This window comes from Chlorocebus sabaeus, chromosome 19 (assembly GCF_047675955.1).
Source record: "Chlorocebus sabaeus isolate Y175 chromosome 19, mChlSab1.0.hap1, whole genome shotgun sequence".
In the NCBI taxonomy this organism is placed as follows: Eukaryota; Metazoa; Chordata; class Mammalia; order Primates; family Cercopithecidae; genus Chlorocebus; species Chlorocebus sabaeus.
Window position 1 is genome coordinate 11,325,939 of NC_132922.1, and position 51,928 is coordinate 11,377,866.

Below are 51,928 nucleotides of genomic sequence, written 5' to 3' on the forward strand. Positions count from 1 at the left end.
CTCCTGCTTCCTATTTCCTTTGCCTGGCTCCCTTCCTCCTTGGCTGTTTCTCTGTCTTACCCTTTCTTTGGCTCTCTCCATGCCCCTCTGTCTCTCTGTCTCCCTAACTCTTCCTGTCTGTCTCTCTTGCTCTCCCGTCTCCCTGCTCTGTGAGTGTGTGTGTGTGTATCTCTCGCACACATGTGCCCTCACGCTCTTCCTTTCCGCCATTCCCGCTGCTTGGAGAGAGAATAACAGAGCAGGCAACTATCCCTTTTATCCTCAGCTGGACAAAGTCCCAGCACCCCAGCAGTCAAGCTTCCAGGCAAACACCCTCAATGTCGCCATCAAGGAGAGACGATGAGGCCTGTGCCATGGGAGTGGGTCTCAGACTGGAGGTTCTGCAGTTGGCCAGGTCATTACTGTAAGTCTGGGCCCTGCCCTGTGGTCTTTCAAGCCCCGATGGCTTAGGATGGGCATTTGAGGGAGCAGGCAAGCTTTGCCCAGAGGCAGAAGAGGCAGCCTCAGCCTCCCAGGGCACCTGAATTCCACCGTCAGGGCTACAGTGCTTTCTTGCAAGGTTTTGATCATTGTTAAAACCAGAACCTCCTGGAAAGGATTATTCATCCAGTTCACCAGCTGAGGCCAGTTCTGTGCCTTTGCCAGATGTGGGTTTTGGAGAATATTTGCCAGCCCTGCCCTCGGTTCGGCTGTGGTCTTATGGGGGTAGAAAAGGCTATCATCAGATGTTGCCACGTAGAGAATGCCTTTGTCTCCCTCAGGCCCGACTCCTCTGTGGCAACCCTGGGCAGAATCAGTGGTCCTTCCCTCCAAACTCCTGCCCTGTCTTCATGGCCCACCTCTGTGCCACCCCAGCCAGACTGGGAGCCCTACAAAGCAGGACCCATTTGTAGAGACCAGAGCTGGGCATAGAGGGAGTGCCAGCAGGTTTGCTGAAGGAATAAATGGGCAGTGATCCTCACACACAGGAGGCTGTGACGGGGCAGCTTTGCCTCTGCAGCAGCTACCCCCCAAGTTCCCACTGTGTGCCAGGCACAGTTTGGGCCCTGGAGGTACAGCAGTGAGCAAAACAAAGTCTGGTTCTCTTGGAGCTTATATTTTAGTGGGGAAGTCAGAGATAAATAAGTAAAATATACAGTACATCAGATGCTGATCCACCTGTAGAGCAAATTAAAGCAGAGGTGGTGGGTGGGGAGTGAGGATCGGGTCAGGGAGGCTTGTCATTTTAAATAAGGTGGTCAGGGACATGGTCTGACTCAAATCCCAAAAAGTGGCAGGGCACAGTGGCTCACGCCTACAGTCCCAGAATTTCGGGAGGCCAAAACAGGAGGATCACTTGTGCTCAGGTGTTCAAGATCAGCCTGGGCAAAATGGTAAGACCCCATCTCTACAAAAGCATTTTTAAAATTAGGCTGGCATGGCCGTGCAAGGTGGCTCATGCCTGTAATCCCAACACTTTGGGAGGCTGAAGCAGGCAGATCACGAGGTCAGGAAATCAAAACCATCCTGGCCAACATGGTGAAACCCTATCTCTACTAAAACTACAAAAATTAGCTGGGCATGGTGGTGTGTGCCTGTAATCCCAGCTACTCAGGAGGCTGAGACAGGAGAATCTCTTGTACCAGGAAGTTGGAGGTTGCAGTGAGCCAAGATCATGCCACTGCACCCCAGCCTGGTGACAGAGTGAGTTTCTGTTTTAAAAAAAATAAAAATAAAAAATAAAATTAGCCAGGTGGCCAGAAGCTCATGCCTGTAATCCCAGCACTTTGGGAGGCTAACGCAGGCGGATAACCTGAGGTCAGGAGTTCAAGACCAGCCTGGCCAACATGGCAAAACCCCATCTCTACTAAAAAGTACAAAAATTAGACGGGTGTGGTGGCAGGTGCCTGTAGTCCTAGCTACTTAGGAGGCTGAGGTAGGAGAATTGCTTGAACCTGGGAGGCAGAGGTTGCAGTGAGCCGAGATCACGCTGCTGTACTCCAGCCTGGACAACAAGACCGAGACTCCTTCTCAAAATTAGTTGGGCATGGTGGCATGTGCCTGTACTAAGTGCCACGTGTCGGATATATACTCAGGAGGCTGAAACAAGAGGATAGCTTGAGCGCAGGAGTTCGAGGCTGCAGTGAGCTATGATCACGACACTGCACTCCATCCTGGGCAACAGTGAGACCCCATCCCAAAAAAAAGAAAAAAAGTCCTAAAAAGCTTGCCCTGGGTGCTATATAGAATAGACCGGGGGAAAGGTGTCACTCTGGAGCAAAAGGACCGTGCAGGCTCCTTGGTTCCTAAAACAAAGGGCCCTGACACTTGCACCCACCGACCCAGCTGAGGACCCAGATATTTCTCCAGGCTGACTGAGCAGAGCCTGGGGCTCCAGCTGTCCTGCCAGCCACCAGGCGCCTCTCTCAGCTCCTCCCGTCCATCTCTCATCTCTCATTTTCTTACACCGGCCCCAGCACACACTCTCACACACACTCTCTCCCTTTCATAAAACCTTTCCAGGAATCCCTTCATGGAGGGCAGACACAGGCCACAGTGGGGGGTGTTAGGGAGGGATGGAGGAGGCAGATGCACACTCTCCGAGGGGGAGCTCCCTGCTGGGAGCACCTTTGAAGATGTGCCCTGAATGTGGGCGTGGCCATCCACGGATTCAGAAGGGGGGAGCCTTCCAGTGGGGTGCCTAGCCTCCGATTCCATTTGAAAGTCGGCATAAATTATAGATAGACATTTGGGAAGCAGATAAGCCAACCCTTATGAGGCACAGACTTGACCAAGAGTCCTCAGGATATCCAGTGACTAGCAGGTCCTCACTACCCTCCCATGCCTGGGAATTCCCTGACTACCCTCACCAGCCCCAGCCTGCAGAGGGCAGCAGGTTCATCACACACCTCTGGCACATGCAGAGCAGGAACCAGAGAAACCAAGAAACTGGCCCAAGGTCACACAGCAGAAAGTTAAATGGCAGGGCCTGAAAGCCAAGCCCACGCCCACCCCACTCCCCTTGCTCAGCTAGGTCCAAATAAGCCCAGAGCCCATGACCACCTCAATCTCAGCCTGCAGATGTCTGGGGGTCCCCTTGCACCCTGACCCCCCAGAGCAAACTTGGGGAGTGGTCTCTGATGTTTAACTCAGAGCATTCGCCTCCCAGGCATGCAGCTGCCCTCCCCCCAAGGGAGAATAAACCCATGGAGACACTGACACACAATCTCACACTCCCACGTGTGCACACACAGATACACACACTGACACATTCACACAGACCTACAAACACCTTCATGTGTACACCCAGATACCACTTTTATTAAATACACTCTCACACCAAGATACGAAATCACACAAATACATTCACACTCTCTCTCAAGTACACACAGACACATCGTTATTATTAAGTTCACACTCACACAAACACAAGCACAAATAGATCCTTTCCCAAATGCACTCAAGAAGGGGGAAAGACGTTATCGGTACTAGAGACAGAGGGAAGAGAGAGAGAGGAGGAGGAAGACATGAAAAAAATCAAAGGAGAGAGAAGAGGAGGGAACTGACTGATGGGGAGGGGATAAGTTTAGAGCATCAAATAGGTGAAAAATTTGGGGAGAAAGACGGGAGAGGAGAGGGGAGAGATGAGGAGAAAGAGATAAGGAGATAAGGAGGCAATAACGGGACCGAGAAGGATGAAGAGGAGTGAGAGGAGAAGGGAGCCTGTGATTGGAGCCTAACTTTAGCTGCAGCAGCAGTGATGACTCACACTTTGGGGGGAGCATTGAGCCAGCTCCAGGTTTCTGTTTATATTCCTCGATGAGCTAAATATACAGGCAAGGGGTTCTTCTGTTCTGGTCCAGCAGCTCCTGTGTTCTTCCTCCCACCCTCGCCTCCCCTCTCCTCCACACACACTCAGAGCCCCTGCCTCCTCTCCCTCTCCATGCCCACAGGGTGCTGCCTGTGTCCTCCTGCAGCCATTGGCACACATCCTAACCTGTCCCACAGTTCTCCCCACCAGGGAGTCAGTGCCAGGAGCTGACCATGGGGTTGGGCTCTGAGCTTAGAAACAACATGGTCCAAAGAGCCCCTTTCTGAAGCCAGGAAATCAAGTGGAAGGGGGCGACGCTTGCCCAAGGTCACACAGCAGGCAAGTATAAGATGAACCACACCAGTCTCCTGTGTCTGCCAGGCCAGACACTCCCCTAGGAGAAGGAAATGAAAGCTTGGGGTAGTGGGACTGAGGACCCATGACAAGGGGCTGGAGAGGGGAGAGTGGGGTGTGAAGGGAGAAAAAACAAGAGCCAAGGCTTGCAGACCATGGAAGAAGTGGAAGTGTGTGTGTGTGTATGCACATGCATGCACTCAAACCTGTTGGGGCAGGTGGAGGGGTGGTCAAGGGTCTTGGAAACAAAGGAGGGAGTGAATACCATTGGCAAATCATCTCTGGATCCCTGAGTCTACGGGTCCCCCTGCATCCTGCCCCTCCAGAGAAAACTGGCAGGGAGGGTGGTCTTCGATGCTTAACCCAGAGCATTCATTTCCCAGGCACAGGCTGCCCTCCCCTAAAGGAGAAGAAATCCACAGAGACACTCGCAGCACCACATGTGCACACACACACAGACACAGAGACTGACACGTTCACACAGACCTACAAATACCCCAAACACCCTCACACGTACACCCAGATACTACTTGTATTAAATACACTCTTACACCAAGGTACAGATTCACGCAAATACATTCACATTCCCTGTAGAGTACACACGGACACGAATGTTATTATTAACTGTGGAGGGGGAGGTGGCAGGGGAAGGTGCAAGTGTGGTCAAGGGTCTTGGAAACAAAAGAGAGAGGGAATTTTATAGGCAAATTATCTCCAGACCCACAAGGAGCTCCTCTGACATCATCAGCACCCCCGATCCAGCTCCCTGCACCCCGACCTCCTGAGTCAGCGTTCAAGGCCCTTTGCTACCCAACCAGCGGGTCACAGACCTACAAAACCTACAGAATAACTTCCTGCGCCAATCGCGCCCCAACCTCGCCCCAACCTCGCATCGCGCTGCTGTCCGTGGTGCTGAATTCCGCTTCGCCTCTCCGCTCCCTGAAAGGTGGCGATTCCTGCCCTAACCTCTCCCAGGAAGGAGTTCAGTAGGATTGAGGGAAGAGGCTGCGACAGGAAGGAAGGGACAGGAGGAGATGAAGGACAGGGACGGTGAGAAAGGCAGCCCCTGCCAGGGATTTTCAGGGAGAGAGAGCAGTGTTTGCTTTGACATCGTTTTCAGATAACCACAGTGACCAAGGAAAACACCACCAGCGAAGATGGCCGACAAGTCGGGGAACCACTGCAGAGGGAGACGCCCGTGTGCCTGGCTGTGTAAGGCTGGGCGAGTATTGACACAGAAACGGATCCAAGCCGGAGGGGAGAGCCTGGGCGGGCTTGGAGTAACGTCCTCAGCCAAGCCGAATCAAAGCACTCCTAGTTTTCTCATGTTTTTGTTACCCATCTAGATGAAAAGGTTGTGAGTTTTCACACTGTCACAGAACAAACAGAGCTGTGACTTCCGTTTCCCAGGGTACGTGGCTGTTTCATGTTCTCCTGACAGCTCCATCACATTTCTGACAGTCTCTAAAATTTTGTTTTCCTCTGGTCAGACCCAGGGGCCTCGTTCGCTGGCACACACCTCCTCAGAGGTCAGTTACACTTTCCCTATCCCTCACTGACTCATGCCTCCAGGCCTCTGCACATGCTGCTCCCCCCAACCTGGAGAGCCCTCCTTTCTCCCTCTTTCTCCTTTGAGGTCCAGCTCCCCAGTCTCCCACACTGGACAGGGAGCTTCTGGAAGGGAGGAAATACCATAACTCATCGCAGTGCCCCCAGCAGCTAGCACAGAGCCTGCCATACCCATTCACTTAGTTACCTGTCCTTCTATACGAGAAAAATACTTGGCTGAATATCCTAGGGTTAGGATGGGGGTACAAATTGGTTCCTCGAGCAAAGACAGGATCGCAGGTATTACAGAAGAAGAAATGTCCAAGTTTGTAGATAGAAACTTACTGCCCATCGCTGAGCATAGTGGCACACACCTGTGGTCCCAGATACTCAGGAGGCTGAGGCGGGAGGATCACTTGAGCCTGGGAGGATGTGCACATGGTGGCTCACGCCTGTAATCTCAACACTTTGCAAGGCCATGGTGGGGAGATCATCTGAGGTCAGGAGTTCAAGACGAGCCTGGCCAACATGGCAAAACCCCATCTCTACTAAAAATATAAAAATTAGTTGGGCAGGCTGGGCGCGGTGGCTCAGGCCTGTAATCCCAGAACTCTGAGAGGCTGAGGAGTGTGGATCACGAAGTTAGGAGTTCGAGACCAGCCTGACCAACGTGGTGAAACCCTGTCTCTACTAAAAATACAAAAGTCAGCTGGGCGTGGTGGTGTGCGCCTGCAGTCCCAGCTACTCAGGAGGCTGAGGCAGGAGAATCACTTGAACCTGGGAGGCAGAGGTTGCAGTGAGTTGAGATCTCGCCACTGCACTCCAGCCTGGGGGAGTGAAACTCCATCTCAAAAAAAAAAAAAACAATTAGTTGGGCATGATGGTGTGCACCTGTAGTCCCAGCTACTTGTGTGGCTGAGGCAGGAGAATCGCTTGAACCTGGGAGGCAGAGGTTGCAGTGAGCCGAGATCACATCATTGCACTCCAGCCCGGGCAATAGAGTAAGACTCTGTCTCAAAAAAAAAAAAAAAGGAAAGAAAGAAAAAGAAATGAAAAATAAAGTTACTGTCTAAATCAACCTTAAAGACAATTTAATGGAATCTCCCCGCCCCCCGACTCTTGGTACCATTATGCGGATGAGAACACTAAGGCTGAGAGAGAAAAGGCCTCTTATAAGATTGTCCAGGAAGACAGTGGCATCTGAGACTGTGGGAAGGGTCTTTCTGAGCAGGAGGAGGAGTGGGGACCGGCTCCCTTTCAGGCTCCTGGGCTGTCCTGGGCCACACACACCTCTCGGGAGGGAATCTTTGAGCCCAGCAGGAAGATGGTCCCACCTCCCCTCCTCCACCACGCCACCTGCCAGAAGATCCCAGCCATCAAATAGTGAATGATTCCTAATTTAATTACATCTTTAATTCATCTGGGTCTCTGAGGAACTAGGGACTGGGGATTCAGCTGGAGTCTGAGGAAACACTCAGTAGTTCCCAAGAAGGAGGGAAGATTTCCTCTCCCGTTTCACAGAAGGGAGAAGGAGAGACTAGAAGCTCTCATTTTCCCATGGAACCGTATACCACTGCTTCCCTGTAAGAAATCCCCCTTCAGACTTGAGCTTTAGGTCGGGGAGGGAGGGGGTAGAGAAAGTATGGGACAGAGAAGAACGCCCCCAGGTGGTACTAGAAAGGACACAGTGCTCACACACGCCACTGGGGAATTGGTTGCAGATGGCCATGTGATCATAATCGTGGTGAGCATTTCTTGAAGTCTTCTCTTGGCAGGCACTTAGTAGCTGACTTAACTTTTGTTTTGAGGTATTGTTTTTTGTTTTGTTTTTTTGTTTTGTTTTGTTTTAGATGGAGTTTCGCCCTATCACCAGGCTGCAGTGCAATGGCGCAATCTCAGCTCACTGCATCCTCCGCCTCCTAGGTTCAAGTGATTCTCGTGCCTCAGCCCCCTGAGTAGCTGGGATTATAGACGCCCGCCACTATGCCTGGCTAATTTTTGTGTTTTTAATAGAGACGGGGTGTCACCATGTTGGCCAGGCTGGTCTTGAACTCCTGACCTCGTGATCTGCCTGCCTCGGCTTCCCAAAGTGCTGGGATTACAGGCATGAGATACTGTGCCTGGCGGGTTTTTTTGTTTGTTTGTTTGTTTGTTTTTTCTAGATAGTGTCTTGCTCTGAAACCCAGGCTGGAGTGCAGTGGCGCAATCTTGGCTCACTGCAACCTCGAACTCCCAGGTTCAAGCAACCCCCAAGGTGGGAGGATTGCTTGAGGTCAGGAGTTCGAGACCAGCCTAGAGAACATAATGAGACCCCCGTCTCTACAAAAAAAAAAAAAAACAAAAAACTTCTAATTAGCCGGGCATGGTGGTGGCATGCACCTGTGGCCCCAGCTACTAGGGATGCTGAGGTGACAGGATCCTTTGAGCCCAGGAAATCGAAGCTGCAGAAGTTGTGTTTGGGCCACTGCACTCCTGCCTGGGCAACAGAATGACATCCTGTCTCAAAAAATAAATAAATAAAAGTAAAACTCACAGTATTATATGCATTTTTTAAATGAGGAAATTGAGGCAAAGGAGAGGAAATGACTTGCCGAAGGCTACAGGGTAGGTGAGAGGCATAACCAGGACGCCAGAGAGCTCTGTCTGGCTTAAAGTCCCTGCCCACAAGCTCCACCTCCTCAGGGGTCTGCCACACCCACTCTGCCACACCCACTTCGGGACACGCCGTCTCAGAAAAAAAAAGGACGGTGTAGAGTCTGCAGGTTGGATCCACAAGGCCTAGGTGACTCCCCACATGTGGGGTGGGGGAGAAGGAGGGAATGGCACCCCTATTTCTGGCTTGGGTGAGACAGAGGATAAGAGGAATCACAAGTGGAAGCCAAGAGGCCGGTGGGACATACAGGACGCTCCAGGAGGCTGTAAAGATGTGGATCTGGGGGCCCAGAGAGAGGCCTGAGCCTACACAGAAGTCACGTGGCCTCAGATGGCTCCAGCAAGGTGCCTGTGGATTCTCCAGGCCTCCTCGTACCCGTTTCTCAGGACAGGAGCTGCTCAGGGCCCTCTGGGGACATTTCCTAACAGTGTCCACCATGCCAGGTCCCCCGCAAGGGGTGGCCACCCCAGGACTCTCTCCTGGGCTGACGCTGACATGGGCCTGAGTCCTCAGAGTAGGCTTTGGTCTCCCCTCTGGGAGATTCCAGGGATTTGACCTCACCAAGCACAGAACCTGCCAGACACTGTGGGCACCAGGGGCTGACGTCATGCCATCTCAAGGTTTAAGGTCATCCCACTGGGGAACAGACTACCCCAAAATGGTGATCTCCCATGACAGCCACACAACCGATGAGCTCTCCCTAGCCCCAACCATCACCGAACCCTCACCTCACTCATAGTGGATCCTCACCTCCTCCGCACTCCAAACAGCCCCTGGCACATAGTAGCACTCAACAGATTTTTTTTTTTTTTTTTTTTTTTTTTTGAGACGGAGTCTTGCTCTGTCACCCGGGCTGGAGTGCAGTGGCCGAATGTCAGCTCACTGCAAGCTCCGCCTCCCGGGTTTACGCCATTCTCTTGCCTCAGCCTCCCGAGTAGCTGGGACTACAGGCGCCCGCCACCTCGCCCGGCTAATTTTTTTTTTGTATTTTTAGTAGAGACGGGGTTTCACCGTGTTAGCCAGGATGGTCTCGATCTCCTGACCTTGTGATCCGCCCATCTCGGCCTCCCAAAGCAGATTTTTTTTAACTTAAACAAATGGTTTGACACTTATTCATTCATTCAGCAATGGTGTCTGGCACACAGTAGGTGTCATGCATCTACCAGGCACCACAGGGGGCTCCAGCCACAGCAGGGGAAAAAGACAGACCGAAGCTCCAGGAGCTGATATTCTGTGGGAGCAGACAGATAAGAAGCAAGATGAAGGAGTAAGCTGTGAGTAGGGTTGGGGGCTGGGGGGTGTCAAAGGCTATGTCAGTGGCTGCCACCTGTGGAGTGGAGGTTTCTCACCACCCCACCCTCCTGGCCACATTTTGAAGTGGGTGTTATTATTCTTTTCATCTCATAGATGAGGAAACGGAAGCAGAGGCAGGGTAAGTCTCTGGCCTCTGGTCACAGACAGAATCTGAACCAGGCCATCTGCCTCCAGAGTCCATGCTAGAAGACACTATGCTAACTGGGGGTGGGGGGTGGGGTGTCTTAGACAATGCCCAAGCTGCTGAGTGCAGTGCCTTACTTGAGTAATCCCAACATTTTGGGAGGCCAAGGCAGGAGGATCGCTTGAAGGCAGGAGTTAGAGACCAGCCTGAGCAACACAGTGAGATCTTGTCTCTACAAAAAATCAAGTGCCTATAATCCCAGCACTTTGGGAGGCCTAGGCGGGGCAGACCACCTGAGGTCAGGAGTTGGAGACCGCCCTGGCCAACATGGTGAAACCCTGTCTCTACTAAAAAAAAAAAAAAAAAAAAAAAATTCAAAAATTAGCCAGGCATGAAGACAGGTGCCTATAATTCCAGCTACTCTGGAGGCTGAGGCAGGAGAATCGCTTGAGCCCAGGGCACAGAGGTTGCAGTGAGTCAAGATCACGCCACTTCACTCCAGCCTGGGCAAAAGAGCAAGACTCTGTCTCAAAAAAAAAAAAAAAAAAAAAAAATCAAAAGATTAGCCAGGCATGGTGGTGTGCATCTGTAGTCCCAGCTACTAGTGTGAGAGAGAGAGAGAGAGAGAGAGAGGAAGGAAGGAAGGAAGGAAGGAAGGAAGGAAGGAAGGAAGGAAGGAAGGAAGGAAGGAAGGAAGGAAGGAAGGAAGAAAATGCCAAAGCCAAAACTCTTCCAAAGCCCTGCATGCCTGTGAGCAGAGTTCCTTCACAGAGAGAGCCACCCACACTGTCACACAAGGCCCCACCCTCAGAAGGGCCTCATGCTTGGCTAATGCCCTGCTGTGGCCACCTCGAAGTGTTTAACAATTTTTGAACAAGGGGTCCTGCCTTTTTTTTTTTTTAGATGGAGTCTCACTCTGTCACCCAGGCTGGAGTGCAATGGCGTGATCTCAGTTCACTGCAAGCTCTGCCTCCCAGGTTCAAGCGATTCTCCTTCCTCAGCCTCCCAAGTAGCTGGAATCATAGGTGCCTGCCACCACAGCCAGCTAATTTTTGTATATTTTAGTAGAGACGGGGTTTCACCATGTTGGCCAGGCTGGTCTCAAACTCCTGACCTCAAGTGATCTGCCCGCCTCAGCCTCCCAGAGTGCTGGAATTACAGGCATGAACCACTGTTCCCGGCCAAGCCCTGCCTTTTTATTTTGCTGTGGGCTCCACATGTTACATAGCCAGTCCTGCCCTCAGGGTAACAATGCTTTGCCTGGTGTTCAGGCCCCCAGGTGGTTTCCTTCCCTGCCTCCCCTCCTCTCCAACTCTGGCACCACTAGCTCTTATCATACCAAGGCAGGGGTCTCTGCAGAGACAGCACCACTCTTCTCTGTGTCTGCAAAGCCCAGCCCTGAGGGACAGAAAGTGGAGACTCAGGGGGCATCTGCTGGGTTGGATCCCATGGGCTGGAATGGACTCAACTGGCCCCCTGTTGGGGGTCTTCGTGGAGTTCGTTGGTCCAGACTTCAACTCTTTTCTGTTTTCTCCTCTGAGCTCCTACAATTCCCTTCTGGCCACATCCTGCCTCCTGGTCCAGGGAACCTCATGCAGATGTAGCCCTCAGGACACACCCACTCAGGAGCTGCGGGGTCCAGGGAAGTCCCCCAGACCTCCTCAGGCCCTGTGCCCTGCACGCTCAGCTCTACCATGCAGGGTGAACAGGTACACACTTTTGCACCTTCTCTTTGCTGGCCAAGGGGGCGCAGAGGGGCTGACTGTCCTAGGCTGGCAGCTAGCACATGTTAGGGAGCCCAAGCCCTAACACTCATTCTTCTCTAAGTTCACCTCCCAGCGACCTCACGATCCCCAGGCGTCCTCCTCTGTGGCTGAGGAAACCCCAGGGGCCTGGAAGAAGGCTCAGCTCCTGGCCAGGGAAGTGGAGGGACTGAGGCACAGTCTTCTTAGTCTTTTGCTTTCTTTTTTTTTTTTGGAGACAGAGTCTCAGTCTGTCACCCAGGCTGGAGCGCAGTGGCGCGATCTCAGCTCACTGCAAGCTTCGCCTCCCAGGTTCACGCCATTCTCCTGCCTCAGCCTCCCGAGTAGTTGGGACTACAGGTGCCCGCCACCACGCCCGGCTAATTTTTTGTATTTTTAGTACAGACAGGGTTTCACCATGTTGCTCAAGCGGGTCTCGAACTCCTGACCTCATGATCCGCCTGCCTCGGCCTCCCAAAGTGCTGGGATTACAGGCGTGAGTTACCGCGCCCGGTCAACAGTTCTTTGCGTTCTCAAAGGCTGAGCCCACAAGGGGAATGCAGTGTGGAAGACTAAGTGAGCATGGGACTTTGAAACCATGGCAAAGCCTGTTGCTCCTCATTCTGCCTCTGCGCCCCTCCTGTGACACAGACCAAGCCAGAGCCCCAGCCTGGCTTCCCAGAAGAATCAAGGGGGACTGTCACGAGGGGAACTGAAAGATGTATTAGTCTTTCAGTAGATGTATTAGTCAGTACATGTTAGGCTATGCTATCAAAATTCTAAAATCTCAGAGTTTTAATACAACAACAGTTGTGGTTTTTTAAAAAAATTTTAGAGGTAGGGGCTCACCCTTGTTCTTGATGGGATGCATTCTCACCAGCTCAGTGTTAAGAGTACAAAATTGGGCTGGGTGTGGTGGCTCACACCTGTAAACCCAGCACTTTGGGAGGCCAAGGCAGTGGATCACTTGAGGCCAGGAGTTCAAGACCAGCCTGGATGACACAGTGAAACCCCACCTCTACAAAAAATACAAAAATGAGCCATGTGTGGGCCAGACGTGGTGGCTCACGTCTGTAATCCCAGCACTTTGGGAGGCTGCGGTGGGCAGATCACGAGGTCAGGAGTTCGACACTAACCTGGCCAATATGGTGAAACTCCCATCTCTACTAAAAATACAAAAATTAGCTAGGCGTGGTGGCGTGCACCTGTAGTCCCAGCTACTCTGGAGGCTGAGGCAGGAGAATCGCTTGAACTCAGGAAGCACAGGTTGCAGTAAGCCAAGATCACGCCACTGTACTCCAGCCTGGGCAACAGAGTGAGACTCTGTCTAAAAAAAAAAAAAAAAAATTAGCCAGGTGTGGTGGTGCATACCTGTAGTCCCAGCTGCTCCAGAGGCTGAGGCAGGAGGATTGCTTGAGCCCAGGAGGCAGAAGGTGCAGTGAGCTGAGATCGCACCACTGCACTCCAGCCTGGGCAACAGAACAAGACCGCGTATATCCTTCCCCTCCTGGCACTTAGTATAAGGCCACAATCATGGAAGCCTAGGGGCTGAAAGGTCTGCACAGAATAGCTGTGCATGCTCTCTCTCCCTCTCTCTCTCTCTCTCTGTCGTAATTGCTAATTTATAATTTATACTCTCAGCTATTTCTAAAGAGGATTTTTTTAAGTGAAATAAAAGATCAGAAACCACTTAGGGAATAGGAATGAGCTAGATGTACTAGAAAGTTGACATGAACGTTTGTTAGAACTGAATAATATAGAGATATAATACAGTCATGTAATAAATTACACTTAGGACAATTGAATAATAATTTCCAATCTGAGCTTCCTACCAGCAGAGGCAAAAAGGCCCCACATATTCACCTCTTCCTGCTTATTTTGCCAGCTGTTTTTCCCTTCTTAAAGTTTCTTCTCTTTATCCTCCCTTGTTTTCAGATCCACTGGGAGAAAAAGACCCCTCTCCCCCATTTTCTAGGTATCCATATCCCCCTTGCAAGGAAAGAACAGCATAAAGTCAAACGGTTACATGATTAGCATGATGGAAGCTTCAGCCTGAAGAAATGAGCCTACACAGGCCTTAAAGGTCCCTCCTACACCATCTTTTTGGCTCCTTGTCCACAGACGGAGCAGAGGGTAGGACTTGAAGGCAGGAGACAGCCTTAACCCGACAGAGGGAGCAGTCCAGGCCTTGGCTTCAGGGAGTTCCCTGGAACCTCACTGGAAGGCAGACTCCCTTCCCTGATGGCTTATACATTAATTCACTGAATCCCCAGGACAGCCCTGCAAAAGAGGCCTTGTTATCTCCAATTCACAGATAGGGAAACTGAGGCCAAGAAGGGGAAATGATTTGTGCACAGTTACCCAGGTCCCTTTCTCTGAAGACACGGCCTCAGGGCAGGAGCACCCCGCAAGCTGTGGATGAGATGCTCAGAGTTCTGAGCTGGGGAGGAAAGGGGCTTCTGGGCAGGCCCCAGCTTGGTCTGGAAGGATCAGAAGATGGAGACTTGCTCCTCTCCCCACCACCCCACAGATGCCAGTTGCCATGACAACAGGGCCTCCCTTACGAGGGTGTTGGTTGGAAATTTGCATTTTAATGGAGACGTAATTAGAATTAAAGGACAGAGATTAGAAGGGATAGAACTCTCCCCAACCCCATTCTATCCCCTTGGGAGCCAGAACCCCCAACACAGAGATCTTAAGGCCCCAGAACCACCCACTCCCCACACTGTCCCCTCCCAAAGCCCTATAGGGATATTTTCTCTGCCACAAAGTGCTGTGTCTGTCCCCACTGCCCACATGGGGACAGCAAAGCCCAGAATAGAGGAGGGACTTATTCTAGATCTTACAATGAGGTCAAGTTCCCAGAGCCAGGTGCCATCCGCTTTGCCTAAGGACCTCCCATCTGACCCCAACCTACCGGTAAGTCTTCAGGTACAAGTTGGCTTGAGGGAGGGGTGCTTGTTTGCTAAGGGGCCCCCAAGTTCTCCCCTGAGTCTTCCAAGCTCACCCCTTCCTCTCCCTGTAACCTCTTAACATCTCATGGCCCTGGGGACCTGGCAGGACTGGGCACTCCGCCCCATCTTTTTCCAGGGACTGGGAGGGATGTGCCCAAGATCACACAGCAAGCTGGGCCCAGTGGCTCACGCCTGTAATCACAGCACTTTGGGAGGCCAAGGCAGGCAGATCACCTAAGGTCAGGAGTTCGAGACCAGCCCAGCCAACATGGTGAAACCCTGTCTCTACTGCAAATCCAAAAATTAGCCAGGCATGCTGGCAGGCACCTGTAATCCCAGCTACTCAGCAGGCTGAGGCAGAAGAATCGCTTAAACCCAGAAGACGGAGGTTGTAGTGAGCCAAGATCACGCCACTGCACTACAGCCTGGGGGACAGAGCGAGACTCGCTCTCAAAAAAAAAAAAAAAAGATCACACAACAGCTTAATGGCAGAGCTGCATCTTTGGCTGGTCAGGGTAGAGACATTAAAAGACCCCACCTTGGACCCCCACCTGGGGGTTGCTGTCTGACCCCAGATCGCCACGGAGAATTTCCAGTAACTCTTTCTGTGTGTTCATTACACCCTTAAAATCAGGCATGCCACTATTTCACCTTTCACATCATTGGAAAGAAGCCACTTTGCCTCTGCCTGAACGCCCTGAGGGGGCTGCTGTCCCTGGGGCTGGTGGGTACCACCCTGAACCCTACAGACCCTGGACGACAGAGACTTACACTTGCTGACAGTGTAACATGAGCATGTGGGCACCACCAGGCCCAGCGGAGCCCTTTATTCACCCCAAATGCCCACCTCCTGCAGGTGGAGTGGCTTCTGGTTCACGCTCAGCAAATGCTGGCTGGCTTTTCTCCTATTGGCTGCTCCATCAGTGGTATCAGCAGATATTTATTGATGGCACAGATGATTAAATGCCAGGCCTGGTGCTGAGCACATTTCATGCCACCTCACTACACCTCCAACAGACCCCAAGCACCCCCTCGAAGCTCAGAGAGGTGAGGTAGGCTCCCAGGTCACACGGCTGCTAAGCGGCAAAGGTGGCGTCTGAACGGGGACCAATGACTCCAAGCTGTCAGGTGTTACTCCCTGTGGCCTCCAACCTACCCGTGTGTGAGCACAAGAGCGTGGAAATCCAGCAGCCACATACAAGTGCAGGTCACATCCACAGACAGGGGCCCAGGTCCCACCGGCACACTGCGGTCCACAGAGCAATCACTGATTTACAAATTAGAGTGCTTATTCTGCGTCCAACGGAATTCCAAACGCTTGACACTCGATCCTCACAGGAGCCCTATGAGGTAGGGATTATTATCATAATCAACTCATAAACGAAGAAACTGAGGCACAGAGAGGTTGTGGGACTTGCCCAAAGTCACACAGCTAGTGAGTGGAAAAGCCAGGATGTACAGCCTGGTTCCAGAGCAGGCGCTCCCTTCAGACCACAGGAGCCCACAGCCCCGGGCGCCTCCCACCTCAGCCCTGTGTGGAGGACTGGACAATACTCTCTAAAGCCCCCAAACCTCCGAGGAGGAAACAGGCTAGGGGAGGAGGGCAGCTTGCCTGTGGGCACACAGCTGTGTGAGCCGAGGCCTTGTGGAAACCGGGGCATCTGTGCCAGCCCCAGACCACCAGAACACCCTCTCCAGCACTGCCCACCTCCCAGAGTCCCTACGGTCCCCTCTCCAGGGGGCCACTGGTCTGGAAGCTGAGGGAACACGCTCACACACATACTCTTGCTTAGGACCCGGAGACTGGGGCTTGAGTCCTGACTCTTGCTCTTAAAGGGCTGCACAGCTCTACAGGAAGCTCACTTGCCTCTCAGCCTCCCAGGCCCAGGGAAGTTAAGCTGTTCCAGGGAGCCTGGGAGGAGACATAAACAGGGCATGGGGGCCGAAGGGCCCCTTACAGTGATTTTCCTCTATGTGGCCAAAGGCCCCAGTGGGAGGATCAGGGACAGGCAGGGACCCAGTGTGGAAACAGGCTCAGAGCAGTGAAGCCGCTCACCCAGGGTCATGCCAGGCGGGGAACTAGCCTGGGAGATCTCATGACCTATCCTCCCACAGGGAGACAGGAAGCAGCTGTCCCCCTGAGCTTGACCCATCAGGGCCAATGTCAAGACTGGCAGGTCGCAGGTGCCCAAATTCGGGCTGTGGCGTGACCTGCTTGGGCCCAACAGTGGCTGCCCCTGCCCATCCCGTCTTGCCCAGAGGGAGCAGGTAGCATGGCAGCGCTGTAGCACCCTCTGCACGCAGTCCCTGGGCGCAGACCCACCCAGACCTGCCCTACACGGCACGGTATTGATCCACCGGTTCTCACACCTCTCCTAGAAAGGGGCTGCTGCCCCGCCGAGCCCCATTCAACCGATAAGGAAATGAAGCACTCTTTGTTAAGGGATTGCTGGGGTCACACAGCCCCCAGCTGTCATTTGCACAGTTTTCAAGAAAGGACCTCGCCTCCCGCCCTGGGCAGCCCAGGCTGGTGGCTCTGCCTTAGCTTCCCCAGCCACTCCTCCAGGCCAGGCTGCGAGTGGGGTGCGGTACAGCAAGAAGCCGGGGCCACACAGTGCTGGCTGCAAGGAGCCAGCCGAGGCAGAAATGACGTCCGGACTCCCACTCTACACCCCCACCCCCACCTAGCCTGGGTAGCCGCAACTGAGGCCTTGTAGTCGCGCCGCGCGAGAAAGCTGTCCTGCGTTGCCACCTAGTGGCAGAAATGCGCCCGGGCCCGCGGATGTGCCGATTCCTCCGCGGGAGGCTGTTTCAGCGCCTAGCCTGCCGTCCTGCCCGTGCCCGGCTGGGCTGCGGACGCCGCAGGGGTCTGCCCAGCACGTTGGCACACAGAGAACTCCACCCGGGGGACCGTGGGCTGATCAGCCCAGATTGGGAGGAGGACAAAGCTTGGTCCTTTGCCCGCCTGAGAGACTGACTCGCTGCACATCCCACGACCTTCTGGGCCTCTCAACCCAGCGGCTCACTGGCGCCCCAAACTCAGCTCTCATCCACTCATTTCGTGCGTTTCTGGAACTCTTACCGTATGCCAAGCACTGTTCCAGGCGCTAGGAATATAACAGTGAACAAAACAAAGATCACTGCCTTGAGGAGCTTACAGCGGGGTATGGGTGGGGAAATAGACAATACTCGATACACATAATAAGACAACAATCCGGCTGTATTAGAAGCAGGAAGGAGGCGTATGTCTGAACAATCACTGGGCTCCAGGCCCCCCACTCCCCTTAGGACAAAATCATGGAGTCTGAGGCCTTTGCGACCCTCCAGCCCAGCATGGCATCCTGAGGGGCCACTCGTGTGTCACAGGGGATAGGTCCTCGCTACAGCGGTCTCCGCCTGGACCAATCCCCGCTGCCCATACATGGTCAGCTCCTCCTCACCCTCCAGGGGCCTACCTGACCCCATGGCTTGACAGGCCCCACCCAGCGCCACAGCACTGCTCGCCCTGGTGGCTGTGGCAGGAGCGCCCCCACAAATCCTGCGGCCAGGCTGCCAGTCTTGAATCCCACCTCTGACTCCACCGTGTGACCCTGGCCTCTCTGTGCTTGTTTCCTCGTCTGTAAAATGCAAAAGACAATTCCAACCTGGAAGGGTAGGGGGGATAAACGAGTTAACAAATGCAAAGCACGCAGAACAGGGCCTTGACCCTTGATTGTGTTGGTTGGTATTATTACTATCTAGCTGATGGGGCTTAGACGGTGTGGTCTATCCCGGAGGACCAACTCCAGGTCCCACACTCTGTGCTGTCAGGTACACAGAAGGCCCTCAGAACCCGGCTGAGTGAACCCAGTGGTCCCTTCTGATTCACCGTTCACTTATTGCGTGTCTTCTGCATGCCAGGTGCTGGACGGCCAGCTGCAGATGGAACAGCGAACAAGCCAGGGCTCCTCCCCCAGGTAAGCAGTGTCACTTCTAGGCCAGAGGGGCTCAAACGTTTTGGTCTAAGAAGCTTCTTACATTTAAAACTTCAGAATCCCCTCACGCCTGTAATCCCAGCACTTTGGGAGGCCGAGGTGGGCGGATCACTTGAGGTCAAGAGTTCAAGACCTGCCTGGCCAACATGGCGAAACCCCATCTCTACTAAAAATTTTTTAAAAAGAAAATTAGCCGGGCGTGGTGGCGGGTGCCTGTAATCTCGGTTACTCGGGAGGCTAAGGCAAAAGAAGCGCTTGAAAAAACAAACAAACAAAAGAAGCGCTTGAACCCGGGAGGCGGAAGTTGCAGTGAGCCGGCACTGCACTCCAGCCTGGGCGACAGAGCGAGATACCGTCTCAAAAAAAATTAATTTAATTAAATAAATAAATTTTAAAAATTCAGGATTCCAAAGAACTTTTGTATGTAGGCAATTGATATTTGCCATACTAGAAACTAAAACAGAAAAAATTTACATATTCATCAATTCACTTAAAATAATAAACCCATTGCTTTGTAACATCAACATATTTTGAGAAATAATTGTATTTTTCAAAACAAAAATATGTCTTTAATGTCTGGCTTACGGGAAGACAGCTGGATTTTCATACTGCACTCAACCTGCGCGATATCTTGCGCTGGTTTAAGTATACGAAAAACACTCCGCCCCGTCCCCAGCCTAGCCCGCCACGGAGCCGCGAGACCGGAGAGGATTGGCCAACCCGGCGGAGCTGGTTGCAGACGGCTTCCGGGGAAGGAGGGGCCTGAGCGCCAGGCCCCAGGTGGATCGGGATTGAATAACAAATATGTCCTTCTGCGCCTTAAACCCGCCTCCAGTTTCCTCCCCTTCTTCCGCTCAAGTATAAACCTCTAACGCATGCGTCCTAAGAAAGATGGGCACTTCCGCCCATCCCCTTCAGAACCCTGTGTTCCGGCTCGGATTTCCGCCGAGACGGCTAGGACTGCCAGGTTGCAAGTAGTGTGAGGCTCGTGGGCGGTGCCAAGCGCAGCCATGTCCGCGGCCCTGCTGCGGCGGGGCTTGGAGCTGCTGGCGGCGTCCGAGGGTGAGGAGGGCTGGCCGGGGGACGTCCGGCGCGGGCAGGAGGATGGCAGTGGCTGCGGGCGGGAGCCGTGGATGGAAAACAATCCAGGCCGGGTTTAGCCCCAGTGGCACGGGAACACTGCGCGCCCTCCGACCTGGGTCCCTTCTTCTCTCTTCCCCTGTAGCCCCCCGGGACCCTCCAGGTCAGACCAAGCCGAAAGGGGCTCCGGTGAAACGGCCCCAGAAGACGAAGGCAATTCAGGCCCAGAAACTGCGGAACTCGGCCAAGGGAAAGGTGCCCAAGTCGGCACTGGGTAAGTTCGGGAAGGGGCTGAAAGCGCTGCCTCCGGTACTGGGACCTGCGCCCCAGAGGAGGTGGCGCTTGAGGCAGGGCTTGAAGCATCCGCCTGGTATGGCTAGACCTACTGTGTGCCGGGCGCGGAGCGGGCTCCTGGACATACGAAGGTGACAGAACACGCCACCGTCCTGGCCCTCATGGACTACGGCCCTAGTGGGGAGAGAAGCATCAAAGAATATCAAACCCAGTGTATCATTGCTAAGTGCATTGAAGCCTATGAATTAAAAGATTACGGTACTCTGATGGGGACTTGGGCCACGTCAGCCTTCTCTGAGGAAGCGACATTTCAGCCGAGAGCTGAAGGAGGTATAAGAGTGAGCAAGGTGAAAAGTAGGAAAATATTCTAGGAAGAATAGCATGTGCAAAGGTCCTGAGTTAGAAAGGAGGTTGTTGCCTTTGAGAATCTGAAAAAATAGAGGCTAGTAAAGGTGACCTAGTGAATAAGGATCAAAGATGGAGCATTTAAACACATTCACTAACACTCTGTGCCAGGTGCTGATTCTAAGTGCTGTGCAAATGTCAGCTCGTTTGATCCTTACAGCAGCCCTTTGAGGTCGATACTACTATCACCCCCGTTTTACAGATTCAGAAAAAGGCACCTGCCCAGGTGGTACGGGTAGAAACCAGGCACTGTGTCCCAGAGTGCTGCTATTACCCACTCCATTCAAATGGGACATGCTGTGGCCTGGGCAGTGTGGCCATAGCAGCAGAGATAAGAGAATTTTGCAGGTGGAAGATACGTTAAAGAGGGGGCAGCAGAGAATTTCAGCCTTTAGAGGGGTTTTAGTGGTGAACTGGCTGTGAAGGTGGAGCCTAGTTTATTGGGAGATGTGGTGTCACTTAACAGACATAAAGACTTTCGGAGGGGCTGGTGTGGGCAAGATGGTGATATTTTGACGTGTCAGGACGTGACAAGCTCCTACTGTGTCTGAATCCCTAGAGTCTGATGCATAAATATGTTAAGGTATTTGTTAAAAGAATTATGAATTCCAAGGAGGAAATACAAGACAGGTTTGAGGCCCAGCAATACTTGCCATGAAGCAGGAGTGTGGAGTGCCAGAGGTCATTCCTATCTGTCCCAGCCCTTGTCTCACCGTCCTGTCCTGGGTGCTCACCCACCTCCCCTGTTAGATGGGAGCTCCTAAAGGCACACACCCCCTTGGGCTTGTCTGCAGCCCTGGTGTCCAGCACAGGTTTTGGCACATAGATGTTGAGTGAGAGGAATGGCAAGCCTCGCAGCCAATGGAAAGAACACCTCTGCAGCCTCCACCTTGCTCCAAGCTTCTTTTGTCTCTTGCCTGGATTATTGCAGAAGCCTAGCCGGTCTCCTGCCTTCCACACGCCCCCTCCCCCAGTAATCTTGTTCTCAACAGCAACCAAAGTGATCCTCTAAAATCAGAAGTCATTCCTTGTTTCTCCTCTGGGTGGCTCCCATTGTAGTCAGTAAAAGGTAGGGGTCTTAGGGTGCCTGACGAGGCCTACATGACCTACCACCCCCCCACCAAACTTGGTCTCTTCCTGCTACCCACTCCCCCCACTCCAGCTGTTTTTTTGTTGTTGTTTTTGGGTTTTTTTGTGACAGAGTCTTGCTTTGTCACCCAGGCTGGAGTGCAGTGGTGTGGTCTCATCTCACTGCAACCTCTTGCCTCCTGAGTTCAAGCGATGCGCCTGCCTCAGCCTCCCGAGTAGCTGGGATTACAGGCACCCACCACCACACCCAGCTAGTTTTTTTTATTTTTAATACAGACGGGGTTTCACCATGTTGGCCAAGCTGGTCTCAAACTCCTGACCTCAGGTGACCTGCCTACCTCACCCTCCCAAAGTGCTGAGATTACAGGTGTGAGCCACCGCACCCAGCCACTCCAGCTGTTTTGTGTTTTACAAACACAATTGACACATTTCTGCTTCAGGGCCTTTGCACTGGGTGTTCCTCTACCTAGACAAATACTCTCCCCCTGGATATCCACAGCTCTCTCCAAGTCATTTCAGTGAGACCTTCTCATTCCCTCCTATTTAAAATTGCACCCTCCACCCTTGGAATTCCCCTTTTCTGTTTCCTATTTTATTTTCCTCCATGAAATATATGCACTTCTAAAATACTGGGTCGTTTGTCCTTCATCTCTCACTGAAGCGTAAGTTCCAGAGCGCTCCCTTGGTGAGTAGTATTCAGGACATAATTGTTGGAAAATGGTGGCGCCCAGAGCCTGGGGCTTTCAGCAGGACCTGTGTGGAGAATGCATTTGATGGAGAAGAGCCCAGCTGCTATAATAATCTGGGAAGGGGACCATGAGGTCTTTGGCAGGGCCATGGGCCAGGGACCGAGAATGCTTCCAAGGGGAGTGAACGTGAAATGGTGCCCCCTGCCTGCCACCCACAGACGAGTACCGGAAGCGAGAGTGTCGAGACCACCTCAGAGTAAACCTGAAGTTTCTGACCAGGACGAGAAGCAGCGTGGCTGAGTCTGTGAGCCAGCAGGTTTGTTGAGGGGACTATGGGAAGGGACCTGGGAGGTGAGAGCCGAGGCTGTTCCCCTAGGACCCATGGCAGTCTCAGCCCTGAGCACAGGGTGGGAGGCTGGGCCAGCCCTGCCCTGCGCCGAACTCCCCCGTGACCTTTGCGGGCCTCCTCTGCTCTTGAAATGAGCAGAAGTCCCGCACCCTCCCCAGATTTTGCGCCAGAACCGCGGTCGCAAGGCTTGTGACCGGCCTGTGGCCAAGACCAAGAAGAAGAAGAAGGCCGAGGGCACCGTGTTCACCGAGGAAGACTTCCAGAAGTTCCAGCAGGAATACTTCGGCAGCTAGGCTCCCTGGAGGGCACGGTGAAGAGGCTTTCAATCCGGCCGCCTCCCTCCGACTCCTCTGCTGGCCCCAGGACCCGGCCGTGCCGCACGGCCAGCAGATGGCGATGCAGGACCAGCCTGGCTCCAGGAAGCCATGGAGCTGGAGCCGTGTGGTGGCTGGAATGGAGCTGGTGGGCCGGAAGTCCTGGGAGGATATACACACAGACTCGAGGTGGCTTTCGCAGGCCTGGGCAGAGCGTCTGCACCTGCCAGAAAGGAATGTATCTGTTTTGTTTGCTTTCGCCCAGGTGGGGCCTCTGGGCTGTTTGCTGTGGTTCCTGAGCCCTCGGGGACGACACCTCCTGGAGTAGGAAGAAGGGTGGGCTTCCAAGTTGTAATAAATGCGAACCCAGGAGCTGTGTGTGCTGCTGACCTGCCCCATGGGGTGTCTCCCATCTCCTGTGGCACCAAAGCGCCACCCTGCCTTCCCCCATCTCCCAGCGTGCTTCTCAGCTCCGGGTCACAAGTTCTCCAGTCCAGCCCTGGCAGGCCGCCATCAGAACACCAACCTCTGCTGCCCTACACCAGGGGAGCCTCCTTCCTCTGGGGGTGGCCGCCACAGCTGAAAAGGTGACTCGAGGCAAAAAACAGCTGCTGAGAGGAGTTCTGGTGCAGGTGGCTAGATCTGGCAGTGGGAGTGGTGCTGCTTCAGCCCACACCCAGGGAGCATGGAGTCCGCCATGAGCAGAGCGTTTCACCAGGTGTGTTCCCTTTCCCGCTCAGGCGCTAGTGTGCAGCCAGGTGGGGTCAAATGCCTGTCGTAGTGGGGAGGGGACAGTAGAAGGGACTCAGGAGGTAACCTGAAGAAACAGTTTCGCACTCAGGCGTGTGCCTGAGCTGAAGAATGGAGGTGAGGGGAGGCAGACGGGACCCTTCCAGCAGGCATGGGTTGGGATCAGGAGGTGAAGGACAGGCAGGTACTGAATGACTGTGTGAGTGAAGACCAGAGGTGGGGCCAGTGGAGGAGAGCTGAGAAGTCAGCGCAGGAGTCCATTCATCAGGGAGCCTCCGGGGAAGGGACCTGGGAGGCTTTCTGGCAGCTCCGTTTGTCTCCTGAACTCTTCCCTCCCCACCCCAGCCTAAGGGCTCCTTTGGTGTGGTGACTCCCATTGCTGCTGGTAGAGAGCATGGCATAGTCCCCTGAGGCTGGGTCTGATTGGGAGTGACGATCTGGCTCCCCGGGTTCCCTGATGACACTGCCTCAGGGCCCATTATTTGTAAGAGCATTTGTTCCCCCACTGCCGTGGGTGGTCTGTTCCTGATCTTTAACTGCTATTCCATCCTAAATAAAGACATGATGTGGCCACACATCTTCCCGGCAGTGGTCCTGTCTCCGGGTGACCTCCATCAGCAGGGGGAGGGGGAGGGAGTGTGCTGTGACCCCAAACCTTAGAGACCAGGGCCTCTTCCTGCCTGCTGGACTGTAATGACCCCACTGGGCAGAGAAACTCGGATATCCATGGAGACTCGTGCCCTTAATCTTTTAAGCAGCTTAACAAGAAGCCAATTCAGCCTCTAGCGCCTGGAAGAACAGGCTGACCATAGGCACGGGGCCCTTTTCTATCAAGGACACGCCCACTGTTACATAATCGCCCAGAAGTGCAGCGTGACAGGCACTGCCCCCCGGTGAGGATGGGAGCCGGGGTCCTGCTGCTTCCCCGCTTGCGAGCTTCCCAATAAATCTTATACTTATGCCAAGTAGCACTATTGGGTGCCTGTCCATGCCCCCTCTGGGTGACAGTCATTTGTGTTTACCGCTGGCACTCTGGTCCAGTGGGTCAAGGACAGGACTGAGGAGTCTGCCTTTTAACTGTCACCCTGAGCAGTTCTGGTGCAGGTGTCTGGAAGGCAGCAGGGAGCTGGGGTGACTGGGGCAGCACTGGAGGAGAGAGGGTTTGTCCCCATGGAGGGCCAAGGAGGTGCTGACCACGATGGCCAGGACCTGGTGACCAACAGGACCCAAATAAGAGGACACTGAGGCCAGATGCGGTGGCTCACACATGTAATCCCAGCACTGTGGAAGGCTGAGGCAGGTGGATCACCTGAGGTCAGGGGTTCAAAACCAGCCTGGCCAACATGGCAAAACCCATCTCTACAAAAAAATACAATAATTAGCCGGGCATGGTGGTGTGCACTCGTGGTCCCAGCTGCTTGCGGGGAAGAGGGCTGGGGTGGGAGGATCACTGGAGCCCGAGAGGTGGAGGCTGCAGTGAGCCAAGATGGCGTTACTACACCTCAGCCTGGGCGACAGCAAGACCCTGTCTCAAAAAAAGAGGAAACTGAGTTGTCACTTCAACCCAGGGCTGACAGGAGAAAGCAGGAGGCCTTCCCCAGTCTAGACAGCATGGATGGGTGTGAAAGCACCGGAAGCATTTGCGTCACAGGTGGTTTGGGGAAACAGAGTTTGAGGAACCTACCCCATGCCCTACAGGAGGGCCCCAGCCATGGCTTCCTGTGTCTTCCACAGTGGGATGGGCTGCTGAAGCCCCCACACTCTCTGACCTTCTTTGCTACTAGAGGAGTTGGCCAAGGGGGCCAGGCAGGAGTGGATCAGGACTGCAACATGGGACTCTGCTGGGGCCCAGCTGCAGGCTCAGAGCTTAGGCAAAGGCCTCCGCCACAGGCAGTGGGACTGTGGCACTTGGTGTGTGCCCCGTTCTTTCCTGCCTGGCTGACTTTCATGGGGTGTTGTTCCCATTCTCTGTCCACAACTCTCCCCACCCTTCAAAGCCCAGCTGGGAGGCCCTGCTCTGTCTCTTGAAGCTGCCACTTTCTACTTGGTCTAAGTGTCCACCTTCAGTCCCCCAACTAGGCTGAGAGCCCCCACCCCCACCCCATGGGCCACCTAGGCAAGGGTGGTTGGCACTTGGGTGTCACTGAGGGGACTTTTTTTTTTTTTTGAGATGCAGCCTCACTTTGTCACCCATGCTAGAGTGCACTGGCACTGCTCACTGAAACCTCCGCCTCCCCGGTTCAAGCGATTCTCCTGCCTCAGCTTCCCAAGTAGCTGGGATTACAGGCATGTGCCGCCACGCCCAGCTAATTTTTATTTTTTATTTTATATTTTTTTGAGACGGAGTCTTGCTCTGCCACCCAGGCTGGAGTGCAGTGGCGCGATCTCGGCTCACTGCATCCTCCGCCTCCCAGGTTCATGCCATTCTCCTGCCTCAGCCTCCCAAGTAGCTAGGACTATAGGTGCCCGCCACCATGCCCGGCTAATTTTTTGTATTTTTAGTAGAGATGGGGTTTCACCATGTTAGCCAGGATGGTCTCGATCTCCTGACCTCCTGATCCACCCGCCTCGGCCTCTCAAAGTGCTGGGATTACAGGCATGAGCCCCTCACCCTGCTAATTTTTTAGTAGAGATGGGGTTTCACCATATTGGCCAGGCTGGTCTTGAACTCCTGACCTCGTGATCCACCCGCCTCGACCTCCCAAAGCCAGGAACTTTTTATTTCTACCTGGCCTCTTTGAAATAAAATCATGCTCTTCCCCTGGTTTTCCCGATCTCAGGAAACGGGCCCTCCATCCTTTCTCTTGCTTGGGGGGATCGCCTCTCTTCACACCCACATCTTGGCTGCCTCTCCTTGCTGATTCCAGCCCAGTCCCCTGCCGGGCTGAGCCCTGTGACTCCCTGAGCACCCATCTTAAGGAGCATGCCCAGCATGTCCATGCCTGACGCAGCTGCTGTGTTACATCTGAATGTGACACGTCACACCTTTTTCTTTTTAGGGTCCATCTGTCTCCTTTACCACAAGCAAACCTCCATGAGGGCAGGGATGTTTACTTGGCTCACTGCTGTAGCCAGCACCCAGTGTAGTGCAGAGCGGGCACCCACTCAGGACTAGTTGTATAAAAGATGAAGGTCGTTCTCTGCTCTCCACAACCTACAGCCTTGTCCTAGACACAAAGCAGGAGAAAATGCTGAGAGTTGTCCGCTCCTGCCTGTGAGGTCCCTTCCTATCCCCCAGCCCCCAGCCCCTGGTCACTGGGTAAAGCCCAGCTCCACCTCTGACCTGGTCACCTAGGCTGGGCTGGCCAAGGCCTGGCAGGGGCCATAAGTTGCCACATGCAGGGTGGTGGCTGGACATCAGCCTCATCTCCACCCATTCCTCCCATACCCCTTATTGCGCTGGCTCTCCGGAACATCTGCCTAGCCAAATCCAGCTGGTTTGTCCAGGTCATTATCACTGCCTATACCAACTGCCCATGGGCCAGTGTCCACCCCCAGGCCAGACTTCCCAAGGAGGTGTCTAAGTCTGGGTCTCAGCTGCATCAGTAAGAGGGGTGCAGTCATAAGACCCTCCTCACAGCCTCAGGAGGACTCTGAGCTCATCACTGGAAGGCGCCTAGAGCATCAGAGCTCTTTGAACGTTTTCGCCGCAGTCATTTTTGCTATTTCCCAGGCACTGCTCTAGTCCTGGAAGTACCGGAATGAGTAAGATAGCAAAATACCTGCTGCCATAGAGTGACCTTATATTGTAGTTAGGGAATGGAGAACAGAAAGTGAATCTGTATACAGATAAACTCAATGGAGAAAAAAGTTACAAAAAAAAACAGCAAGTGTGAGGCTCTGAGGCAGGACCAAGCTTGGCAGACAGATGGAGAAAGGCCGGGAGCACAGTGAGGGGAGAAGGTGAGGTCAAGGAGAAGGGCAAAGCCACTGTGACCTGAGCTGGTGCCTTCTGGGTGTGGGAGACCTTAGCTGCAGGGGCCTGGAAAGGACACAGCCCCAGCATCCTGGGTCCACACCACTAGCCTGCACTGCCCTTCTTGGTGCCTCAGTTTCTCGTTTGCCAAATGAGGGCCAACCCCCACTGGCACTAGATGACTCTGATGCTGTTGGCCGCACCCTAACGCCTATTTAGTACCTGGATGTGGATGGAGGCCCATGGCCTTTGGAGAATTCTAGAATCTCAGCAGGAAAGACCTCGAAGAGCACCAGGTCCAAGACCCATGTGTGATGCCCACTTCCAGTGGTGCCTCGGGCAACTTCTCCACAAGCAGTTGCATGCATTCCATCAACAGTTGGCTCTCAGGTGATCGTCTATACTGGGCACCGGAAAGGTCATGTGGGCTCCACCATGCAGGTCATTACGGGCCATTTGTTTCCTTCCAGCTCAAGAGGCAAAATGAAGAGCCCAGACTGGAGCCCGAGTCCTGAGTTCAAATTCCAGCTCTACCTCTTTGCTCAAAATCCTCCTGGGTGAGCTGGGCATGGTGGGTTACGCCTGTAATCCCAGCACTTTAAGAGGCCGAGACGGGCGGATCACCTGAGGTCAGGAGTTCGAGACCAGCCTGGCCAACATGACAAACCCCATCCCCACTGAAAATACAAAAATTAGTTGGGCATAGTGGCGGTCGTCTGTAATGCCAGCTACTCGGGAGGCTGAGGCAGGAGAATCGCTTGAAACTGGGAGGCAGGGGTTGCAGTAAGCCAAGATTGCACCACTGCACTCCAGCCTGGGTAATAGGCTCCATCTCTAAAAAGAAAAAGAAAAAAAAAAAAAAAAAAGGCCAGGCGCGGTGGCTCATGCTTGTAATCCTAGCACTTTGGGGAGGCCAAGGTAGGTGGATCAGGAAGTCAGGAGTTCGAGACTAGCCTGGCCAACATGGTGAAACCCCGTCTCTATCAAAAATACAAAAATTAGCTGGGCATGGTGGCAAGCACCTGTAATCCCAGCTACTGGGGAGGCTGAGGCATGAGAATCGTTTGAATCCAGGAGGTGGAGGTTGTGGTGAGCCGAGATCGCACCATTGCACTCTAGCCTGGGCAACGGGAAGAGACCCTGTCTCAAAAAAAAAAAAAAAAAAAAAATCCTCCTGGGTGTGGCGTCTGCCTCCTGGGTGTGCTTCAGGGACGGGTGAACACACGTGCTGTGCTCAGTTACAGCAGTGCCTGGGCGCACTCACCCTCACTGTCCTCCCAGCCATTCCCCGGGCACACCCAGTCTACACCACCTTCCACAGAAGGAAAACTGTGATCCTGAAGGACACAAGAGGAAAGACAGACCTACCCAGGATGCGCTGATCCTTGCATTCAAGCACTCATCCGCAACACAAAAGACATCGCCTGCCTGGAAAGGCGAAGTCGCCCCCCGCCAGGAAGTCCGAAGCTGTGGTGAGGAGGCGTGGTTTCTAAGTGCTGATCCATCCTAGCGTGACGCCAGGCCTTCTAGTTTAGGTAGCAACAGGAACTGTCGCCTTTGTGCCCAGCTCTAGCCAGAACCTGTGCAGGATGTCATCCTTCCACCCCGTAAGGAGAAACGGAGGCCCTCAGCCCCTGTCCTGCTTCAGCATCAATTCCGAAAAGGAGCCATTTCTTTCTTCAGGAAGACGCTTCTACAGAACTCCAGCTAACAAGTGAAACCTAATCTTGTGTGCTTATCTCAAGGACTGTGCAAGCTTATCCAGGGTTTAAAACAGGCGACAGCTGTTGGCATGAAGCCCTCTTGAATAAATAGGTGGAGGCCCAGGCTGTCCCTCCCTCCCAACCTCCCAAAGAGCTCCAGCCTCCTCCCTACACAACCAGCGAACTCAGCTTCGGGTAAAGGACCCAACTTGCTACAGTTGGCCAACTATCCAGCTGTATGGCCCCATGAGTCATCAGGCATCGTGGCTTACACCTAGCAGGGCGAGCAGATCCCACTCTGGGCACCCATCTTCAGTCCTGGACTGGCCCTCCTCCCCAGATCTCACAAGGAATGTTATGACCAGTTTGGGATGGGTGGGTGGCGCCTCACTCGGCTACTTTGCCAGAAAAGAAATTCACACAAGTACTTTCCCTACAAAATAATTTATTCCAACACACAGCAACAGCAGAGACTCTATGTACAAGCACACTGACGCTCCTGACTACCCTCAACTAGGGGACCCTTTTCTTCCCCCTTGCCTTGCGGACCTCTTCTATCAAATCTTTCAGGTACTGGATCTCCTTGGCCAGGGAATCCGCCCTCTCTTTCAAAGCCTCATTCTTCTTTTCCAGCTCTTTGCACTCGCCAGTGAGGGCCTCCTGCTCTGCCCTCTTCTTCTGGCGGTACCTAGTGGCTGCTGTCTTGTTTTGCTCCATTTTTTTCAGCTTCTTATCCAGTTTCTCACCCTTTACTTTTGCTTCTACCATCTTCTCTCCAGGAGGGTCGTAAGGTTTGGGGCGGGCAGAGCCACAGAGAACACCTGGAGATGGGAGGCTCCTATTTGGAGAGCCCCTGGTAGACGGGCTATGCTGAGGAGAGCCCAGATAGGACTCCGGGCTCATACAGATGCCACTATCATTATCTGAGGGGGTGTCTTCCTCCTTTATGCACGGAGGGATCATGGCAACATAAGCAGTGGAGTCTGGCTTCCTATCTCCTTCAGTGATATCCACTTCACTGCCCAGCTCTAAACTAAAGGAATGATCTGGAGTGGAGGACAGGACCCCTGGGGAAAGGGGAAGAGGTTGCAAGAAGGTGAAGGGGGCAACCTGGTCGGGTTTTGTTAAACTTTCTGGGAGATGGCCAATTGGGTTCACCGTCTGGGGGGGCTCCTTGTTAGTCTCCTGGACTAGGGGGGCAAAGAGATCACACGTGTCATCCAACGTGGTCAAAAGGTCATCTGGCATGGTTTCCAGGTCATCTATACCCAACAGGGCATCAAAGTCGAACTCCTTCAAATCCATTTTCTCCAACATCCAATCTGTCCCGTAGAAGGCATCCTCTGCAAAAGATTTGAACGACAGGGCCAAGTGAGTCAGATACAAAGGTAGCAGGCCCCTAACCCCAGATCCCACCCAGACGATGTGGTGGCGGCCCACTCACCCTTGCCGTTGTTGGAGGGACTGACCAACCCATCCACAGCCAGCCATTCGGAGGAGCCCGCCTTAGCCTTGTCGCTGGAGAACCCATGAGGTTTGAAGTGCTTGGCCACCTCCAGGTAGTCATCTAAGAGACCTAGGCTTTCTTCAGCCCCCAAACCCGACTGGTCGAAGGGGGACATCAAGTCCCCCACCAACACCTCGCTGCTCAGGAAGCTCATTTCGGTCATGTTGCGGTGCTTTGCTGGAATCGAGGAATGTGCTTAATTCGAAGATGTCTTTGTCGGTTACAGCAACGCTGCTGCTGAATGCCGTGAGAAGCCTGAATGGGAATCAGAAGCCAACTCCCATTAGAGGTTAGCTGGTCTGAGAATTTCATCTTTCCACTTACGAGGCGGGACTTCTCTAGGCCAGCCATCTACAGAGTCGGCAACCGGGCAGTTGCATCCGCCCCTCCCTGCTGCGGCTCAGGTTCCACAAAATGGACGCTCACGGAGACCAGGCGATTCTTCCACCGGCCACCAAAAGGAAGGCGCTCCGTCCCCGCGTCCAAATACGGCCAGGGCGGCCGCGCCCCGCCCACCGCCCGCCCTTGACTCACGCCCGCGCCGCCGCCCTGCCGCCGCCATCTTGGTTCCTGCCACGTTTCGCGGGGGGGAAAGCCGAGACCCCTGGGACCCTTGGGGGCCTCGGGGTCCGAGGGCGGCAGGGCCCCTGTGGAAACAGTCCTGGCACCCGAATGCGCCTTCCCGATCCCGGGCACGCGAGCGTCTCGGGGACACCCAAGCAAAGACCACGCGTCCCGGGCGCTCGTAAAATCGCTTCCTCCTTGGCGGCACCGCCCCGGCCCCAGGCCGCACCCTGCCAACCCAAAACCTGCGCCGCCCCAGGGAGCACAGCTGGACGACCCGCCCTGGTACTCACGCCATGGCTTAAGCCGCTGGGGGGGGGGTGCCGCTGCAGAGCCTGGTGCTGCTGCCGCCGCTGCAAAGGCCAATGCTGCCGCAGGCACTGCTGCCCCTAATACGCCATGGTGGCCGTGGACCCTGCGGGCGGGGAGGAGGTAAGGCGCGCACGTGCGAACAAAACTACATCTGTGGGCGGACGAAATAGAAATGGCCGCAGCAGCCGCCCGCCGGCCCTTTATAGACTTCGTCTCTAAGGGGACGCAGCACAGACGCATCCTTCCGCCACGGCCACGTGACCATCTCCTCCCGCCTGCTCGTTTCCCTAACTTTGACGCCCCAACCGTTTATGCCCAGCGCGTAGCTGTGACGAGAAAAGGTGTTTGTTCTTATGACCTCACGAAACGAGAGAGGTGCACTACTTTACTAGACTTCTATGATCAGAGTCCGTTCTTTCCTTCGCCGCCGGAGCGCGGAGTGATCTCGCAGACACGCCCCGCTTCCGGTGTCGACGCGGTGGGCGGGGAGAGGTCGTTTTCCGGCGGAGAGTTTTTATTGTGAAGGCCGAGGAAGCCAGGTTATCGCGCGAGGTGCTGGCGAAGAGCGCGCGTCAAGCTGATTGGCCCAGGCACGGTGAGTCATATATACCTCGAGCTCTTATTGGCTCAGGGCCCCAGGTGGGCGGCTGCTGGGAGAGGGATCACGGAGTCCGCGTGGGAAGGGTCGGGGTCTCGGGTCTCTGCCAGGCCTTGGCCAGCTACAATCGCGCTGGCTCCTTCCCCCAGGAGACCTTAGCCTAGCGCACCCCATAGTGGCCTCAGGGCCCAGCCCCTGCGGTCGGGTCCCGCCGCCCTCAGTGGAGGTCCGCCACTGGCGGCCCCGCCGCCACTCCCAGCCTGCGCGTCCTTCGGTTGCGGGGGCTGATTTCTGGCCTGCGGAAACCGGGGGGTTACCTGTTCCAAGCCTGAGTTTTCCAGAGACGCCATTCATAGCCGACACGGTGTTGCTGCCCCCGGGAGGTTGAAGGGGTCTCGAGAGGGCGCCCCGGGCCTGCCCACCTACACCCAAAGGCCAGCTGAGTCTGCATGGCTCCGCCTAAACTCTGGAAAGGAGCCGGGAAGACGCGCCGTCCTGTCGCCCAACCTGGGTTTTTACAATTCTCATCCGGCTCAAGTGCGAGGCTGCCACAGAATAGCATCATAGGGGAACTTCTGGTGTCCGAAGATTGCGTTCCCCTAAGAACAGGATTTTCTTCGCTGCCATCTACCTGGGGTAGTTTCGATTCACTCCGGGTTCTGAACTCCCCGGCCTAACCCGCTTTTCAGTGGTCATGCCCATGGCCCTGGGAGGAGAGGCGCTTGGGAACCCACGGCCACTTGCTCGGGGTTGTGCGTTGGGAAGGGGTAGTCTGTTTTAATACAGGAAACCTCCGCATCGTCCTCAGCCCCCTCCAGTCAGGCCCTGTGAAGGTGGAAACTGAGTTTCCGCCTCCATTTCACCGGGCCACACAAGTATTTCTATGATCGCTGTGATATCAAACAACCAGGGAAGCACTGCTCTAAATAACCACAGGCCATCTGCTGCGCTCATTCAACCTCGCCCACAAGTCCTTTCCAATGGTAAACCGAGGCCCAATGGGATGAAGCTTCTTGCTCAAAGTCGCACAGCTCCCAGTGGAGGGAGTATAGGGTAGGAGTTAGAAGACAGATTTTGGGGAGCTCACCCAAAAGAATCCTGGCTGGGACATTTTGGCTAAGTGACTTATCCTCTTTGAGCCTCGGTTTCCTCATTTGTAAAATGAGACTACTGATGAGTATCCTTGCCCCATGAAGTGAGGTCATACATGTAAAGCACTTAGCATAGCGCCTGGTACATGTAAGCACCCAATAATAGTTGCTATTGCTGCTACCCTTCATAGAACTCAGGTCTCCTGACCCTGACCTGTGCCACTCTCCACATCCTCCTGCTGCCTCAGAGGACTCTTAACTATTATTTAATGAGATGAACCAACAACTTTAAAACTGGTATACAGGTATACACAAGGCATACTGGATGCTGGAACAAAAGTATGGTTTTTCTTTCTCTTTGGGGAATCATGAGTGTTGAGATATACAGAATTGGTGCCAGGAGCAGTGGCTCCAGCCTGTAGTCCCACCTACTCAGGCAGAGGTGGGAGGATTGCTTGAGCCCAGGAATTCCACGCTGCAGTGAGCTGTAATCACAACACTGCAACTCAGCCTGGGCAACAGGGCAAGACCCTGTCTTAATAATAATAAATACAGGAGTTGTCTAGCCTTTCCATGCAAAGGCAGTAAGAATCCCTGAGCCATTAGCCATGTCTTCCAAAGGCTGAACTAGGGACCCACAGGACGTGTTCTCCTCTTGCTATAGACAGCACCTCCTGACAGATGATGGTGCAAATGGTTGAGTATTAAAGTAACACTGCCCCAGTTTTGACACTGAAAAGGTCATGAAAGAACGACTCTCATGGCAGCCTGTCCCATCCATTCTTTTATAGAGACCTAGCTCAAACACTTCAAAGGTTACTCTAGCTGAAAATGGAGACCCAGTACCACTCCCACAGGAAGATGTTTCATGCAACACACACAAGTCAACACTGGTGGAAAGGAGACTTTTATTTTCTTCTTCCTATGCTATGGAAGGACATTGTGTTCCCCAGTTTTATTTCCTCCTGCAAGGAGAAAAAGGATAGCAGCTCTCTGGGTCTCAGGGCTAAGCTGCCTCTACTTATACAGACCTAACCAAGACAGTACAGAAAGACTGTGACTGATTCCAAATCTACCAGCTAACACATCCACCACCACTGATGGGCAGGCAAGTGACTAGAAGGCAAGCTGTGGACCTGGCCTCAGGGACCAATAATTAAAGACTACAAGGTGATCCAAATGTAAAGGTAAACACTTAGTGTGCAGCTGACCATGGAACCCACATCTCTGGTATTCTGGCCACTTACAGTAAGTGGCATCTACAAGGGCTGGAGCCTCCCAGCCTGGGGTGCAGGGGTCAGCTCTATCCTAAGTCTCCTTGGCCTTGAGCTTCAGACAAAAGGGCAGAGTTCTAACAAATCCTCTGACAGCACAAGTTGTCAGCCAAGTCAGAGTCCCAAGGAAGTACCATGGCACAGAGCTCTGCACACTCGCAGTAGTCTGTATTTACAGAATTCCCCCCTCGGGGCCTCTCCTGGGTCCTTCCATCCTGAAGCTGATTCCCCTTCAAGACTATCTGAATTCTCACCTTGAGTGGAGTGCAGGGAGCACAGTCAGGGAATGTGGAATATGGACAGGTGTGCCTCCACCGGCCGGGACCCAGGAGACTGTGGGCCTCTGCAATGCTTTCTTTAAACTTGAGCTTCAACATTTATTTAAATAAGACTTTAAAACTCACAACCAAGCATGTAAAGAAAAATACTGTCATCTTGAACTCATTTTTTAGGAAGGGCAACAGAGGAGAACCAAAATAAACTCTGGAATTTATTAGGTTTAAGATAATGAGTGCATTTTTTAAGTGTTAGGCTAAGTATAAGGTTTGCTAACCTTGATGGCACACACACAAAAATCTCTAGATGGAGAAGTAGAAGATGCTATTACTTCAGGCAAAAGTAAGAGTTACTGAACAGGAAGGCAGAGTAGCGGGGAAAATTACTCATCTTTTCCCAAAGATTTAAAAAAGGGGGCAGGTGCAGAATGTCTTCTTCTATCTAAAAATCTCAAAGCGAGTGCCTATGTTCCACATTTTATGAAGAGGAAGATGGCAGCAAAAAGAATGGCTTGCCCAGTCATGGTCAGCAAACCCACCAGGACCAAGGCTGAGAGTTCACACTGCTTCTAGTTCTGAGGACTTCTTAAGAGGTTCTTGCTTGTAAAATGACAAAGTTATGGTTTTGTCAAACAGTTAAAAGAGATGCTCTTTAAGAAGAATGATAGGCCGGGCGCGGTGGCTCAAGCCTGTAATCCCAGCACTTTGGGAGGCCGAGGCGGGCGGATCACGAGGTCAGGAGATCGAGACCATCCTGGCTAACACAGTGAAACCCTGTCTCTACTAAAAAATACAAAAAACTAGCCGGGCGAGGTGGCGGGCCCCTGTAGTCCCAGCTACTCGGGAGGCTGAGGCAGGAGAATGGCGTGAACCCAGGAGGCGGAGCTTGCAGTGAGCTGAGATCCGGCCACAGCACTCCAGCCTGGGCGACAGAGCGAGACTCCGTCTCAAAAAAAAAAAAAAAAAAAAAAAAAAAAAAAGAAGAATGATAAACTCATTTGCCTTCCTCAAGTGACAACTACACTAAAATAACTTGGAACTCTTAAAATCTTATCTTTTTTAAGCTCTCCTTCCAATTTTTATTTTTCAAAATTTTTTGAAACAGGATCTCACTCTGTCACCCAGGCTGGAGTGCAGTGGTGTGATCTCAGCTCACTGCAACCTCCACTCTCCAGGTTTAAGTGATTCTCCTGCCTCAGCCTCCCGAGTACCTGAGATTACAGGCACCTGCTACCACGCCCAGCTTATTTTTATCTTTTTGGTAGAGATGGGGTTACTATGTCAGCCAGGCTGGTCTCAAACTCCTGACCTCAAGTGATCCGCCCGCCTTAGCCTCCCAGTGCTGGGATTACAAGCGTGAGTCACTGTGCCCAGCCTCCTTCCAATGTTTTATGTGAAATTTGGTCAGAGATGCAAGGTTGGGAAAACTTAAAATTTTTTAATACTCATGGCAGGGAAACCAAATCCTTTATCTCAATGAAGAATAATCTATACTTTTGCAACACTCTATCAATCCTCTCCTCTCCCTTCCCTGTAATGGAAACCCAATGGGTACACTGGAACCCTCACTGTTAGGCTCTACCCCACACCTTCTAGATTCATCCAGGATGGTACTCAGGCGTACCGGTTTTTTTTTTTTTTAACTCTCATTTGAGTCTTACCAACAGACAGGTAGATAAGCTCTCTCACGATTCTCAGCTTTATCGTTTTTTGTTCCCTCTTAATACTTTTATGCAAATGAAATTGAAACCACCATAAGAAATCCTTGTTAAGGGGAAAAGAGCCAAAAAGACCTCTAAATATAGTCAACGTTAAGCCTAGTTGTCAACTTCCTAATCTGTGACAAAACGGGCAGGAATCTCTACCCTAAATTGCTGCTGAGGTATCAATGCTAAAGAGTTATTTCCTGTTACTATCATTGGAAAGGAATGAGACAGCTGCAGAGAGCTTCACCAGAACCTCACTGATGGAGAGGTAGTCATCCAAAAAATAAGACAACTTGACGGGAGGAAAACAAAATACTGATAGGCAGATGAGAAACAGAATTATCATCAGAGTCTTGCCACAAACAGGGCAAGCACAAACCAAGACGACACATGGACATGGTGGATTAAACATTCCTCCCCACCTTCAGGATACATTTACATTGCAATAAATACTGCAATCTCAGCAGCAGGAAACAATGAGGAACCTAAGAAATGCCTACCTCCTCCCCTCTGCCTTATCTGTGTGCTCTCTTCCTTGGTAGCACCAATCTCCCCAGGTGCTGGGTGAGAAACAGGACAGGGGAAAGAGGTCTGTGCATGCTCACTTGCCCTCTGGCCGTACCCCGAGCGCTCAGCAAAGAGCCCTCTCACGTTCCTACGGCAGACACTGGAGGATGAAGGGCTGGCTGTTGGGTCTGTTCTTGCCTAAGGCCACATCCTAGAAAAGCACGGCCTGTCTGGGGAGAAAACATGGCCACCAAACCCCAAATAGTGACCGGATTTTCCAACTGACATTCAATCGCCTGTCTACCTCCCTCATCCTTAACTGATGGCTAAGACTGCATTCCTTCAAGGCCTTGTCCTGATTGGCAATAAAATAAGGAAGAGGGGTGAAAACCAGCATTCATGACGAGGTGGTGTCCTGGCAGCCCCCATCCTTGTCTGTCTGACCCCTGCAGCCACAGAGGAGGAGCGGACACTGGGCACACAAACCCTCCACTAGGCCCTTAACCAGCTCTGGTTCCCTACTCTGCACTTCTGCTGATAGCCACCCAGAAATTCAATCTGCAAATAATTTAGAATCCAGCTTGTCCTGTGGGGATCACTAACAGTGTTTCCGTGAGAGACATTCTCAGCATTTAGGAATGGGTCAGGAGATGGCGGGGAGGGCGGACTCTACTCCAGGAACCGGGGTCAAGGCCAGCTCTTCTACCAGCCTCACTCCCAGAAACTTTAAATACTGTCCCAGCACTCACTCTGTAGAGTTCAGCTTTGAAACATGCTGTCACAGCTCTTCAGTGGCATTCAACTAAAAGGCAACATCTTAATTAGGCAGATATGCTCCAGGGACAAGAGCAAAACAGAAGGCATGAACAAGAGAGGAAAAAATAGAAAAGACACTGAATAGGAACAGGCAAACAGGCAAGGCAGACCAGACAGAGGCAGCAAACATGGGCTGAAATGCAAAACAAGTGGTCCATCAGCTCAGGCCAGCATACCACCTTCTCAATTCATTCCAGAAAAATTAGCCTGGAGCCAGGGGGAGCAGGGAGCACAGTGATTGGTAACAAAAATAGGAAGAGTTGGGTAAGAAAATAGGAGACGGAAGAGATGTCATTCTAATCAGCAGGAAGTGACCAGGTTGATGATCAGCAAGACAGCAGGCACCAGGAACCCTGTGAGGCACCAACTAAGTAGCCAAGTGTATCTAACGGAGAATCCAGGGCCTGACCACCAACACCCGCGTTGGCCTTCACCTGCCCTACGTCTGCAGCAGCACCTCTGGCTCGGACAATGAGCAATACAGAGTGTATCCTAATTCGTCTATTTCTTCAGGGGTGAGCTCTGCAAATAAGTTCACCTTGGGGTTTAGAGCACTGGGCAGGATTCCAGCCTCTAAGTAGCTGATAAGTCCCCTCAGGGCCTGTAGGAAACGGTCGGCCAGCATATCTGGAGACCAGTCAGCCTCCTCCTGGGCCAAGAGGAGGATGACATTGGTTAGCTGGCTGGCAGTGAGGTGGCCCAGAGACGGGGTGGACTTGCATATGGCCTTGAGGATCTTGAGGCACAGAGATCGGCAGCCCGAGTCAGCCTGGTCCAGAGCCCGCAGGCGTGCCGTCTCTGCAGGACGCAGGCTCAGCCGCCACAGGTTGTCATACTGGGCTAGCCGATGTGGTTTGGCCACCAAGACTGTGTCACCGAGGGTCACTGATGGCAGGAAGTCAATGAAGAGATGTTTGTCACGCTCATACTGTACCTCCAGTGTGAGGGCCTCTGGGGGTGGTGCCGGGCGGATCACATAGTCCAAGAGGGACCCTATGGCTGGCCAATTGATGGAGCCAGCCACCACCTTCTCAAATGTATCTGCAACTGTCTTTGGGGAGAGGTAGCCCCCTACAACACAGCGGTCCCAGTAACTGCTCCCACGAGGAAAGTACTCTGGATTCTCACGACGCACCAGGAAGAAACCAGGAACATTCATGATGGTGTCTTCACCAGGAATACACGACCACAGGTTCTGCTCCAGCACAAGGGGCACAATCAGCTGGATGTGGTCAGCTGCCACCACCTGTCAGAGCAGAATTTAAAACGTTTGGAGGGTTTACTCTGTTCAAAAGACACGCTTCCTCCAACACGGTTCCCACCATCTTACATTCCCCCAGCAAGAATGGGAACTCTAGGCCAGGCGCGGTGGCTCACGCCTGTAATCCCGGCACTGTGGGAGGCCGAGGCGGCCAGCTCACTTGAGGTCAGGAGTTTAAGACCAGCCTAGCCAACATGGTGAAACCCCGTCTCTACTAAAAATACAAAAAAATTAGCCAGGCATGGTGGCGGGTGCCTGTAGTCCCAGCTACTCGGGAGGCTGAGGCAGGAGAATTGCTTGAAGGCAGGAGGCGGAGGTTGCAGTGAGCTAAGATCGTGCCACTGTACTCCAGCCTGGGCGACAGAACAAGACTCCATCTCAAAAAAAAAAAAAAAAAGAATTCTTTCATGTCACCATATCAATCTACACAGACTGAGAAAACTAGAAAGGAGAGATGGATACAAGAACATAGAAAGGAGGAAGCCTCTTATAGCTTCTTAAAAGTTGTAAGTAGGACTAAAACATGAGAAAGGATTAAAGACACAAGAATTTCTAAAGAATAACATGCCAGGCGTGGTGGCTCACACCTGTAATCCCAGCATTTTGGGAGGCCAAGGTGGGTGGCTCACCTGAGGTCAGGAGTTCGAGACCAGCCTGGCCAACATGGCAAAACCCTGTCTCTACTAAAAATACAAAAAAATTAGCCGGGAGTGATGGCACACACCTGTAATCCCAGTTACTCAGAAGGCTGAGGCAGGAGAATCACTTGAACTCGGGAGGTGGAGCTTGCAGTGAGTCGAGATCACGCCACTGCACCACTCCAGCCTGGGCGACAGAGCGAGACTCCGTCTCAAAAACAAAACAAAACAAAAAAAGAATAACAAGTATGGCTCTCCAAATGCTGCTGCAGTACACAGGATTCAGAAGCTGTAAGACCTCAGTCTTTCTAGCAAGCCTGGACACTGATCTGTGCCAACAACACTACTGTGCTTAGCACCCAAACCCCACCCACCATGAGAACCACCTTGTTACCTGCAGGTCATCATAGAGGCTGCCACTCAAGTACATGTCCCGAAGCGGCATGTCAGGCAACTTGGCCCGCAGGAAGCTCCGGAGCTCGGCACATATGTCCACAGCAGCTTGCTTGGCCCGAGCCTGCTCTCCAGCAGGGATGGCTGCCCGGTTCCGGTAGTAAGAAAGAAGTTTCTCCTGCAGGGACATGCGGAGTCGTGACTTCTTCAAGTCTACCTGGCCCTTCCTGGCCACTGGCTTGGGCCGGGGCGGGCAGAATGTATCTGCCAAGGCAAGAGAGAGAGGCACGTGAGCTCTGCCCATGCCTGCTCAGTCCACAGCTGCCTCAGCCCCAGAAAGAAGGGCCTGGCATGGAGGGCAAGTGCTGGCACAGTGCCTGGCACAGATGTGCTCAGGAAACATCTGTTGAGTGCAGGAGTGGTACTGAAAGTCCAGAGAAGTCCCAGGAGGGGCAGCAGCCCTTCTCACCTGTGTCGAAGGCAGAGGAGTCTGTGGGAAGGGTCTGCAGGGACCGGCTCAGGCCCGTCTTCATGTCCCTGTTCAGCAGTCGGGGGGAGCCCATCCAGTTTGGTTCTTCCCAGCTCCTTTTCCCTGAATGGCTCAGGCGGGTGGGGCTGGTAGGGGCACTGATCGCCCGATCGTACATCTGAAATAGCAGAGGACACAGGACATAAACCTGCCCTCTTTCCCTATTTCCTTCCAATTTACTTCCTCTCCAGAAGCTCTGTCCTAGTAAGTTCAACTACTATCTTTTAGTAATTTTGTTTTTATTCTAGATTATAGAATACTTTGCTCCATGCAGAAAATCTCAGGGAAGACTAAATAAGACATAGATAATCCATATGTCATGACCCAAAGAAATCTGTTTGTAATATCTGGTATGTTTCTTTCTAGATGCATGTAATGAGGACCACTCTATACGTACTTTTGAAACCTGTTTTTTTCACTTAACATCATTGTGATCATTTCCTCCTATTACTAGAACGCTTCGACATTTTCTTTCTGTAAAATATTACATGTTATGACCATACCACTACATCCCACCCCAACCCTGGCTGCATGCACTTACCCGCTTAACTGCCAGCGTGGCGATGCCCAGCATGGCCGCTCCACCCACCCCCAGCACCAGCCGGGCATTGGAGAGCACAAAGTCAATGGCCGTGCCAATGCCATTGTCATCCTTCTTGCCTTTGCGCTCACCAGCGCCTGCCATTGCTCATCTGAGAATGAAGATAGAACATGGCCATAAGTACTGCGACCCCAAGAACCTCCCTCCCCCAACAAGTCAAACCCCAACAAGTACAGGGTACTCTGTGAGTTCCAGCAACCCAAATCCTCTTGCCTCCAGCACTGTATGCTTTAGGGTCTAGAAGGAGCTACAATGTCCCATGATAGATCAGGATGCAAGGAGAAGGGACGGATCCTGGATACTGTAGGAAAACCTTCCCCAAGCTACTGAGATTAAGAAAGCATTAAGCTCAGTGTCAATCCTTTTTTATATTACAATGAAGTACCCCACATGCAAAACAACCCTCTCTCTACTCCTTCACAATGTTATAACGCAGGTCTCTCTACCCCTTCACAATGTTATATCGCAGGTCTCTCTACCCCTTCACAATGTTATATCGCAGGTCTCTCTACCCCTTCACAATGTTATATCGCAGGTCTCTCTACCCCTTCCCAATGTGATATCGCAGGTCTCTCTGCCCCTTCACAATGTTATAACGCAGGTCTCTCTACCCCTTCCCAATGTGATAACGCAGGTCTCTCTGCTCCTTCACAATGTTATAACGCAGGTCTCTCTACCCCTTCACAATGTTATATCGCAGGTCTCTCTACCCCTTCCCAATGTGATAACGCAGGTCTCTCTACCCCTTCCCAATGTGATAACGCAGGTCTCTCTACCCCTTCACAATGTTATATCGCAGGTCTCTCTACCCCTTCCCAATGTGATAACGCAGGTCTCTCTACCCCTTCCCAATGTGATAACGCAGGTCTCTCTACCCCTTCACAGGGGTAATAACGCAGGTCCCCATCTCTTAAAAATAAAAACAAAAAACAAAATGGGCCGGGCACGGTGGCTCACACCTGTAATCCCAGCACTTTGGGAGGCCGAGGTGAGCGGATCACCTGAGGTCAGGAGTTCAAGACAAGCCTAGTCAACATGGAGAAACCCCGTCACTACTAAAAATACAAAATTAGCCGGATGTGATGGCGCACTCCTGTAATCACAGCTTCTCAGGAGGCCGAGGCAGGAGAATCCCTTGAACCTGGAAGGCGGAGTTGCAGTGAGCCAAGATCACACTATTGCACTCTAGCCTGGGCAACAAGAGCAAAACTCCACCTCAAAAACAAAAACAAAATGACACAGTCATCTCCAGAACTCAGGACTCCCTACTCCTTGTATGATGCTTTTTCTACTGTACCATGCTCACCCTTACCCAAATCAAATCGGCCCTTATTCTATCTACTTTCTGCAAACCAAACACAAAACAACATGTACCAAACACCCTGCACATGGAACTGGAACTACACATCCATATGTGAGATTGGAATACCTGCCACTCTCCTCTATAATATACCGTGTCCTTCACACCAGGAATGACATAAGGGAAACCAAAGTCGGATACCATTTAGTGTCCCAGAATGGGAGGACATCAAGAGACAGGATCCGCTGGGCGCGGTGGCTCACACCTGTAATCCCAGCACTTTGGGAGGCCAAGGCGGGTGGATCACAAGGTCAGAAGTTCGAGACCAGCCTGGCCAACATAGTGAAACCCGTCTCTACTAAAAATACAAAAAATTAGCCGGGCATGGTGGCCGAGGCAGGAGAATCGCCACTGCACTCCAGCCTGGGCGACAGAGCAGGACTCTGTCTCGAGGGAAAAAAAAAAGGATCACTAAGGATTATCTTCCATGTAAAATAATATTCCTTCTAATACCATGTTACGACTGGGTATTGCCAGCTTCCGCATATTATGCTCCTGCCTCTACCTCCCTGAAAAACAAAGAACTATTTCTGACTCTATTATTCCAGCAATTGAGTTAACTAAGAGTCACTGTCAAGCCCAAAAATATTTTTTCCCTAAATAGAGTTCACACCTTGGGGGTACTTTCCTTTTCTCTACCATTTACAGTCAACAGAAGCCTCAGGTTTAGGGATATGAGAGACTATCTGGCCAAACCAAGTACATTCTTACCTCAAATGTACAGAGCAAGGCCAGGGAGAAGAGTTAACGTTTGTATTTACAGGTGGAGTCAGGGAAGAGCACCAGACACCCTCCCTCCAGACAGTGAGACACTGAGACAGAGACGAGCCATACCAAACTTAGCAGAGCAGAGTAACCCAATCAGGAAAAAAGCAGAACATTATACATTTCCCCACACATAACAATGTCTCTTGTTTTAACTCTTTACTGAAATATTTACAATAGGGAGAGCCACTGGACACAAGGGCCCTCTAAATGATCCTTCAGTGTGATGCAGCAAGGCCAGAAGGGCACCTCCTCGCTCCGGGCAGAAGCAGCCTCCCTGGACCATTTTAGTCCTTGGCGCCCTTCTGATGACTGCAAGGTGGTGCTACAGATAACAAAACAGAGCGTGGGTTTTAGAGTCAGAAATCCTGAGATACAGAATTTGCCTTAAGCCCTGACTTATTAGCTGGGTGACCTCAAATGAGTTACTTAACACCTCAGCTACGAAAAGGGGATAATGGTCCCTGCATGGGACCAAATCACAGGGTTGTAGTGAGGAAATACCAACCACTGCAATACTGTATGTGAATGGTATAAACTGTATTGCAGTGGATGGTCTACAAACTGTAAAAGTGCTCCACAAATGAGTTATCATCTAGTCTTTTAAGATTTCCATCCACAGGACAAAGGTCAGCTTCCAGAATTCAGTCAGCAACCCAGACTGTCCTCTGAGTGATATTTCACCTTTTGAGACTGCTCTAAAACGGCCTTTAAAATTTGCAGTGATACCGTCTTGAGTATCACTATTTTTTAGATCAAAACTATTTTTCTTTTTTTTTTTTTTTGAGACTGAGTATCGCTCTGTCACCTAGGCTGGAGTGTAGTCGGGCGATCCTGGCTCACTGCAACCTCCGCCTCCTGGGTTCAAGCAGTTCTCCTGCTTCAGCCTCCCTAGTAGCTGGGATTACAGGCATGTGCCACCACGCCCTGCTAATTTTTTGTATTTTTAGTACAGCAGGGGTTTCACTATGTTAGCCAGGCTGGTCTCGAACTCCTGACCTCAGGTGATCCACCCACCTCAGCTTCCCAAAGTGTTGGGATTACAGGCGTGAGCCACCAGCTAAGATCAAAACTATTAAGTTGGGCCAGCTTGTTAAAGCCTTTTCCGCCGGACGCAGTGCCTCACACCTGTAATCCCAACACTTTGGAAGGCCAAGGTGGGCAGATCACGAGGTCAGGAGATCGAGACCATCCTGGCTAACAGGTGAAACCCTGTCTCTACTAAAAATACAAAACATTAGCTGGGTGTGGTGGCGGGCGCTTGTAGTCCCAGCTACTCGGGAGGCTGAGGCAGGAGAATCACTTGAACCTGCGAGGCGGAGGTTGCAGTGAGCCAAGACTGCACTGCACCCACTGTACTACAGCCTGGGCAACAGAGCAAGACTCCGTTTCAAAAAAAAAAAAAAAAGGCTTTTCCTGCTGTAGTGCAATATACACCCCCCACCCACCATCCAAGGACCAACTGACATCACAGACCTGGTGACCTGGAAGAATAGAAGAGAGCGTCCACAAGCTCCACAGACAGACATGGACCTTACTTGAAGAGTTAATTCAACTTGTTCCAGTTTAAACTGCTTCTCCACGACACACTCTCCACTCAGGTTCTGCTACATAACCTTACAGCCTACTAGCAGGTAAGAACTGCACCTCCAATCAGGACTGTCATGAAGGAACTCCATTGTTTAATGGGTATAGAGTTTCAGATGTGCCAGATGAAAAAAGTTCTGGGGCTCTGTTACACAACAATGTGAACATACTTACTGCTCCTGAACTGTATACTTTAAAATGGTTAAGATGGTTAAAATAAAACACAAAAAAGGAACACAGACCTGGTGGGCAGAACTAGGGATAGAGAATTTGAGCTCTGCCAACATTGCAGGCAAGTTATTTAACCTGTCTCCCTAAATACAAAAATGGGAACAGAAATGCTCATTACCCTAATAAAGTAAGGATGATGAATAATGGAGGCCTTGTGGCTTCCTAGGATGACAGCACAGAATTGTTAAAGTTCCAACTTATTTTAATTGAAAAAGGAATAGGCCTTTTTATAAACCTATCTTGCTTGAGTACGTACGAGACTAGGTAACATATATTGAGTGTGCATTATGTGCTGGGAATTTTACACTTATTATTAATTCCCTCAATCCTCACAACAACAATCCCATGAGATCAGTAATATTATTCCAAATTTACAGGATGAAGAAACTGAGTAGTTTCTGTAACCGACCCAAGGTCACTGTGTCAGTAAATTACATGGCCAGGATTTGAACCCTGAGCTCAAGCTGGTGGGGAGAACTAATCTACAGGGGTCCTAGGTACTTGCTCCCCACCTTGTTCCCATCTCTACTCCGTTAACCCCCGACCATATGCTTCTGGGGGACACCTGGGCTCATTCACTGCTGCATCCCCAGGGTGTGCAGTGTTTGATGCATACTAAGTATCTGCTGTGGGAATGAAGTATTAACCCTACAGCGTTTTGTTTCTTGGTTTTTTTGAGGGGGTGGTGATAGCAGCGTGTAGCCCAACTCACAGCCAAAATATATTAGGAACACAAAGATTTCAAGGAACGCCCTAATGCCCTCCCAGATCTGCTAGCCAATCCTCCCTGTGCAGACAGGCTCCCATGGGCATCACCCCACCCCGGCCCTGTACTGCCAAAGGCAGGTGTGCCAATCCTAAGTGGCTGAGAAGAACCAAAAGCCATTACGTAAGGCTCCTCCTCCAGCTTTCCCTCCTCCAGTTAAAAGCAGCACCCTCCACCCAGCTGGCAGGCCTTACACCCAGTTACCCAGTTACTCTTCATCTTTCTCTCTCCTCCTCCTGCCTCAGCCAACGGATCACCAAGTCCCACTGCTGTACACACTGTGTTTATATGCGGCCACCCCCACCCCTCGGTCCCTCAATCTCATCCGGCTACATCCACTACCTCTAGTATCTCTCATCAATTTATTCTTCACACTGCCACTGGTACGCTCCCTCTACGATACAAATGTGGCTATGTCATTCCTCTGCTTACAGAGCTGTGATGGTCCCCGCATAATAAGATATACATTACCATCTCAACTTGGAGTCAATGTCCTTCCAGATCTGGCCCAGCCTCAACTCTGGCTATCTGCCTTACAGAGGTACCATTCTGGCCACACCAGACTTAAGTTTCCAGACTACAAAGTGCAGTTTCTGGACAGGCAGAGCTGTTTGCCCCTTTAATCCCAATGCTTTGGGAGGCAAGGATGGGAGGATCGCTTGAGGCTAAGAGTTTGAGAGCAGCCTGGGCAACATAGCAAGACTATCTCTACAAATAAAAAAAATAATAAAAAATTAGCTGGGCACATTGGTATATGTCTGGCGTTCCAGCTACTCAGGAGGCTGAAAAGGCAAGACTGCTTGAGGCCAGGCATTCAAGGTTCCCGAGAGCTATGATCATGCCATCATACTGCAGCTTGGGCAAGAGTGAGACCTTGTCTCTTTAAAAAAAAAAAATTGCGGTTCCCACTTCCCTGCCCCGCTGCTGATAAGCCTTTATTTCTCATTTGAGAAAGACCTCAAATGTCCTTTTGTTTTTTTTTTTTTCAAGACAGAGTCTTGCTCAGTTGCCCAGGCTGGAGTGCGGTGGCGCGATCTGGGTTCACTGCAAGCTCCGCCTCCCGGGTTCACGCCATTCTCCTGCCTCAGCCTCCCGAGTAGCTGGGACTACAGGTGCCCGCCACTACGCCCGGCTAATTTTTTTTTTTTGTATTTTTAGTAGAGATGGGGTTTCACCATGTTAGCCAGGATGGTCTCGATCTCCTGACCTCGTGATCCGCCCATCTCGGCCTCCCAAAATGCTGGGATTACAGGCGTGAGCCACCACGCCCGGCCTTTTTTTTTTTTTCTCCCAGAGATAGGGTTCCATTCTGTCACCCAGCCTGGAGTGCAGTGATGCAATCATAGCTCACTGCAGCCTCAACCTCCTGGGCTCAAGCCATCCTCCTGCCTCAGCCTCCTGCAGAGCTGGGACTATAGATGCACACCAGTGCACCTGGCTCTCCACTGATTTCTAATGACTAAAAGGACGACTTTGATCCTTTCTCGGTCCCTTGCAACAAAAAATAACGAAACCTACAGGAATAAGGGCCTACATACCTGAGGCTTCTTAATGCATCTGTAAGGTGGGGATGGGAGAGAGCAGGAGTGTCTACAGAAGGCACCTTTGTCCTCTTTCCCTTGGAGGATCCTAAATGATCCTCCCCAATTTGCCGCTGAGAAAGACCAGGCCCTTCTCCAGCTGCCTCTCCCGGGCCTCAGGGTCCTCTAGCTTCTGATGTTTTCGGAATTCACTGCGGATGGAGGCAAAGTAGAAGTCTCGATCAGTGTAGCGAAGCTGTCGGCCCTGGCGCAACAGAGCCCGATAGAGACTCAGCACCGCCGCTCGGCTCCACCGGGCCATGGGGAACTGGCAGGGGCTGGGTGTCACACTATAAACAGAAGGAAAGACATACAAGCCTAGTATCAGAATTAATAACAAAAGGACCTGTAGAGACTATAAGACGTTTTTAATCCAAGTTCCAGAGACCCCCTAGATCACCTTATGACTTAATGGCAAGACTAGGACTAGAGACCCTAGCCTCTGGATGCCCATTCTGGAAACATACAGGTTGTGGTTCACCAGGGCTCAAATCCTGGCCCTGCCACTTACGTGCCATATGACTTTGGGCAAAGGACTGAACCCCCACTGAGCACCAGCGTCCTCACTTACAAAATGGAGATTAGGATATTATGGCAATAGTACCTACCACATAGGGTTATATTTTGAGAACTGTGCATGTAAAGAACGGTAATACAACTTCACCACAGGGGGTGATCTAGGAGGGCTGAAGACAAGCACTCAGCCATACTTAAATCCTGGCACCAGCACTTGCGAGCTGCACTACCGTGGGCAAGTCTCCTAACCTCTCTGTGCCTGTCTCAGTTCCTCATCTATACAGTGAGGATAAAAATCGTATTTTGCCCATATGGTTGGCATAAGCACTAAATGAATTTAATGTATGTGAACATGTTTAGAACAGCACTTGGCACACACTAAGCACTCTATCAACAGCAGCTGTTATTAGTACCACCTAGCCAGGTTTGTAGATGCTCAATAAACAATTACATTTAAGTATAAACTGCCACTGCCTTCCTTCAGTAACAATAAACCCTTACACAAGCGTATCTGTAAAGTGCTTTGTTGCCCATTGTCACATTTACACTAACAATCTAGGAGGTGGTCAGGGTTCTTAGTAACAGTAAATGCTTATTGCACTATACACAATGTGCAATGTTTGAAGCATGTCTCACGTAAAAACTCATTCTGTCAGCTACCCTAGGGTCAACATTACCCCATTTTAAGTGGAGGAAACAATCTCCCAGAGGGAAGTAACTTGCCCGCGGGCCCAAAACTGTCAAGGGGAGGGCTGCACTCCTGACCCCAACTCTGCCTGCCTCTGGAATGAGTTACCCTTTGCTGGAGCCGGACCATGTGTACAGCACTTCTGGGTGCTCCACGAACTTTTCCTAGCACAGCGCTTGGCACATACAAGGGGCTCAAAATTATGTTTAACGAAGGAGAGAATTTCACAACGTCCCTATGTGGAAAAAAATGATCACCTCCGTTTCAGAAATAAAGAAATGACACCGAGTGGGGGAAGTATTTGGCTGGAAAAAAAGATTGAACTTTGGGCCCAAAGTCCGCTAGCCCTTAGCCTCCGGCCTTGCTAACTTCCTGCGCAAGCCTGAGCAAGCCACCATCCCTGTCCATTTTTCCTCAACTGTTTAAGAGCTCCCTCGGCCTTCCGATGTAGAAAATCAACAGAAGTGTTTGATAAGGCAAAAGGCGACTGTCACGGCGAGGGCTGTAACTACAAGGTCGCTGGGAGAGTGGGCGGCTGAGCCCCAGCCAGTCTGCACTTCCCCAACCCTGGGGGCCGGGCCGGGGTGCGGAGGCCCAGAGGCCAGGGCAGGCCTGCTCCGGGACCCGGGAAGTCTCCGAGGTTGGGGCGGGGCGGGGCCGCCGAGGGGCCTCCCAGGGGAAAGCCCAGGGCGGGATGGGGCGAGACCCCCGGCTGCAGGCCGGTATCCTGGGTCCGCGCCGCATGCGAGGCGCCGGCAGCAGCCTGAGAGGAGCGGCCGCAACCTCCCGGCCACCCAGCAGCCGCCGGTCCTCATTCCTCCCCTCACTCACCCGCAGGCCGCGCGCGCTACCACTCCGCAGGACTCGCCTCCGGCCGGGTACCTCTCTCCTGGTCACCCATCAACATGGCCCCTTCACTTCCGGGACACGACCTTGCGCACGGAGCTGCGAAGGGGCTGAAGGGAGCACGAGGGCGGGCGGAGGCGGAGGGACTTCCGGTCTCCTCCAAGCTCTCTCTCGGGCCCCGCCCCCTGCGCATGATTCCGCCCCCCAATCCTGAGCCCCGCCTCTGTGTGTGACCTCACCAAGGGACGGGCCTGCAGAGGCCACTGGCGCCCTGCCCCTAGAGGACTCCGGTGTCCGGGTCCGGCTGTGGGTACCGGGATGGTCCCGATGCTAGCAGAAGGTTAGAGGGCAGGAGGTACCTTCGCTGTCCAACGAGGCTGCCGCACCGGCTAGGCCCCTCACCTGCTGGCAGCCCCTTAGCTTGTCCGGGGTGCCTGGCCAGCCTCCTGTACCGTCTGCTGATCTCTGGCTGGGGTCCTGGGGTACCTGAGGGAATTGTAACACTAATATTCAGAGCTCCTCCAAACCTATTTTCTCACATCGACTTCTTTTCGACTTCTTTCCTCCATGCTGTTCCTACTCCCCAGGCCGCGTGGCTTCTAGCAAACTCCTACCCTTCCTTCAAAGTCTACCTCAAATGTCCCCCTTCACTGGGAAATCTCTCCCAGCCCCTTCCTCGCTCCCTCTAATACACTCATGTGCCTTCTTTAGGCCCCACGGAAATGTCTGCACATCTTAAGGCTCATAATCTGTTCAACAACCAAACGTATTTATTGGCGCCTACCATTTGCCAGGCACTGTAATTTATCCATTTGCTTCTCTGTCTCTCACTAGATTTGAGGACCCAGGTGGTTTCTCTGTGGAAGTCCCCTCCCCCAAGTGCCTCCCTCCGTACCTGGCTCAGCCAAGCCCAAGGCCTGGGACTTTGGAGTCCGGGGCCACAGAGGCCACTGCTAGCTCCTAGTTCCAGTTCCACCACTTAGGGACAGCTGCCCTCTGCCAAGTTTCCTAACCTCTCCCAGCCTTGGGGCTGTGGTGAGGATTAAAAGGTAATATCGGCCGGGCGCAGTGGCTCAAGCCTGTAATCCCAGCACTTTGGGAGGCCGAGACGGGCGGATCACAAGGTCAGGAGATCGAGACCATCCTGGCTAACACGGTGAAACCCCGTCTCTACTAAAAAAATACAAAAAAAACTAGCCGGGAGTGGTGGCAGGCACCTGTAGTCCCAGCTACTCGAGAGGCTGAGGCAGGAGAATGGCGTGAACCCGGGAGGCGGAGCTTGCAGTGAGCCAAGATCCAACCACTGCACTCCAGCCTGGGTGACAGCGCGAGACTCCTTCTCGAGAAAAAAAAAAAAAAGAAAAAAAAAAAAGGTAATATCTACCAGGAGAGGGGTGGGCAATTACAGAATAGTCAGGCTATCAAAAGGACAAGAACCAGGAGAAGAACATGGCAGGGAAGAGCATTTCAGGCCTGCTCCCAGGTATGCCCTTAAGCTCAATGTGGTCTAGGAGCAGCAGGACGAAGGCCAGTGCTTTCGCAGCCAGGTGAGCGGGAGCTGGGAAAGAGGCCCTTATCAGAACTGGGAGGGATATGGTGGGTGCAAAGGACCCCCAGCAGGGTTCGGAGCCAAGAAGTGCTGGGATCTGACTTCCCTTTCAACAGGATCCGTCTGGCTTGAGAATAATGGAATGGAACCAGGGCTGAGGCAGGGAGACCAATCAAAAGTCTTTTGCAGGGCTGGGCACAGTGGCTCATGCCTGTAATCCCAGCACTTTGGGAGGCTGAGGCAAGCGGATCACTTGAAGTCAGGAGTTCGAGACCAGCCTGACCAACATGGTGAAACCCCCATCTCTACTAAAAATACAAAAATTAGCCGGGTGTGGTGGCATAGCGCCTGTAATTCCAGTTACTCGGGAGGCTGAGGCAGGAGAATTGCTTGAGCCCAGGAGGCAGAGGTTGCAATGAGCCGAGATCACACTACTGTACTCCAGCCTGGGTGACAGATCAAAACTCCATCTCAAAAAACAAAAAACAAAACAAAACAAAAGGCCGGGCGCGGTGGCTCAAGCCTGTAATCCCAGCACTTTGGGAGGCGGAGACGGGTGGATCACGAGGTCAGGAGATCGAGACCATCCTGGCTAACACGGTGAAACCCCGTCTCTACTAAATATTACAAAAAACTAGCCGGGCGAGGTGGCGGGTGCCTGTAGTCCCAGCTACTCGGGAGGCTGAGGCAGGAGAATGGCGTGAACCCGGGAGGCGGAGCTTGCAGTGAGCCGAGATCTGGCCACTGCACTCCAGCTTGGGCGACAGAGCAAGACTCCGTCTCAAAAAAAAAAAAAAAGAAAGAAAAGAAAGCCAAGATGGAGAGAGGCATAGTAATGATTTTTCTAAGACACTGAGCTAAGAAGGAAAGAAGCTTTCAGTGGAAGCCAGGTCTGTCTTACTCTGAAACGTGTGTTCTTTCCACTC

General features: G+C 52.4%; 4 protein-coding genes across 4 annotated transcripts; 1 reads left to right on the top strand and 3 right to left on the bottom strand.

Annotated features, from left to right (window-relative positions):
- The first annotated feature begins 19,384 nt into the window (after positions 1-19,384).
- On the top strand, positions 19,385-23,045 carry RPS19BP1 (ribosomal protein S19 binding protein 1). The gene is made up of 4 exons (XM_007975842.3): positions 19,385-19,515; positions 19,679-19,807; positions 22,229-22,326; positions 22,518-23,045. The coding sequence occupies exons 1-4, from the start codon at positions 19,464-19,466 to the stop codon at positions 22,650-22,652; spliced, it is 414 nt and encodes a 137-aa protein (XP_007974033.1). The 5' UTR covers positions 19,385-19,463; the 3' UTR covers positions 22,653-23,045.
- A 6,425-nt stretch (positions 23,046-29,470) lies between these two features.
- On the bottom strand, positions 29,471-31,779 carry ATF4 (activating transcription factor 4). Its single transcript, XM_007975841.3, has 3 exons — positions 31,407-31,779; positions 30,487-30,804; positions 29,471-30,385 (listed from the first exon to the last, which is right to left on the bottom strand). The coding sequence occupies exons 2-3, from the start codon at positions 30,710-30,712 to the stop codon at positions 29,556-29,558; spliced, it is 1,056 nt and encodes a 351-aa protein (XP_007974032.3). The 5' UTR covers positions 30,713-30,804; positions 31,407-31,779; the 3' UTR covers positions 29,471-29,555.
- Positions 31,780-34,005: 2,226 nt separating this feature from the next.
- On the bottom strand, positions 34,006-41,198 carry MIEF1 (mitochondrial elongation factor 1). The gene is made up of 4 exons (XM_007975840.3): positions 41,055-41,198; positions 40,454-40,631; positions 39,986-40,248; positions 34,006-38,938 (listed from the first exon to the last, which is right to left on the bottom strand). The coding sequence occupies exons 1-4, from the start codon at positions 41,196-41,198 to the stop codon at positions 38,132-38,134; spliced, it is 1,392 nt and encodes a 463-aa protein (XP_007974031.1). The 3' UTR covers positions 34,006-38,131.
- A 6,254-nt stretch (positions 41,199-47,452) lies between these two features.
- Positions 47,453-47,665, bottom strand: MIURF (mitochondrial elongation factor 1 upstream open reading frame). The gene has a single exon (XM_073006706.1). The coding sequence runs from the start codon at positions 47,663-47,665 to the stop codon at positions 47,453-47,455; it is 213 nt and encodes a 70-aa protein (XP_072862807.1).
- Between the last annotated feature and the right edge of the window lie 4,263 nt (positions 47,666-51,928).

What these genes read in the sequence shown, in the direction of transcription:
- MIURF (XM_073006706.1), bottom strand. Translation starts at nt 47,665, where the DNA reads ATGGCCCGGTGGAGCCGAGCGGCGGTGCTGAGTCTCTATCGGGCTCTG.
- ATF4 (XM_007975841.3), bottom strand. Translation starts at nt 30,712, where the DNA reads ATGACCGAAATGAGCTTCCTGAGCAGCGAGGTGTTGGTGGGGGACTTG. An exon ending in TCCCTCCAACAACGGCAAGG is followed by an intron (nt 30,386 to 30,486) that starts GTGAGTGGGCCG and finishes AATCTTTTGCAG; the next exon opens with AGGATGCCTTCTACGGGACA.
- MIEF1 (XM_007975840.3), bottom strand. Translation starts at nt 41,198, where the DNA reads ATGGCAGGCGCTGGTGAGCGCAAAGGCAAGAAGGATGACAATGGCATT. An exon ending in CCACGCTGGCAGTTAAGCGG is followed by an intron (nt 40,632 to 41,054) that starts GTAAGTGCATGC and finishes CTGCTATTTCAG; the next exon opens with ATGTACGATCGGGCGATCAG. An exon ending in CTCCTCTGCCTTCGACACAG is followed by an intron (nt 40,249 to 40,453) that starts GTGAGAAGGGCT and finishes TTGCCTTGGCAG; the next exon opens with ATACATTCTGCCCGCCCCGG.
- RPS19BP1 (XM_007975842.3), top strand. Translation starts at nt 19,464, where the DNA reads ATGTCCGCGGCCCTGCTGCGGCGGGGCTTGGAGCTGCTGGCGGCGTCC. An exon ending in GCTGCTGGCGGCGTCCGAGG is followed by an intron (nt 19,516 to 19,678) that starts GTGAGGAGGGCT and finishes CTTCCCCTGTAG; the next exon opens with CCCCCCGGGACCCTCCAGGT. An exon ending in GGTGCCCAAGTCGGCACTGG is followed by an intron (nt 19,808 to 22,228) that starts GTAAGTTCGGGA and finishes TGCCACCCACAG; the next exon opens with ACGAGTACCGGAAGCGAGAG.